General features: G+C 34.0%; 2 protein-coding genes and 2 long non-coding RNA genes across 6 annotated transcripts; 3 read left to right on the top strand and 1 right to left on the bottom strand.

The window, feature by feature from the left end:
• Positions 1-4,410: 4,410 nt before the first annotated feature.
• On the top strand, positions 4,411-4,884 carry LOC109183526. Its single transcript, XR_002054566.1, has 3 exons — positions 4,411-4,503; positions 4,604-4,764; positions 4,853-4,884. It is a non-coding gene; the product is annotated as an uncharacterized LOC109183526 (long non-coding RNA).
• Positions 4,885-15,691: 10,807 nt separating this feature from the next.
• LOC109183523 (altered inheritance rate of mitochondria protein 25) lies at positions 15,692-29,414 on the top strand. Of its 2 annotated transcripts, XM_019333619.1 has the most exons (14): positions 15,695-15,977; positions 17,986-18,081; positions 18,510-18,575; positions 19,402-20,007; positions 20,758-20,844; positions 21,791-21,832; positions 21,937-21,981; positions 24,736-24,801; positions 24,953-25,009; positions 25,128-25,189; positions 26,461-26,581; positions 27,023-27,094; positions 27,181-27,287; positions 29,069-29,414. In XM_019333619.1, exons 4-14 carry the CDS (start codon positions 19,411-19,413, stop codon positions 29,097-29,099), a joined length of 1,287 nt encoding a protein of 428 aa, XP_019189164.1. In that variant the 5' UTR covers positions 15,695-15,977; positions 17,986-18,081; positions 18,510-18,575; positions 19,402-19,410; the 3' UTR covers positions 29,100-29,414. The 2 variants fall into 2 exon arrangements, with proteins under 2 accessions (XP_019189165.1, XP_019189164.1); XM_019333620.1 differs by lacking the exons at positions 17,986-18,081; positions 18,510-18,575 and having other exon boundaries at positions 15,692-15,977.
• An 11,794-nt stretch (positions 29,415-41,208) lies between these two features.
• Positions 41,209-48,137, top strand: LOC109183519. The gene is made up of 3 exons (XR_002054563.1): positions 41,209-41,219; positions 41,561-41,566; positions 48,059-48,137. It is a non-coding gene; the product is annotated as an uncharacterized LOC109183519 (long non-coding RNA).
• Positions 48,138-49,725: 1,588 nt separating this feature from the next.
• On the bottom strand, positions 49,726-59,248 carry LOC109183506 (wall-associated receptor kinase 2-like). Of its 2 annotated transcripts, XM_019333611.1 has the most exons (4): positions 59,238-59,248; positions 58,306-59,123; positions 52,551-52,739; positions 49,726-50,916 (listed from the first exon to the last, which is right to left on the bottom strand). In XM_019333611.1, exons 2-4 carry the CDS (start codon positions 58,580-58,582, stop codon positions 49,754-49,756), a joined length of 1,629 nt encoding a protein of 542 aa, XP_019189156.1. In that variant the 5' UTR covers positions 58,583-59,123; positions 59,238-59,248; the 3' UTR covers positions 49,726-49,753. The 2 variants fall into 2 exon arrangements, with proteins under 2 accessions (XP_019189156.1, XP_019189155.1); XM_019333610.1 differs by lacking the exon at positions 59,238-59,248 and having other exon boundaries at positions 58,306-59,160.
• Between the last annotated feature and the right edge of the window lie 3,370 nt (positions 59,249-62,618).

The raw sequence follows: 62,618 nt of genomic DNA, 5'->3' as shown, positions 1-62,618 counted from the left end.
ATAAAGTTTGCACTCTCATGGTTTAACTAAGCGCCAGAAATTTTACGGAGATTGACGTGCAACTATGAGACAGTTGATGGCCGTGGCTCTTTGTTTTGACAAACATGCTGGATGGTTTTAAACTTTTGTTGCTTATTCCCGGATGCTGTTCAATTCATTTCCTAAAAAACTTCAGTAGTGATTTTTATAAAGTTTAAATTGTGTAATATAGAAGCTTTCTATTCGACGTGAGAGTGGGGTGCAAACCAAATTTCAAAATGACACTACATCCTAAACATTGCTTTCGTAAACTGAAGTTTGGTATTATTTATCTTTCTTTTCCCCACCTGTTTTGTTTTTTTTTGAATCAACTAACATAATCATTTATCCTTTACTTGAATTATATTTCATATTTATTCTTGTATTTGCTTACTTGTTTATTTATTGTCTTTACCATTTAACTTAAATAACATTGCCATTCGATTAAGTTGAACTAATTTCTACATGATTTGCATAATTATTTTTCAAGAGTAACAAACGACGGTATTTCCATAATCATAGTTTTAAAGCCAACCAAACTTCTATGTTTCTTTCTGATATGCTAAGAATGTTGTATAGTTTTTATGCTTATATAGTTATATCACTTCCTATGGTATCTCCCTCCCCTCTGATGCACATGCTTTCGTGAATATCTTGTATTGCTACTACATTTTCATAACATATATCTAAAAACATAATAAGTGTGAATGAAAGTTATACCCCTGATTTATGTCCGTTTTTTCCGTTAAGTTTTGTTGTACATTATGCTATAAAGGTTGTACATTAAAATATTTTGGACAAACATACCCTACCGTTATAACTTCCGTTATCTTTTACACTATTGTTACCATGCACATGCATCCACCATATAATTTCTTATCTTCTTCATTAATAATAATATATACACATTAAATATTTGGGTTATATGTTAATTATTACATAAATATAAATATCAAATTTATAAAAATGATTTTCATTATTATTATTATTATTTAGAATAATTTAAATATCTAAAATCTAAATAAATTTAAAATTTTAATATAATGTATTAATATTGGGCACCTATTTTTTGCGCATCGCGCATAAAAATACTAGTATATATATATATATATATATATATATATATATATATATATATATATATATATATATATATATATATATATATATATATATATATATATATATATATATATATATATATATAATATTTTTTTCAGAAATGGAATCTCACATTTTAATCCCTCAAATCACAACTGAGATAAAACAATGGAGTTGTAAAGTTTGTGTTATTGAAAAGTTGAACACAAGAGAGTCAAAGACCAAACCTATAAACTTGTACAAACCTATAACATTTCAAGATGAAGCGGTTACTCCTTTTATCATTCTGAATTTTAAATATAACTCTATTATGCATATGTTATGATTATAAATATTTGTTATATTTTGTAATAATTATTGACTTCTATTTTGAAATATAATTATAGGGCAACAAAGTTCAATGATATTGAACTACTTGATGAAAGGCTCAAGCTAAACTTCACATATATTATCTCTAATGCATTAGTCTCTTGTGCCCAATGAATTTTTCAATGTCCCAAATGAGAGATATAGGTTTGTTTGGTCAATTAATAGGAAAACTCTTATACAAGATGTCGATGATGATCAACAATTGGATTTGCAACCCTGTTCTGACATTGATACAAAATCATTTGGACAATTGCATGCCTACAAATCTAAAAGATAAGCAATCAGAGAGTTTTGATTCTTTCCATGTATTTATATTTGGAACATATTGTGTCAATCTAATTATAATATTATTTGTAGATATCATTGGAGTTGTGATTTCTAAACTACCAAGAGAATTTATTGTCACCAACAGGACATAACAACAAAAAGTTAATGATTTTGTGATTGTTGATGAAGAGTATGTTTATTGAATTTGTTTAAATTTGATTTGAAAGTTTTTAATTGTCTATTATAGCTTGGAAGGAAGCATGATTAATTTTATACTTCATTTTATGTTTTCTTGCATTATGTACCAACAACGAATAAAATATTATTGTCAACTAAGCTTGTCATGATCTATTTATAAATTCTTTATTAATTTCTTTATAAATTCCTTATTAATTTCCTAGGCTTAAACCTATCATTTTCACAATGTGGGGAAATTTTACGGTTTATCAAGGGGTTGAAATTGACAAAGAACTCCAATCAGGAGATTATCCAGTTGTACTTAGAAAAAGGATTACTGTCACCCCATATCAAGGTTTGTATGCAATCTTAATATTCATTTCGATAAATTAATTATGAAAGAGTGAGTATGAATACCATGATCAAGTATTAAATGTGGTTGTTAGAAATGGTGAATTTTTGCAGCATGAATAATTTTCTTATAAATTAATTGCAATTCATATTTTTATGCTGCAAAAATATATGCGCAATATTGGTTTAAAGGTTTTGTAATTTCAATATTAATTTTAGCTTGTTTATAGTTATCTACTATACTAATAAGAGCCCAAGAGAGTTAGGCCTATAATGGGTAGAAAAAATGGTGGTCAATTTTTTTTAATCAAATGAATGGCTCAGATTGATTATATTTTAATTTTTCTTTAAGATTTCCTAATTTATCCTTAATGAATATGATTATCCGTTAACTTTTCCGTTAAATATTATCTTCTCCGTTAATTTCTGTTAGTTCACCGTTAACTTACTCATTGATTTCAATAAGAAAGGTCTTAGGTTCAAATCCCATCACAATCAAAGTTGGTATAAGTAGTACTCTATTTTACTCTTATTAAATTAAAAATAATAATTTAGTAGCTACAACAAAAAATAATACATATGCATTTCTTTAATTTAGAATTATGTGTCTACAATGTCTTTATTCAAAAAAAGTTATTCATTATCAATAAAATTAAATAAGAGAAATAATTTCATTAGTTATATTGTATTTATTTTTTTCCAATATAAAAATTCTTTACATTCAAATTCATCAATTGATTATATTCGCTACATTGTCCCTACAATGTCGTTATTAAAAAAAATTATTCATTATCAATAAATTAATTAAGAAAAATAATTTTATTAGTTATATTGTCTTTATATTTCTCCAATGTAAAAATTCTTTTCATTCAAATTCATCAATTGATTATATTCACTACATTGTCTATTATCTTTTTTATGCACTATTTTTAATTAAATATCAAAGTTATAATACAAAATAATGCTATATATTTATTTACCAAGTATTTTATTAATACCATGAGAAAATAAAAAAAAAATATAATTAATAAAGCCAATCATATTAACTACTTGAGGGATTTGTTGACAAAGAGAGTATTCAAATCACACAACAAATTGAAGTGAGAACTACCTCGCAATATCCTTGTTTGACAATCAGCAGTTAGCGGATTATATTAGCGAATTTGACCAGCGAATTATATCAACGGTTGGTAAAAAGATATTTGAAAAAAGCTGTTTAGATTAACATGTAAAATGACTCGTATTTGCAATTGGTTTCAATCATACCTATACAATTATTTTATTGACAATTATAATAAATATTGACTACATTATCTTGCATTTGTAAACTTAAAATTGCCTATTTAATTATGTAAATTTAACATTCAATAATCTATGCATGAACAATTCCAATATAATATTGCATTGATATATACTTTAAAATACTTATTTAAAAAAAACATTGGGCATTATCCCAATCGCGCAATGCGCGCAAAAAACTAGTTATTATAATAAGAGTCCAACTTGTATTCCATATTTCTATGTTTGTGCCGCACCCTTGCCTAGACTTATTTATACTGTAATATGTTGGAGAGAACTATGAACATTGAAATAAGATGTACTGAGTACTGAGTACTATGTAGTTAAGTATTGTATCCATGTGAGGACTTTAAAGTCAGTTATGGATACCGCATTCTAGATGTTCTATTGTGTTATACGGAGTTAAATTTTTTATGTAGTAGTCAAGCCTTTTATGCTCATTTCTTTAACTAAAAATAAATCGCCTTATTAAACCATGCAAGCCATAAATTTCATCATTCTAACTCAAATGCAAAATAAATCGCCTTATTAAACCATGCAAGCCATAAATTTCATCATTCTAACTCAAATGCTGCCGATAGGATGAAAGGAGGTACTTGTCATTTTCCTTATCAAGTGTGTTTAATATGTTCAATAGGAATTTCCTTATCTACAAGATCTGATTCTGGTGTAGAAGTGGATCCGTTGGCAAACGTGCCAAGACTCTTAAAGAATGGTAACCTAATTTCATCTTTTGTCATTCAAACGTTCTTTGTTCCACATGCTAAATGGTTCTATGTTGTTGATAGGGCGAAGGCTAATTCTTTGGTTATTCAAAGATTAATTGTTGAAAAAGCACATAACAATGCTATTAGTGAATTGACAAGCCCTCTAGATCAACAAATATCACCAATTTCAAATTTAAAAAAGTCGTTTGAGCATGTTTCTCACTAATGTTAGACCCTTTTATTGTTTACATTTTCTTTTTAACTTCTTTTTCTCACTTTTATTTTGTTTTTTTATGCATATGTTCAAAATTAAGTCAAAAGGAGTCTGGGTTAAATCAAAGATCACACTCATAGACAACGAAAATCCTACCTACTGCATTGGTTGCAACTATTATGATAAGAAAATTAATTGTAATGAGGGTATTAAATTTCGATGCATGTTTTGTGGTCATGCAAATGCAATTTCTATCAAGAGGTAAATCATAACTCTTCAACGTACATGTACACATCCTTATAGTATTATATATATATCATAGTAATCATTAGGATTTTTTTTTTTACAGATATAGATTAATTGTTAAGCTATTTGATGTGACATATAGAATTGAAGCAACAATGTTTAATCGTCATGTGTATAAGTTATTTTCTTTAACAGAAAGAGAGAATGGAAATGATGACTTTGATTTTCAAAAGCTCCAAAAAAAACTTGATACACCCACTTTTGCAGTTGAGCTTAGGTGTTAACAACAAGACTCGGGAGGAATGACAACGACTTACGCAGTTGCATCTATTTGTGAACATATATCAACTTCATCAATTACCGGTACTAAAAAAAACTTGCCTTTGGAGAATCTAGCACTCTGGTGGACGATTCAACAAATTTACTCCCCTCAAATGTTGACAATCACAATGTGAGAGAAAAACGTCCCAGACTTGAGTGATATTGTGATTTTTAATTATGAAGTCTTTATGATACTTTTCTGCTATTACAATAATCCATGACTCATGTGTCTATATAGACATGAATAAAAGTTATTGATTTTGAGTTGTATGTTATATCAAGTAATAATTTTTATAATAGTTAGTTATGTTGTTGGTTGTAATCAATAATAATTTCACTACAAAATGACTGAAGAAATTACCAATTCAAAATGATTTACTAATTGAGTTAAAATATTAGGCACAAGTTTTCGCGCAAAACGCGTAGAAAAAACTAGTGTGTATATATATATATATATATATATATATATATATATATATATATATATATATATAGCAAATAATTAGAGTTAATTACCTTTTTTGTCCTAGACTTATAGTAGCATGGACAATTTTAGTCATCCATAAAAAATATTGCCGCATTTTTTGACAGACTTATTGCGACGAGGACAATTTTGGTCCTCCGTCTAAATTTTCGTTTGTGGATCGTCTAAATGAGGGGCATTTCTGTCATTCAATATGGTGACAGATGAAAAGAGCTCGTAGACGTGCTGGCGATCCCAAAAGAGACTATTGGGTTCATAGAGGCGCCGATGAAAGTGCTGCCGGCGAGAATGTTGGCTCTCACGATGAAACCAATGGCGATTGGTGCAATTGTGCCCAGATCTCCCTTCTTTGGGTCCACGACAGTGGCGTAGACAGTGTACACTAGGTCGAAGGTCATCACAGTTGCTGATGGGCGCTGCTGCTCGTGGACGAGGGAGAGAAAGAAAGAGCGAAGACTAGAGGCGCTGTAACTCTTTCTAATATGTTTATGGAGAAACATTCGCAATCTGCCCATGTTGTGATCTGCTTAGGAAAGAGATTTATCCCAGAGGCTGTGCTCCGTTAATTTCCCAGTCGCAATCCACTTTCCCCTAAGCACCCGTCACACGACAAGAAAGCGCCTTTGAATAAATTCCAGAGGTCATTCCTACTGACATGTGTTTACTCTTTTTGTTTTCGCAATATCTAGCCCTATTGGGGTAGGAATCGGAATCGCCATTAATGCCACCACCGAGGATCTCACTTTCACCATCAGAAACTCCATCATCATCTTCACTACGACGTCACCATCGTTGCTGCTCGTCGGAAAAACATCATCATCAACCTCGTTGGTCAAGCTTATCCAACGATCTTCTAAAATATGTTGTCTTCACTCCCGGGCCACGGGTTGACTCAGCCACTATTGGTCTCCTTGTTGTTGCCATTGTTCATTGCACGCCAACCACCTGCTGCTCATCACCGTTGCTACTGGATCTCCTTGATGCTGTCGTTGTTCACAGCCGCAACCGCCACAGTTGCCACCGACTACTAACGCCGGAGACCTCCACTCCCGCTACTACCACCGCCTCCACATCCGCAACCGCCACAACTGTTAACAACCCGAAAATTTTTCCTTCAAATTAAACCTATTTTACAAAATCTAGTCAAAATCTTTTTCAATATTTTGTTCCTAAGATGACTAGTGACTAGTATAAATAAAATATTTATTTAAAAACCCTTATGTTGAATGACTTAATACAAAAGTTTATTTATATATTTAAGTTTTCAAAACTCAATTTGGAAGAAATATTCTTTTATTTTTTTTTTTTTTTTGGTGGATAGAAATATTCTTTTATAAAAAGTCAACCCAAAAGGCAATCTGAGAGGAACCTGTGAACCTGATAGTTATGTTTTCTCCTAAAACTTGATTTCAAAATGAACCAAGCACACTTCTATATTTATTATATTGTATTATAGCCCGAATTTAACCCAACTTTTGACCTAAAATTATAACCCAAAGTTCAAAACCCAAACTCCCTAAAATGCCCCTCATTTGTCATTACTTTCTCTGATGCAAGACCTGGGGCTTTGTGCCCTAGGTATAAATACTCACTAATCCCTCCTCACTTTACATTCCCATTCTCCTGAGAAGCTAAGAAAACAAGAAGCAATATTGTATGTATTTCTTTGGTTGCTTGGTTATGGGGGTCTAGGAGGTGGAGAAGGCTGTCATCCTTGAAGCTTAGGGAGGGATTCTTGCTTTTGGAGCATCAAGCTTGAGGTATAACCCATGTATACCCAAAAATATATTATTTTACCCTATGTGTCTATTAAATGTGTATTTGAGGTTGTTGATGATGTGTGAGCCTTAGAAATGGTTATAATCTTGAGTTTGATGTGTGAAATGTGTTGGGGAATATTGTGTTGTTGATATTTTGCTGTGGTGGTGTGATTTGGGAGCTGTGACAGGTCTGGAAGCAGGTTGAAATGCTTGGAGGTGAAATAGAGGAGAAAGGCGAGGCTACTATCTCGCTTAACCCCAAAGGCGTGCGGGACTAGCCGCGGGCCTGGGAAAGCCCGTCGGCCAGCCCCGCGTGCCCAGTAGCAGGGCGCGGTGGCAGGCCCTCACGGCCTCCCACCCATACTTGGGCTGCTGCAGTTGGCGCGCCCTACTGTCCAGCCCGCACGGCTAAAAGGGCCTTACAGCAGAACCTCGTGTTTTGCTACGAGTCCAACTACTTGTTGTTTTGCGGGTCTATGTGGCTCGTGGGAGTCGGGGACTTGTTCTAAATGTCATTATGTGTTACATGCTACGTGTACAAAATTATTTTCCATCAAAAGCATGATTTATCCACTTACTTAATGTTTGAACCAACCTTGAAATTATTATAAGTGTTGAGTATGATCCTTGGTTTGCATTATGACTTGGTATGCTTTAAGTGAGTTCGTAAGTGTAGCCCGAGCATGTATGACTTGTCGAAGTACGTGGATAATAGTATGAAGTGATTCACATCTACATAAGTTTGTATTGTTTTAAATAAACTTTATGTTCCAAATACATATCCTTTTTCCCTTATTTTCTCAAAGCTATACTTACTATCTATTCTTAGTATATATGTCCTTAATTTTCGAGCATATTCTAGTTTTATGTGTCTTTGGGACTTTAGAACCTATTTTTGAACAAGCTATTTGGGACCTATCTTGGGTCATATTAAAGTATGGATCCCACCATTTTGATTGATATTTAAATAATAATTGTAGCACTTTTATTTGATTATAACATGTTTATTAAGTTTTAATTATTACTAACCACCATATTTTGGTATTCATCGTTGGTAATAATATTAAGTTTTGGGTCTACTTCAGTATTAGACCATTTTTTATTCATGTTATAATTCACTTGGGTCATTGAAGGTTATGTGCCTAATTTGAGTGATTAAGTGCTATAATTATTGTTTTGGCATGTTTAGAGACATTAAGGATTTAATTGTTATTTTGACCATTAAGAACTATAACTATTGTTTAAGTTGATTAAATTTTTAATCTATCAGTAGTTTTTCAGGGCCTTAATAAAAATATTAAGTCTTTAATTTTATGGCAACAACAATATAGTTGGTATATTGTTTGTATAATGGTAAATTGATTATTACCTTAACTTCAGTCTCCATTAGTATCATAATAGTCATGGTAAATTATTATGTGGTAAATTGAGATTAGTATTTGGCATCCCTTAATTACAGTTTTGCCTTTATTGTAGTTATTATTAATTAGCATTATTAATTATTGTTATTAAGTTTAGGGGCTAATCTCATTTTATTACTTTTTCATAATAATTATCATTTCATAGTAATCTGCTATATTTGGTACATTGGCATGATTACCACTTCATTTTACATGACTATTAATGTTGGTAATTAAGTCCTACCAATAAATTTTTTAAATGTACCATTGGACACTGCATCGAGGCTACTGACACAGACAGTGAGGATGGGAGAATTCTGGAGTTTTTTCTTCTCTTGTGGATCATCATCGTTGTTAGCGCAATGGGGAGATGCGGTTTGCATCATTAAGGTTAGCCATTAATTATCTTTTATGCTTATTGTTGATAATTTGTGCTACAGTTACAGTTAACCGCTAATTTGGACTAGTCACATATTTTATCTTTAGAAAATGGAAACATTAAAAGTGCATTACCATACTTTAGTTTGTCATTACTAATGTTAATAGTGATTTTAATGTTACTTATTGCTATTAATAATTAATTAATGATAACAGTAATATTGTTATGGTATTCAGATATGCATCTTAAACTGTTTCCAAATAAATTTATGTGACAATACTTCAGTTCAGAAAATAATTTTCTGGACATTAATATTTTTCGGACTTCAAATTTTATTAAGTTTTCAAAATTTTATCCGAAAACGTTTATAAATGTTAGCGGTTTTAACCACTGTTTTTCCATATTTAGTCTCCTACTTAATGTGATAATATTATTATGGCTATTTATTGCTATTTTGGTTATTTGCAATTTTGTCATTAATAATAATAATAATAATAATATTATTATTAACTGAGTTATGGAGAGTGATTTTGAATCAATTTAGTAATTTTGGAAAAACATGTTTGCTAGGCAATTGACTTTTGCCATTAATTCCATAATGCATTTAGTTCTTGGAATTATGATTTTAGTTCTGATTGCCCATGTTTGGTTAAGTATGAATATTTGGTATAAATTCATATTCTTTAGTTGGTTCATACTTTCTAGATTGTTTTATGCATTCAATCACATTAAGTGCATAATATTAAGTTTAATTATGCAATTAGGGTTTGTGAGATTTTGATTTACAAATGCTAGCATATCCTTTTGGTTTGATATTGTTTGAATTTGTAAATTCAGTTATTTCTCATAAATTTGATCATTATGCATTAAAACTTTTTGCCATGAGCTTACAGTTTAAAAAAATTTTAAAATATATATTCAATACATTATTATTCAAAATGTTGGGTCTCTTTTGGTTTGGACTCATGAATAGTAAATTTATACTTTAAAATCTCATATTGTAAATTGCTTTAAGTTATGCAATTTATTTAGAATATATGAGTTTAATGTTTAACTTATGCATATTTGTCCTAAGCATAATATTATGTTTTAAATTATGCAATTTTATTATGCCTTTAGCAATGCATACTTTGAGATGGAATTATATTAGTTCCTATTTAAGTTGGACTTATGCATAAACTTTAGTCGCGGTAGTGCCTGAATTTAAGCACGTTTAGTCCGCTATTTTTAGTTCACCATTTAAGCTTTAATCATATGTGAACCCTACAGTTTTCTGGTGTATACCCTACAGTTTTAGGTTCATACCCCCAAACAGTTATACATTAAGTATATATGAATCGGGGAGACATATTAGTTTTAATGGCCATGAGTTAAGAACATCTTGAGCCACTAGTCTCCTTAAATTGATACTCTATTTAAGGAATTGGTTTTCAGTGAGACTTAGTCTCTAACCACCTTTCCTTGGAGTATATTTAGATTTTCCCATCACAATCTGGTATAATCTGTTTGTCAAAATTTTAAGTATTCCTTGCCAACGTGATTTGATTTCGGTTCATTAAAGAATAGCCAAAGCATCTTTAATTTACTGAAGTCTCTTAAGTTTTCAATCTTGGTTAATTAAGGAATAGCTACAGCATATTCAGCTACCTAAGATTATTAAGTTTTAATCACATAAAGTTTAGGCAAGGATTTGATAATCATTTATATTAAGCGGTTTATTTTGATCACATAAAGTTTTGGACATATCATTTGTGATTAATTGTATGTAATATGATGAAATTTAGCCCACAGGAAATTTCGTTATATTTGTATGATTAATCAGGATGAAATACTAGACTACGGTCATAATTTAGCCCACAGGCAATTATGTATCGGAATGTAGTTTAGTAGTTTTATCAGTGATGATAGAATTAAATCAATTTATTTACTTTATGGTTATTTGTAAATAATTTTTAATTCTATCATGAAGTTTAGTTTTATGATGTAAACTTTAGATCATATTTCTTAATTTGCCCACAGGGATTAAGAAAAGGAACATGATCTCTTAAGTTTTTTATCATAATTATAGCAATGAATCTTATTGACTAAAACTTTAGCCTACAGGCAAGTTTTATGTCATTTGATTCTTCAACTCATTTGATAATGGTTTCATCATAAATAAATTTTTCAGTTGAATCTAATTGAGTAAAACTTTAGCCCACAGGCAAGTTTTATGTCACTAGATTCTTCTGGCTCTTTAGTAATTGTGAAAAATATTATCATAAGGGTTTCTTAATTGGATTTAATAGAATTAAAACTTTAGCCCACGGGCAAGTCTTATGTCAATAAATCCTTCAACCCATTAGATAATAATTTTATCACAATTTCTTAGAATTTATAAATTTAGCTCAATTATAATTCTAAGGTTCATGGTTTGCATTGGCAAAACATGTTTTCAGTCACTTCCCAAAATTTAGTCACTTCTATTAATTAATCCACGACTCTTGCTCGGTTCTTCGGACTAACTGTAGTAAGTTACGTGATTTGACATACCTCTTGGATTCCAATAATGTTAAAATGTATTTTTTGAGCCAAATTCTAACTTGGTTTTGAAAGATGTATTTTGTTTTTTTTTTTAGTATGTCCCACTATGGTGGGGAAATATATCTTCATTATTTAATTGAACTTTAATTGGAACAAAAAATTGATTATTTAGTATGTCCAACTAATGGTGGGGAATTATGTCTTCATTTGTTAGTTGGTCAATAAATCAATTATGAGTATGTATATTATTAAGTATATTATTAAGTTCATTTTATTAATTTCGCTGAAGAATGTTTTAATCAGTGGGAGTGATCATTTAGAAAAAAATCATTAAGATACTCCACTAAAGCTTATGGATTTAATTGGCTACATACGTTTCAAATTGGATTGTATGTTACACAATAAGTCCATAAGATTCCACAAGTATTAATCTTGTATTTGTTCATATAAATTCATAAGTTCAAATTATTGAACATTCGGTTGTGCAACATATTTATGAAAATGTTGCAACAATATTATGAAATTTATTAGAACAAAAGCATTTAACTTGTGGGGCACTGTCATTTAATAAATTCTTCAGTGATTAATAGAGTCTTTAGTTTCTTCAAAATGATACGCTTCCGCTATCATACGAGGTTAGGTTTCTCGTATACTATTGTTCAGTATTAGTTAGACTATTGTATATCTAACATTCTTAGTATATATGTCCTTTTAAATGAAACCCATTTTGGAAATAAAATGTCACTGGTGTACTATATTCGTATTGTGCTATTATGTGAGGAAAATGTATATATTTTGGAGGTGGTGCTTGGACTTCGGTTCCTTGAAAAGAATGATGAATTGTTGTGGTGAAATGAGTTATGGTAGAAAAATCCTGGATGTATGTAAAGTAGCCTGGTAGAAAAATTCTAGGTTTACTTTGGGGCTTGAGCTATTACTCGCTGGGCTGGGAATCCCAGTTAGGGGTGTGCACACTTAAGATAGCGGTCCAGCTTCTAGTTACTTATGAGATTTGTAGGCAAGACGTTGATTAGGCCAGTAACGAGTTACTGAGCCTAGATAGGTTCATTCACACATGGTGAAGTTCCTACATCCCCACCATTATGATGTTACAGTTGAGATTGATGAGACAAATATAATTCATGGAAAGTGAAATGTCCCCTCCAATACTATTATCCCTATAATTATAAAAATACTATTTTTCATGAGAGAGAGTATATATTATTAATTTCATGCTTAGTACTAGTTTCACCATGTTATTCCGTTGTTTCATGACTATGATTGAGTTGTTTATGTCACTTAACTTCCACGGTTATGCATATTATAGTCTTACAAAGTTAGCATGTTTTCCTTCCCCTTTTCCTTACCTGTGTTACTCTCTAGATTGCATGTCACCTCACTCTTTCCCTCGTTTATTAACTTGAGCTTTATCCGTGTTTGATAGTGAGTAGTAAGCATGTAAGCTTGAGCATGATTTGCATAAGTGTTCGCATATGAATTACATTTACATGTGAGTTTAATATCAATAAATATATATATATATATATATATATATATATGTATGTATGTATGTATGTATGTATGTATGTATGTATGTATGTGAACCTACTTGTCTTCTATCTATGATCTTGATTGACTTAACGTGTTGTGATGATAAAACTATCTATTTTTCAAATCTATATCTATATGTATTTTTACAGGGTAGAGCAGTTTATACTTAGCATTCGTGCTAACGAGTTATTTTTGTGTATTTTTACTTAACCCCTTTCAGGACTGGTTGATGATTGCTGAGCGCGCATAGTTGGAGCTAGAAGTAGAGTAGTATTTTTGTTCTAGTTCCTAGTATTCCCTTATCATTCTTCCATCTCGTCCCTTGATGTGTAGACATTTGTAGCTTAAACTACTTTCTTGAGCTCTTGATAGTGCTTTGACACTTAGGCCTGTGAGCCTTGTTTACTAGTTGATGAGCTTAGACTCCAGATATTTGGGTTTGTGAACCCCTTCTTTGTGAATTATGAATGTTATCCTATTGTGGGATGTCCGGGTAGTCGCTCTATTAAGAGTGGCTACGGAGTACCATCCCCTTTTCCTTTCTTGTTGGGTGTTTAGCATTTGCTTTAACTTCACTCTTATTTCCATATCTACCTTTTAAGTATGATAATTACTAGGCTCGAATGTATGAAAATTGGGAGTGTTACAACTGCCATCTTTGAACGCCTTGGAACTCTGTTCTTCTTGTCGACAACCACTGGAATGGAGGAATAAAAGGACTAGAAGAAGACATATAAAAGATAGAAATGCCCTTCATTTTTACGGTCAACAGACGACACAAGTGATGGAGGACTAAAAGTGTCCAACGACCAATAAGCGTGGCTACAAATTGACAACTTTTTTTTTTTATTTTTTATGGAGGACCAAAATTGTCCAACGCCTAATAAGTCTAGGACTAAAAAAGGAATTAGCTCAAATAATTATTATGAAAAATTCTCTTTTATGACATAGCCATAAATCATAAGATAGCAAATTGTGACACACAAACAATCGTCACATAATAGTCATAGCATTCACCATACAATGTGTGGAATGATGATTTCTAAAAAGCTTATCACAATATTTTATGTTTCAATCATGCACAAATTGGATGTAAAGACATATAACATATTCTAGCTCAATTATGCAAAAATGACAGCTTATATGAAAGTATGACTAATACCAAAATTAATATATGACTAGTGCACAAAATAATCATTTGTACATAATAGTCTAATATAACATGAATATATATATATATATATATATATATAGGGAAGGGATCATGTGCATTTTCTTCTTCCCGTGCGGATGTGCGTTGGATTAATGTGCGTGAGCTTTATACTTAATGTGCTTGAGATTTGTACTCAATGTGCCTGAGATTTGTACTTAATGTGCGTCATGTTAATATGTGTGAGTTTTGTACTTAATGTGCCTGAGTATTGTGTTTAATGTGCGTGAGATTTGTGCTTAATGTGCGTGCGTATTTCAGAATTACGAGCTCAGAAGGAAGCAGAACAGAAACTCACGCACATTAACGCCCAAGCTTCTTGTTACTTCTTCCTTCAATTTGGCCATAGATTCTGGATTATCAGCTACCTTCAGTGCAGTTGAATGTTTATATAAATGACGTACGCACAATAAAATTTGCACAACAGCTAAGTGTGGATTTCTGTTGTATTATTCTCATAATTTTTAACCACCATAGCTCGCCTCCGCATCATTATCATCAGGGAGGGTCAAATGGCTACTGGGGATGGGGAAGAAGCTGACATGAATATTTTCTGTTGCATTTTACACATTCACGCACATTATGTACAAATCTCAGGCACATTAAGCACAACACTCACGCACATTGAGTACAAATCTCACGCATATTAATCCACCGCACAACCGTACGGGAAGCATTCACCGCACGGGAACCTTTCACTATATATATATATATATATATATATATATATATATATATATATATATATATTAATCAAAATAATTTAAAAAAAAAAACATTCTATCATATTAAAATAAGAGAGGGCAATCCTCATATGGAGTACAGTCGAAACTTCGATATGATTTTTCAATAATTCATTCTAACTATTGTCACGATCACGACCCTTTGGATTTTTATTATGATATGACATACCATTTATTAGAACCGTCAAAACGGTCTTAGGCTGCCGGACTAACCTGCCCGCACTGCCAAAAAGGGACTTTTGAGCCCGCCCCGTCTAACCCCCGGCTAGATGGGGCAGGCTGACTCGCTTATTAAAAAAACGCTAGTACGCTGTAGCCTGTAGGCCTGTAGTCTGTACGCGACCGAGACCTAAAATCCTAAATCACCTATTCACCTAATCAGTAATCGAAACTCAAAACCTGATCAAAATATTTTTCCCTTTCGCTCTCACTCCTCAAGTTCTCAGCCGACGGCCCAGTCTTCCGTATCTTACTAACTTATTATTGTGTATTTGTGTTACTGTCAGTGTGTTTTTTTCCAGTGTATTTTTTCCCAGAGTATGTATATATGATCAGAGGTGGACCTGCCATGGCTGCCCCCGCTGTCCAAAATTATTCAGCCCCAAAGCTGTTATATATATAATTTTTTTTTTAATTTCATTTGTTTCATTGCCTGCTGCGATGCGAGGAGAGCTGAAGCCTGAAGCCTGAAGCCTGACGCCACCGCAAGTCTCCTAGTTCCGTCTGACCGTCTCTCCTCTTCTCTCCCATGACCGTGAGTTCCATCTGCTCTCAGCCTCCGTGAGCTCCCTGATTTCCGACGCCACTACCAGCGCCAACACCCACGATTGACGACTCCGCTGCCTCGCAACTGCCAGGTTCAACTCCGATCCCTTCTCATTCAATATCCTTTGTTCAAATGTTCAATACTTCAATTTGTTTGCTTAATTCTACTCTGCTCATTGCCCATGTTCACTTAATTTTGCATTTTGCCCTAAATCCTAATTTGCCTTAATTATTGAATTGGTTTTTGAATTGCTAAATCCTAATTGGCATCCTAATTTGTTAAATTTGTTAAATTCTAAATTCCTAATCTGCCCATGTTTAATTTGTTAAATTATAATTTGCCCTAAATCCTAATTTGGTTATTTTATGTTTGCCCTAAATTAATCTGTTAATGATTAAGCAATAATGTTATAATGATTCTGTAATTCTGTAAATATATGCTTGTTGCTTAATCATTAAGACTTTGAACCAATCCATTTGATGGGGCTTCTCATCTAAATAATTTTGGGCACTTTTGTTTTTGTTTTTGGCACTTCGAACTATTCCCAAGTGATTTAGTGATACTGTGTTGCCAATTTGGGTTTTGCCATTCAGAGGTTAGGGATTGAAAAACAAAACCAACCAAGCAGTATGGTTAGTTAAGATGGATGAGTGATTTAAGCATTTATTAATCTGTTAATGATTAAGCAATATGCTTAATGATTCTGTTATTTCTGTTAATGATTTACGCAATTGGATGAGCGATGATTTATTAAATGATTTCTTAGTGCCGTATGTTGAAAAAAGATATTTTTGATCAAGTTTCAAATGAAGCAGTTCTGCAACGATTTCAAAATATGAAAGAGCGTAGAGGAAAATGTTATCCCGTAGTTCATCATAAACCTTGTATTGTAATCTAGAATGTATTTTGTATTTTAACTATCTTATTTGTATTTGAATCTTGTATTTGAACATTTTTGAATTTATTTTCCATTTGCTTCTTTGCCCCCACTGAAGAAAAATCCTGGGTCCGCCACTGTATATGATTATTTGTATATTAATATTACTGATTTACTGTCAATGTATTGTGTATTACAGACTTATTGTGTATAGACTGAATTAGTATTACTGACATAGTTAAACAAAAAAAAAAGTTGGCGAGCCCCGCAGGCCTAGGGCGGGGGGGGGGGGGGGGGAGGGGGATCTGACCATCCTTAGGCCCGCATTTTGGCAGGCTTTTTAGCCCGCCTCGCCACAAAGGCGGGCCCCACCCCGCTAGCCCGCATTGAAAGCTCTACCATTCACTTCAAGGAATGGGATTGAACCAATGGGACGTGCCTAGTGGTTTTTCATCAACAACTCATTATTTTGTTCAGCCACAAGAAGGCATGAAATCAATTGAAAATATTTTGTAAAACCTTTCTCTCTATATTGTTGTTTAAGCACCTATTGGATGCATGAAAGTATAGAAGGTTTTCTCGAACATATCCTCATCAATAAAATTTTTTTCATATAATAATAACTGAGAGCTAATTTTGAACATAGTAGAATTATATTTGCTCAGGTTTTGAAATCTTACAATCGCAAGTAAAGCCAGTCGTAATGGGCTTTCGGGAGAATTAATGTCCTCTGATCATCCTATCTTTCTTTTAAATTTTACCAGAGTTCAGAGGGTTCTTTCACGGTGAGATATTCATCTTTTAACTCTTGGTCAAGATGATTGTGAATGAAAACCATTGCCTTAGCCTGATCTTGCATCAGGGCATTATTATCATCTTTGATAGTATCACCGAGACCCTTTGCATTCAAATGCATTTCAGCATCCAATAATCACGAAAGGTAATTTTTTTTTCAAATATGTCAAGTCCCACAAACTCAAGATTTGTAAGGTTAGACGTATTTGTAATATTGGATAAAATATTATAAAATATATAAAAAAGCTTACCTATATAATAGTTGAATCTGAGACTTTGTGCTGATAACGTGTTGTGAATAAGAATAATAAGAATAAGAAGAATAATATATAATAACAATAACAATAATAACTGAAATTCGGAGTATTATAGCTGAAGGAAGAAGAATTGATTATCTTAATTTTTGGTGATTTCTTGTGACAAAAAGGTGGAATTGCCCACCCAGGCGCTCCCATACCTCGGCCCGACAGTTTGTGGAAGGGTACTTTTGCTCACTGCGCACAAGGAGCCTCTTAATTTTCAGGTACTGATGAGACTTGATTATTAGTCTTTTGTGACAAATTTCACCCCTGCGATCAATTGAGCTACCCATGCAAACCATTTTTGGGATCATTTCTACAATGAGGGATGAGGGGTATCTATAGGATCAAAATAAAAATAAATAAATACGGAGTACTATTTATACAACAAATGACATTTTAAGTGTCTGGTCTAGCCAAACTGGTTTATCTTACGCCCTATAGTCTAGAGGGCGCGTGTTCGATTCCCTACTCCCTAAGTCTGGATCGTGGAGAAAAAACTCACATTTTATTCTACGAAAGATGCCATCGCTTTTGCAAATTTCATTCCATTTTTTTTCCATCATCTTGATCGATGGTCGATACGTAAATTTTCTTTCAATTTATACGGACTGAAATCTCGCATTTCTTCGCCTTCTTCTCCGGTGGGCAGGAACACAACACTCTCAAATCTCAGACTCCGACACTAAGAAAACCTCACTCGGCGTTCCCCTTATCGGTGAGTGATTACACGATAAACCTTGTCTTTGGATACCTTTGTTTTGTTCTTTGACATACCAGTTTGGCACCGTTTTTTCCAATTTTTTGTTTCACCTTCATGCATACTTCGGTAAAATTAGTGATATTCAGGGAAGTGTGGCATACTTTAATTTGATGCAGTGATTTTATGAACTAAGTTTAAAATTAGAACTTCAGATGACTAACTTTTTGTTTTTATGGAAAACATATGAGAAAAATCTATCTTTTGATGCTGATTTCTTGACTTCTTGTTAATAGTTTTATAATTTTTCACCATTTATTTTCGGAGAATGTGGTTCACTACTCCATGAAATTATGATATATGAGTGTTTGTGATTTTCCATGAGTATATTGTAACTATCTTCTTGATTATACATTATTTCAAAATCATTGCATTCTTTTGATATGATAACATAATTTGAGAAGTCTTTGAACCTGGTTGATAATAGTGGTCCTGTGATTATGTTCAAAACAAATACAGAATATTTATTGCTTGTTAATTTCTCCATACAAGCTTGTGTAATTTGTTGTATTTTTAGATTTTTAGATGTATATTTATGTGCTTGTGTGTGTGTATGTTAAGTATTCTGCACCTGTATATGCTTGCAAACTGATGCAATTTTATTGTATTCAGGTCATAGAATCCATGATAATTTGAACATTATCTGCTTCCATCTTGCTGTGCAGAAAGTGTTTAATGACATTATCTTCAATGGCTTATATGAACATTTTGGGTTCTGAGTTTGTTTTGAACGTTGCTATATTCTACCTCAATTAATTATGGCATTGTATGTGTCTTATAACAGTTTTCTCAAATGAGCTGGAGGCAGCATGTGCGTTGTTTAGCCAGAAAATACAAGTCATCACAATGTTTGATGGCTAACAAGCAAATGAATGGGATTCTGGTTGTTGAAGAGAATCCTTTCTTTTGTTTGAAACTGCATAGAGGATATGCATCATCAATGTTGCCTTCTCAAACTGATCCAAGAAACATATATCTTTCCAAATCATTGAACTCTGGAAGAAACATGCTACCAATGGTTAAGCTGTCCGGTCCTGTTGTGAGAAATATCCAAGGCCTGCAGCATCCTCTAATGATCGTATCTCGTCAATTTGGCCAGAGTGCACAAAATGATCCTGATTTGAGCAGAGATTTTTTTGTACAGCTTTGGGTTGCAGATAGAAAGATGAAGCAGTCTGGTGTAAAACGAAGACCAAGAAGTCATAGATCTTTGAACGATGGTGAGTCGGGGTCTGATAGCCAATTCCTTTCCAAATTTCCATCCGGAAGACATTTCTCTGGTGCTTCTGCTGCAGAGGAAAAATCCTTTCAAGAAGCAAAGCCAAATCTTAGACAACCACCGCCTAGCCAATCTGTGACGGGTATTCTGCAACCTTCATCACCTGAGGAGGTAAGGTTACCTTGTCTCCTCTCTCCCTGGATTTAAAAAGAACAAAGCTGTCATCCTGTGATCAGATTTTATATGTTTGGTACACTTTATATTGTTGTAATTAGATGAGTAGAAACATAACAAACCTTGGACTTCTCTCTTCATTTTCAATGTATTTCTTAAGTGCTTTGTATTAGGTCATGTTTTGTCTCTTATTTACTATATATATACTTTCTGAACAGTGTAAGTAGGGCTGTTTGGTCTGTAATATTCACTTTGAAAATTATGGATCGTTCTATGATTTCTTCTGTAATGTAAAGTCTAAACATGCTTCTGATAGAATTATTTCCTTTCACTTATAATCTTTGATTCTTGGTCTTTTTATTGATGAAACTTATTTTCTGTCCTCAATCTTTTCAAACTTCACCTTTTTTATGCACTCTTGAATTATAGGGGTGGCAGAGAAACTTGATATTACTTTCGCTTATGGATGTTTAATCATAAAAATATATGAAGCAGTTGTTGATAGTGGGAAGCCCATGGGAGGAATAGGTTGGTGATGATAGTTTTGAAGTCTTAGATATGAATGTGGGAATCTGGTAATTGATAGTTAAAGATTTTAAGTCAAATGTTTAAGCACTCCATCCATGATGGGAGTTCAATTATAAACAACATGGTATCGATGTACTAACTAAATAATTTTAACCATCCTGCATTTTATTATTTGAAATTCTTTGGAAATGACCTGCCTTTCCCTTTTTCTTCTTTCAGGCTATGGTTGCTCCTCTTCTTGCTAGATCCAACTTGCTGATTACTAGAGATATAGAATGGGCAAATCTTGTTCTTGGCTTTGAGCAAGTAAGTTCTAAAATTAATTGATTGAATTGCCTTGAGTATCTTAGATTATTTGGTTTATAGGAAAGATTTCTCTAATTTTGGACTTGAAAACTCTTAGCATGCTTTGGTTAATGTTATTATCTTATTCGATAAAGAATTTCAAATCAAAGACACATCGACAAAAGGGAGGGAACATGTGTTACTTTGCTGAGTTTCTGGCTATGTTGTGCTTTTAAAAATAATTATTGTTGAAATCCTATTTTCATACCAAAGCTTCATATTATTAGAGCTTCTATATGCTCCCTGCTCATCATTTTGATGATGACTATGTTGCAATATGGAAAGGAGAGGAGAATATAATGGGATAACTCTAACCCTCTAAGCCCTTCAAATCTTTCAAAGATACTTTCTCAAGGTACATTGATGGTTCTACCAATCAAGTTATGTATAAATTGTATATAACTTTGATCAAAGAAGTGCAGAACCGATATAGTATATGCATTTCCTATCAATGTCTATCTGTAGATTTCAAATATTAAGTTCCAATGCATCTGATCAAAGTCTCCCCTCCCTTTAAATCAACCTTAAATGAACCATTTTATCTGCAATCAAATTTACATTCAGGTTTGGCTAGCTTCCATGAAGGTATTTGTAAGTTCGCCAATTCCTCCTGAAAAGTATAAATGATTGAGGCACTTTATTCAATAGTCATTTTGTGGGCAAATTATGGGGCTGGTTATTGATACTATGACCTCCTACCTAAAGTCATAGGCTAATGCTACTTGACTATAAGGTCTTTGGCAAATTATTTCGCTTTATAGTCATACCACTTCTTTACTTTCTCAAAGTCCTATGCTTTCCAGCTTTTACAAGGCTGACTTTGTCCTTCTCCAACTTGTATTCTCCTGCATCATATTGATATTTGTTCTGAAGAGGATGTAATCATTGTATGGCCTCTTAATTGCAGGAAAACCGATATGCTATTGTAGATGTATGCTACCCACAATCGGTATGTACATTATTATCATTTTATTGCTTCGATGCATTAGTTTTTGTTTAGACAAAATGCCTTTCATAACAATTTACTTTCCCACTCTGGAATTGTCGTTTCAGCCTGCAGGTTATATCCGTGAAAAGAGTAATTTGCTTGCAAGACAGGTATACTTTTTTTTTTTTGGTTTTCTCTCTATAAAGTCCATACATGTAGCTTTTGTTGAAATTGTAGGTTTTATTGTTTATTTGTTCAAGTTGGAGGTTTTATTCTTTCCTTACAACCAGAAATTTTATAGCTACTTACTACTTGCCAGTTGCCACGAGCTTTATTTTGTCCAACTATCCAAGCTTATGGATAAGAAATAATGAGTTCAAAGATCTTGCGGGTGGCTGAGATCCACTGTCCCCCATTATGTCAGAAGTATTTCTGTTAATCTAGTAGTAGCCTAACATGAGAGATACATAGGAGAGTGGCTCCTTTTTTGTACAAAATGTGAATTTTGAGATTGACTCAAGTTACCCTACGACTCACTAGTTCACAGCATTTATCTTTTTTTTAGGAAATCTTCTTTTATTAAGTTCTCACAGTTCTTGCCTTTTTATAAACTCCACATTTTATTGTTATTTGAGAAATGAACTTAAATACATCAAAATGCTTGTTGAATTTTATCTTATGGAGAAAAAGGACTACATAGGGGCAACACAGCAACAAATAGACATTTTTTATATGCCAACTTTTATGATTTCTATGCTCTACTGCACTAGAGTTGTATCAAAGCATTTTAAAACCATCTTATTATTTCTTAAAATAAATACTTGATTGGAAGGAATTTGTTATGGTCTATGTCATGGGCAGAAGAAGGTATAGGAAATTAGGAAGAAGTGAAAGCCTCACTTCAAGGTTGGGTTTGCGTGAGACCCAAAACTTCCTTAGTCTCCTACTCTCATTTTGGGATTTAAAACTCCTGCTTGTCATTAATCCAATGAATTCTCCCCTTTTATAAAAGGGTAAATACAAGACTCCAATAACTAATAATGACTTTAAGACTAGATAACTAATTAAGACAAAAACTTCTAATTGAATCAAATAACTAGAACACCTAAACAACTAAGACAACCAACTATTAAGCAATTCTAATCTAACTAAAATATCTAATAAATAGTTGATAAAAATATTGTTGCCTTCTTGCATCATATCCATGTACCCAACCCGCGTCATTACACCCCTCCAAGGCATCAGGCTTGTCCTCAAGCTTGAAGACTAGTAACCTCTTGTATTATGTAGCTAAGACTTCCCATAATCAAATGGGGTCACTGAAAGAATTGCAGATGGTAAAGCCACAATTAGCTTGTGAAGGATCATTTGATGAGCCAACAACGGTGATGAGATGGACCCAAATCCTAGGTGTTCTTTGAGTGAGTTATTTGTAGCCCAATCCTGACCAGTAGCATATAGCACAACCATGGAATGAGATGCGGTGGTGGAGTGGTGAAATAACCGCTCTGTGCGCTAGACAATTTTTGGAAAGGACACATCGTTAGTTTTTGGAAAATCAGCAACCCTCCATGTTGAATTATCACCCACATGAGGTTGATCGGCCAAAACACTGGCTTGCATTGGCGCTATCTCAAGATATGGGTGATCAATAATTGTGGAGGATGAATCATCCATGCTGAGTGAAATAACATCACCCTTTGCTTGCTGAATTTTTGAGGAAGTTGGTGTATTGATTTTTGGTGTTTTGTCTTGGCCCTTGAGGAATTTACTTATCGACTGCTTTAGTTTGCTATCATCTTCACCTAATTCTCCGAGACGTATGCAGTACTCTTTCATTACTCATTCACTGATTCTTTAAGAGCTTTGAGTTCCGGATGTCCAAAAGTGTGTTGCCCATGACACCGGCAACGGAACCAAATGTTATGTGGTCTACATCACGGGCAGGAGAAGGAATAGGAAGATGTGTTTTGCCACACTTCAAGGCTGGGTTTGCTTGAGATTCAAAACTCCCTTAGTCCCCTTTTGGGATTTAAAATTCTGCTTGCCATTAATCCAATGAGTTCTCCCCTTTTTTATAATAGAGAAAATACAAGACTCCAATAATTAATAATCACTTTAAGACTAGATAACTGTTAAGACAAAGACTACTAATTGAATCAAAATAATAGGAACACCTAAAAGACTATGACAACTAACTTTTAAGCAATTTTAATTTTACTAGAACATCTAATAAATAATTGATGAAAATATTGTTGCCTTCTTGCATTATATCCATGCCCCTAGCCCCCATCAACTCATTCGAATATTGGTTCTTTGAGAGCTTTGAATTCCGAATTGTCCGAAAGTGAGCTGCCCATGATGCAGGCAACGGAACCAAATGTCACGGTCTATGTCACGTGCAGAAGAATGAATATGAAGAAGTGTTTTGCTACACTTAAAGGTTGGGTTTGGTTGAGACTCTAAACTCCCTCAGTCCCTTTTTTGGGATTCTGCTTCCCATTAATCCAATGAATTCTCCCTTTTTATAATAGGGAATATACAAGACTCGAATAACTAATAATCACTTCAAGAGTAGATAACTAATTAAGACAAAGACTTCTAATTGTATCAAATTAGTAGAACACCTAAAAGACTAAGACAACTAACTATTAAGTAATTTTTTTTTTGAGAGGAACTATTAAGTAATTTTAATCTTACTAAAACATCTAATGAATAATTGATGAAAATATTGTTGCCTTCCTGCATCATATCCATGTCCCCAGCCCGCATCAGAACTTCATCATATCCTTGACTACTCCTAGTACTTTTCTCTCGTGATGCCAAACTGGGCAACTAAGAATGCTGCATTTTTGTTATCAGCACAGTGCTTTACTGTTTTGAATCTTCTCTTTAAAAGAATTGATTATTTTGCTACTATGCAGTTGCTTCGCCTAAGACGGCCTTTTGTGGCTTATATAACTGATGGTCTGGGTAATGAGCTTTTCAGGGTATGAATTTCAAGTACCTTTTTCTACATATTTGAACTATCAGGAACTGTAATGTGCTTCTATTTTAGGGTGTTTCATGCACACATTACAAGTATCTATATATCTAAATGCTTGACTTTTGTGATTTACCTTGCATTCTGGTTACAATCAGGTACGAAGGCCCTTTTGGTGGATCACCAGCTCAATTTATGCTGAGATAAATGGAAAAGTATGTTATTTGCGCTCCTTAGTAAAAAATGGCTTTGTTCTATCTCCTACACTCATCAACATTTTCTTGATAGTGTTGTATATAAGTAGTTTTTATGTCACTAGATATCTGCTTTCAGGAAATAGGAGTAGTCCACAGAAGATGGCATCTCTGGAGAAGAATTTATGATCTGTATTTGGGGTAATATCTTTTTCCTCTGAATGTGATTATCTGAAACCAACATTTCCTGGAATTGAACTTTAGCTGTCACGTTCAGAAATTGATTGATAGATTTATTGATATCTTTCACCAGTGATAGCCCCCTATGAGTTACCAGTCGTAGACTTTGCAATTAAGCAGGCATTTAATCTGCAGAAGGCGTTTATGAATGATTTCCTCTTTGCCATAGAATAGGCTGATGTTGCTTAAGATATCACGTGTCTGTTTGATGAAGCTTATTTATTCAGATATTGGGATTATGGATTAAATAATTGACTTTTAGCACTTGTCAACAAATATGAACTATAGATTGCATAACATATTTTATGAGTCATATAAGTCATAAACTATCATTGCAGTCCATAATCATAAGTTTTATGAAACTACAAAAGTACAAATGGTGAAATGCATCAGTTTTTGCTGCTTAAATTAGTGTTTTAAAGTTTAATTAAGTTTACTGAATTTAAGGGAAAATTATTTGGATATACCTTGATCAAAGGACAAGGCATGCACATGAATTTCTGCGTTACACTGTTGATTGATGTTTAATATAGAACATGTGATTCATTAAGCAATAATAATTATACATAGTAACTGGTAAGAGTTTAAATCACATATTTTATGTTATTTTTTAAGGAATATATTTAACATAGTTCTTTATAGGATATCAAGCTATATGCTATGAGAGGGAAGATCAGTTTTTTACTGTCTTATTTGATTTTTTTCCTGTTAGTGCTGGAAGATCACTCTAAAGCATAGAAAAATGCAATTTGTCTCTTAAGTGGAGTCAAAATGGTCTGAAACAAATATGGACTGCAGATCTGTAACTTTTTCTGAGATATTTCAACTTTTAATACAAGCACACCATTAGATAACTCTCGATTCATAGATTTTTGCCCAATTATTGATTTTTTTCGGGCCTCACTATATGCATAATATTAATGGTTCTGGTGCTTAATAGTGTTGAAGTAAGAAATTCAGTGTAGCAAATTTCTAATGCTGATCTCTTTCAACTTATTTAGACAATGTTAATCCAAATGCCAAATCTGGTGATCTATTTCAAATTTGTGACAGGACCATATTTCAGGATTTAAGCATCATGGGCATGAAAAAGAAAAGTCTACACTTTTAGTTGCATTGTGCTTGTTTTTCACTTCCTGGATGTCCGATGTTGACTCCAGCTAATTTTAATTAATTGTTATCATTTCATCAAACTTATCCAAATAATGAAAAGATTTTCTATTGTGTTGCAGTAACGACCAATTTGCTGTGGTTGAGAATCCTGGCTTTTGGAACTGGACTTTTACATTAAAGGACATTGATGGGAAAGTGCTGGCTCAGATAGATCGTGACTGGAGGGGATTTGGTTTTGAGGTTAGTCTTTAGTTTTAGTGGTATACTTCATTTAGCAAATTTGAATATTGACTTCTCCTGTTATGTATTTATTTATGTTTTATCCCTAAATGGCTTTGGTTGAAACCTTTCAAATATGTATCATCATCATTTTATTTTATTTCTCTGTTTTTATAACAGTTACATAAATAGCTTTCTCTTTATCATTCTTGAGCCTTGACTTGGTGGTTGATGGTTTTTCCTCCACAGCCACCAAGGTATGAGAACTGGTACTAACATGTAAAAGCTTCACATTTGCTTCGTTTAACTATGAAGAAACATCTCTTATGATCGTCTATTTAATAATTAAAATACATTTCTTAGTTGCATGCTTTACAGTACTTTAACTTGACTTCTTACTCAACCCTCTCTAAAGAAATAAAGAAGTATGAATGCCTGTTACTTATAATCTGTATATTGCAGATTTTTACTGATGCTGGCCAGTATGTGATCCAATTTGGTAAAGCTGATTCCAGTATTGCTCCAGTTGGAGGGGTAAACCATCTTATGAAGATTCATAGGTTAGTAAGATTATTGTTTTTATTCTTCTTCTAAACTATGTTTTTTACTCTCCCATGTAGATCCAAGAGTTAGATGTAGTTCGTCCACTAACCCTCTCTGAGCGAGCAGTAGCTGTTGCACTTGCTATATCACTTGATAATGATTACTTCTCAAGACATGGAGGCTGGTAAGAAATTTGTTGCTCTTTTCTTTCTGTTAATACTTGAATTGCTTGCCTTAGCACATTGTAGGCCTAGCATTGCTTTGGAAGAAATGTACTGTTGCACGAAATATATGCTGATAACTGAGAACAACGGCTAAAATGAATCAATCCCAAAACAGAACTTTAAAACTTGATTTTATTGAAGTTTGATTCTTGCGCTCAAATTTCAGGATTAGACTATTACAAGTTAAGGATTTTACTTGAATTCTTCAAAATGGCTCATGTTTTGTAATATATGTGTGTGTGTACATATAAAATGAGAGAGAGGGAGAGATATTCACCTGTTGGCTATTGGGAGGCAACCCTGACTTAAGCTTAAGGGATCAATCCCCAGTTCATACATTTTTGAGTTTGAGGTGTACTAGTCCCTTTATTGAGGGTTTTTTAGGCTTCTTGATTAAGGGGTTTATGTATTAGTTTCCTTTTTGAGTTGATGTAGAAAAATTGTGATTATATTATATTATTCATTGACTCAGTGTTGAGTTGAGGTGTATTAGTCCCTTTAAAATTGTAAATTGTAATAACTGTATCATCGTACTCATCATTTCGAGCAATACATGTGTGCGTATTACCTATAAATTGATACAAATTGAATTTGGGTTAGAAATGTGATACTACCTTGAATTGCTCAGTCTAAGCTTACCTTTGGACATCTGCTTTCTTTATTTCGTATGAGTTATTAGACCATTTTTAAGGACAGCAGGTCAAATGGAATTAATTATATCAGATTGCAAATCCTAGAATAACACTTTGATTCCATCCTTGTCATCAAGGAGTGGTGACTGGTGAGAACTTTAATCAATAAAATGTCATAATATTGAGGGGCCTTGATAACCGTGTATTGAAGGAGCCTTTAATTTGAGTCTGGATATATACAGTTTTTCCTTGGGCCTAACTTGAAGCAAATTGAGATTGGGGTCGAACCTGAAATGTCCGAGTCAAATCTACATAACAATCTCTACAAGCATTCCAAAACATTGATAGTGTTTGAGTTGATTTAATTTCATTGAAGCCCTATAGAGAGAGAACATAGCTCATATATGGTGATTGCATGTTGTCTACATCTAAACACTTAGCCATTTATCTTACTGACCTAACTCTGCCTTATTCCTTTGATTTACGACACTTAGTCATATTTCTTCAATATACTTGTTAAAAGAAGTGCTTCTTCATCCTACCCAAATTGTGCCATATCTTTTATTACTCAAATGTTATTTCAAATTTGGATCTTGAGTGAGGTAACTAATTTCTTCATTTACAAGGTTATGAATTTCTTATCTATCAATTTTTCTTAGTAAGTTGCATTTGGAACTTTAGTATAGGAAGTACATCTATATTCCTTCTGTACTCGATTTTTCTCTATTTACCTTTCCCTCCCAAAAAGCTTGGTTACATGTGCCTCTGTTTCTTTTGGAATCTGGAACTACCTTGCTTGCTTGGCCTTCAATACATGAGCGACAACACAGCACATGGAGTCAAGATTTTGAATGGTGACTAGAATGATTAGGAAATAATGAGATATCTGGTTGCTGGTAGTTTGATTGCTTATCTAACATTCCTTGTCCTTTCAACTCTAGAAAGTGGTTTCTGGGTGCATTCTTCTTCACTTGTAATGCTTTCTTGTTAATTTAAATTGAAGGGACAAAAGAAAAAAAGTGCAGTGTTCAGAAATTAATAAATTGTGCCTGTTTAAATATATTTTTGTGTGAGAAAATGCTTTACTAACTGTCTCGAATTGATGGCAGGGGAATTCCATTTGTTGAAGTTGGTGAATGAACCATATTCTGCTATTGCTTGCAAGTCATCTGCTTAAGGTGAGGATTAAAGTATGCAAAAACGGGTGTATGTTCAACAAATTCTGTACAGTAATATAAAGACGCTTCTATCTCCTAACCATGGTGTACTGAATAGCAAATCTATACTACGTTTGAGTCGCAAGTCCTGCCAAATTAAAGTGAAGTTTGAAGTCAGGTAAATACACTTGGATAACACTCTTAACTGCTGCAAATGATAAGGTCTTATTGATTGAATTGATTATGGACTGTTGTCATATCACAATGGAAGTTATTGATCTAATTATCTTCAAGCCTCTATATTTTTGTCCAAACGAAAAATTCTCGAAAAAATAGTTAGGATTGGCTCGTCTTATAACACCAGGTCAAACATACGAAGTTGTGTTGGTATGGAAAGTCTATTGACCTTAACAAGCCAAGAACTTGCCAATAATTAGTTAATTTGCCGAGGCATATTCTTGGTTGGGTAGCTATTTCAACTTGTACAAATATGAAACCTTAATCTGATGGAATTGAATATTGGCTCATGTTTGTTTTTAATCACTTGTTCTTAAGAGAGGTCAGGAGTTCGAACCTCCTCTTGTATGAAAAAATCAATCTAACCAGCACTTTGCGCTTTAATTGGGCCGGTCCGGTGCTGAGTATGGTACGGGCTTAAAGGTGTCTCCTATAGTTAGGGCATGCTCAGGACATTTCGTGGTCTGATAAAAAAAAAAAAAAAATCTAGTATGGCTATGAATGGACATGGAACAATAGTGGTTGCTACTTGCTAGGAAGACATTCTTAGCAAGGAAAATGGTGTACTCACACCCTTGTGAGTGTACTATTCTTAAAAATGTTGTATTCTTGACCTATTTTGGGAATCAAACATGCTATAAGTATACTATCTTGTGAGTTTGGGAATGATATTCATTGGAGTCCATGTGATGATGAGGTCTTCTTGTTGAGGGCATCAAATTATGGGTTGGGTGAACTTTTCATGTGATAGAAGTGTACTAATTCTCACATCAGATGTGTGTTAGAAAGGTTAGTGTTCTAGATATGGGATGACTAGGGATAGGGTAACTGTCTTTTTAACCATTTCCGAACTTATATTTGAACTCGGTTTGTCGTTGGTCACAAAAAATGAATGGATGGAGACTTGGTGATGGCATTTCTATAAATAAGTAAAAGTTTGAAGGAATAAAACGTCAGTGGCTTCTTGATCTATTCACGTGTATTTAAGCTAAAACAAATATGGATTTTTTTTTTTTTTTAAAAATGATGCGATTTTATAAAAATTTATGCATTAACATCTTCTATATATTTATAAAAATTTCACTGCATCTTTAATCCCTATATTTCTGCATATTTTAACAAGTTTTCTCCGAAGTGATAGTTTTTACCTCAAAGTGATGATATTTTCCCCCCTCAAAACAATTGGTCCTGTTTGGTAAATGGTTGTTAGCTAATAGCAGTTAGCTGTTAGTTGATTGGGTTAATTAGAGATTGTAGATTTTATTATAATAGTTGTTAGCTGATTGGGCTCTTATTAGTATAGTAGATTTTATTTACAATTATAATCAATCTTGATTATATTATCTTGCATGAACAATTTCAATATAATATTGTCTTGATATACTTTAAAGTACGTATTTAAAAAAAAAAAAACATTGGGCATTATCTAATTGCGCAATGCGTGTAAAAAAACTAGTAGTAGTAGTATTAATAAGCATCAACACGACAAAAAAAAAACTATTTCATAAGAAATTCATAACAATATTGAAGACTCGAATTTATAGTAACAGAATTGTTCAAAGAAAATAATTAAAAATATATTTACTAGTTGCATAAAATTTAAAAAAAGAAAAAAGAAAAAGAAATATAATGTTATAGTATGTATATATATACACTTGATATGCTGCTAGGCATTAAGCACAGAGCTATTATTTGCAATAGTAATTTGGACTATTCGGTTGGGGTCAGTGGGATGTCAACATTGTCAATTCTTTGAAAAATGATCGTACCGTTTTAGAGTCCAGGTGTAATTGTATTTATGATCAACAACTTTGTAGTTAGGTCGTGCAGGTCTGACAATGATGTAAGAAAAATTTTGTTCGATAGAAAAAATAATAGTATAATATTTGTAAGGTAATGTACAATTGTACCATTATAAAAATACATATAAAAATATTAATACCATAATGATCTAAATCATTTCAATAATGCAAAAACATAATTGAAATATTAAGTTTTGTTCTAAATAATCAAAAGAAGATTAATTAAACGAAACAAAATTAACCTAAATTTGTTTTATTTTTTAAATGCTAGAAAATCAAATGATTTTTTAAGTTCCTAATTTATAATCTTTGATGCTTAACTTTGAATACTATGTATTTAGTCGGGTTAATTATTTGACCAAAGTTTATGTTAAATTATATATATATATATATATATATATATATATATATATATATATATATATATATATATATATATATATATATATATATATATATATGTTTTAACATATTCGTAGTATATGTTTAACAATTATGCCAATTTTAATTGGGATGCGGTTCGAACCTAAGACTTTTTATAGATATTAATGAGTAAGTTAATAATAATAAATAGTTAACGGAATATTTTGTTACTAAAGTTTATACTAACGGAATGTAGGGTTATTTGGGAAGAAAATAATATAATAGAGGGTAAATAAGAAAAATTATTAAATAATACTAAAATCAAAATAATATAAACCATTCATTTTAAAAACAATTACAGCGACATTTTTTTGTTCTAGTTAAGGGCCTAACATTATTGGCTCTTATTAGATTTGTATATATATATATATATATATATATATATATATATATATATATATATATATATATATATATATATATATATATATATATAAAATTAAAACTTAAGTTTTTAATTTTTAAAATTAAAAATTACACTAAATTAAGATTTTAACTAAAAGTTTATCACCGTCCCCGCTAAATTTTCCGCGGGAACGGGAATGGAGACTATTTTTTATTTCCCGCCGGCGATGGGGACGGGGATGGGGTCGGGGTTTTGGGGCCGGGAACAGGGAGTATACTCCCCGCCCCTGTCCCGCCTCGTTGCCATCCCTAAAGTTTAAAAGTTAGGGAGAAAGTTGAGAAAATGTAGAAGTTAGGGATAAAAAGTTCGTAGAAAAAATTTAAAAAATCAAAATATACAAGCAATAATGAAGTAAAAAAAAAAATTATTTTGAATTTGTCAAGGAAGATTGTAAAGTTTAGGAGAGAGAAAAAAATTAGTATAGTTAGGTATGAAGAAAAAATAATTTATTGAAGTTAGGTATAAGGTTTATAAAGTTTAAATATGGCTAAAAAAAATAGAGATTAAATAGAGAGAGAAAACATACATAATTGGTAGAAAGAAAATTTGAAACCTTGGGGTTGATGGTTAGATTTCAACTATTTATATTTGAGAAGGAAAAGAGTATATACTATTATTAAAAATTTAATAAATGAAGTAAAACTATTCAGTAAAAAGTGAATGAATTGGGGAAAATGGGGCAGTGCCACCCAGTGGTGGATCCAGAAATTTTTTTTCAGTGGGGCGAAACAGTAAAACAAAAATGTTAATTTGAAAAAAAAAATGAAACACTTAAAGAATTATAGCCATAAATATTTGTTAGATATAAGCAAACTATAAAACACATCAAAATATTATAAAAATATTCATAACAAAATATAAAACATATTTCGTAATGAATTTGGTTTTTTTTTTAAAAATATAATTAATTTGATAAAATAATTCAAAAGTAAAAAAAAGAGGGCACTAATATTAATGATAATAATAATAGAGAAATAGTGATAAAATAATTCAAAAGTGAGACAAAGAGGGCACTATTAATAATAGTGAAAAAACTGTGTTGTAACGTGAAAGCATAAAAAAGATTCGAACACCGGCCTTCTCCAAGACCAATCACACACTAAGCCAACTAATCAAGCTCAACTTTGCTAATAGTTTCTGTTTTGTTTTATGTATAGTAAAGTTGTACTATATATACATATAGACATACAAGGTTACATGGGGGGGGGGGCGGAGGGGGGGGGAGAGGTGGGAGGCAGCTGCCTCCACTGTAACTCCGCCCTGAGGCTACTAGTTCTGCATGTGTGACATATTGTACAAGAATTTATAGGCACAACTCTTTAATCCTTCCCATTTAATTTCAAATCAAAATGTAGACTAGCTTTTACTTTCACTTTCACGTAGAGATTGGTGTCCATTTGTCAAAAATTTCAGGCTTACAACTCATACTTGACATTCCAAGATGTGAGTGTCCCTATTTAGTAATTAATTTGATAAAATAATTCAAAAGTAAGAAAACGAGGGCACTAATAATAGAGAAATAGTGATAAAATAATTAAAAGGGCGAATCAACGATTTGGTCCCTCACTTATTCGCGACTTGTCAATGTTGCCCCTGAATCACGTATTCATCGATTTAGTCCCCGAAAATAATTGTTTTTTGTCAAATCAGTCCCTATGGCCGTATTCCGTCAAGTCTCAGACGAGAGCTCCGATTTGCCCTGGGCATTTTGGTCTTTTCACGCCTTCTTCTTCATTAACTCTGACCAAACTTCGCCGGAGAAGCTCAAGCTCGCCGGAGGGAGCTCCATCTCTTCTCTGCTCGTCGAAATTAGCTCACCGCCGTAGTGATTCATCTTTCTTCGACGACATTCCATCGTCACCGACGTCAGCTTCACCTCCGATTTCAAAGAAAATACGCCGCTCTTCCTTCACTTCTCTGGTTCGGTTCTCGGTTGCGCCGTCGCCGACGAGCCTATTTGATCAGCTCCGAAACCAGTTTCCTGATATGGATTGTCAGGTAAGACTTCTACAATTGTATGCATTTAAGAAATTAAATCTTGATTCGGGAATTTAACTTATATTTTTATGCTTGTAAAGAATTACTCCGTATTCAGCTTCTCTGCTATGTTGAGATTGACTCTGTGGACACCTCAATCTAGACATGTATAACAGATGTGTGGTATTACATTTCAATAGGATTTATGAGTAGTTTTCAACATCGACGTGAGAGTGTATGGCCTTTAGAGGAAGGTAATCCTTCTACAATGGAGACAAAATTACACTTTTTTGCAGAAACTTCCAAGATTCCATCCATCAATCTGTGTCTATCTAGCTGGCACTGAGTGTATATATAGATTTTGTATGAAATGTATTGCTTAGATTAATATAATAAATATGCAAACAATATTGGAAGCAAAATTTTCTTATTTCATGCCAGTTGTAATCAGAGACGTGATGAACCGTAAAATTAATGTTACAGACATTTTGAGGAGGATTAATGTGGCAAAATTTACATTCTGACAACAAGTTTCCAGTCATCATCTCATCAACAAAGATGGAGCCTTTTCCTGATGTTTCTATATCACTCTGAGAGATCTCCTTATGTAGACAGTTCTTAATGGCAACGTTTCAACGGAACGGTTCTGCTAATACGTACACCTTTTCTACTATTCTCTCCCATATTCTTCTCTATGAACTAATAATTGTGGTTGGGTGATCGGAAACAAGCCTCCACCACTTTGTCTTCTCAACCAATGGGCTTGTCGTGTGCACAAAATTGATTGATTCTGATAAGCGATTCAGCAGGTTCATTAGAGCGGTGAGCTAATTTCGACGAGCAGAGAAGAGATGGAGTTGCCTCCGGCGAAGCTTGGTCAGAGTTAATGAAGAAGAAGGCGTGAAAAGACCAAAATGCCCATGGCAAATCGGAGCTCTCGCCTGAGACTTGACGGAATACGGCCATAGGGACTGATTTGACGAAAAACAATTATTTTCGGGGACTAAATCGATGAATACGTGATTCAGGGACAACATTGACAAGTCGCGAATAAGTGAGGGACCAAATCGTTGATTCACCCTAATTAAAAAGTAAGACTTAACAAAATTGTGTTGTAACTTGAAAGCATTAAGATTTAAACCTAAGCCTTTTCCAAGCTCAAACACCTACTAAGCCAACTAATCTAACTCAACTCTTAGTAATATTATCTGTTTTTTTATACTTATACTAAAACTTGTACTATATATATACATATATACATACAAGGTTATATAGGGATAGGGGTGGGGGTGAGGTGAGGGGAGCTGCTACCCCCACTGTAGATCCGCCCTTGGGGCCGGCCACCAGTTCTGCATGTGTGACATATTGTACAAGAATTATTTGACATGGTACATATTGTCAAGCCACCATCCTTGACCATATTATTCAGTTATTTTTTTTTCTTCTACTTTTAACAATATTGTCCAGCTTTAATTTGTATTATTAATCAACACCAGATCAGACACTGCAATGGAGATGCATGCATGGTAAGTTGGTCATTAAGCTTTCAGAATCTGAATTATTTGACATGAACCAAGAAACTAAATTTGAAGAGAAGTTTGTTGGCTTGGATTGAAATAATAAAGTGAAATAAACATATATGGTACCTCATCTTCAGCAAAACAACCCAAAATGCTGCTAGGCATTAAGCACAGAGCTATTATTTGCAATAGCAATTTGGACTATTCGATTGGGGCCAGTGGGATGTCAACATTGTCAATTCTTTGAAAAATGATTGTACCGTTTTAGAGTCTAAGTGTAATTGTATTTATGATCAATAACTTTGTAGTTAGGTCGTGCAGGTCTGATAATGATGTAAGAAAAATTTTGTCTGATAGAAAAAATAATAGTATAATATTTGTAAGGTAATGTACAATTGTACCATTATAAAAATACATATAAAAAATATTAATACCATAATGACCTAAATCATTCCAATAATACAAAAGCATAATTGAAATATTAAGTTTTGTTCTAAATAATCAAAAGAAGATTAATTAAACGAAACAAAATTAACCTAAATTTGTTTTATTTTTTAAATGCTAGAAAATCAAATGATTTTTTAAGTTCCTAATTTATAATCTTTGATGCTCAACTTTGAATGATATGTATTTAGTCGGGTTAATTATTTGACCAAAGTTTATGTTAAATTTTATATATATATATATATATATATATATATATATATATATATATATATATATATATATATATATATATATATATATGTTTTAACATATTCGTAGTATATGTTTAACAATTATGCCAATATTAATTGGGACTTTTTTATAAATATTAATGAGTAAGTTAAAAATAATAAATAGTTAACGAAATATTTCGTTACTAAAGTTTATACTAACGGAATGTACGGTTATTTGGGAAGAAAATAATATAATAGAAGGTAAATAAGGAAAATCATTAAATAATACTAAAATCAAAATAATATGAACCATTCATTTTAAAAACAATTATAGCGACATTTTTTTGTTCCAGTTAAGGGCCTAATATTATTGGCTCTTATTAGATTTGTATTGTATATATATATATATATATATATATATATATATATATATATATATATATATATATATATATATATATATATATATATATATATAAAATTAAAACTTAAGTTTTTAATTTTTAAAATTAAAAATTACACTAAATTAAGATTTTAACTAAAAGTTTATCACCGTCCCCGCTAAATTTTCCGCGGGAACGAAAATGGAAACTATTTTTTATTTCCCGCCGGCGATGGGGACGGGGATGGGGTCGGGGTTTTGGGGCCGGGGACGGGGAGTATACTCCCCGCCCCTGTCCCGCCTCGTTGCCATCCCTAAAGTTTAAAAGTTAGAGAGAAAGTTGAGAAAATGTAGAAGTTAGGGATAAAAAGTTCGTAGAAAAAATTTAAAAAATCAAAATATACAAGCAATAATGAAGTAAAAAAAAAAATTATTTTGAATTTGTCAAGGAAGATTGTAAAGTTTAGGAGAGAGAAAAAAATTAGTATAGTTAGGTATGAAGAAAATATATGATAATGAAGAAAAAAATAATTTATTGAAGTTAGGTATAAGGTTTATAAAGTTTAAATATGGCTTAAAAAAATAGAGTTTAAATAGAGAGAGAAAACATACAGAATTGGTAGAAAGAAAATTTGAAACCTTGGGGTTGATGGTTAGATTTCAACTATTTATATTTGAGAAGGAAAAGAGTATATACTATTATTAAAAATTTAATAAATGAAGTAAAACTATTCAGTAAAAAGTTAATGAATTGGGGAAAATGGGGCAGTGCCACCCAGTGGTGAATCTAGAAATTTTTTTCAGTGGGGCGAAACAGTAAAACAAAAATGTTAATTTGAAAAAAAAAATGAAACACTTAAAGAATTATAGCCATAAATATTTGTTGGATATAAGCAAAATATAAAACACATCAAAATATTATAAAATATTCATAACAAAATATAAAATATATTCCGTAATGAATTTAGTTTTTTTTTTTTTTTTAAATATAATTATTTTGATAAAATAATTCAAAAGTAAGAAAAAGAGGGCACTAATATTAATGATAATAATAGAGAAAGAGTGATAAAATAATTCAAAAGTGAGACAAAGAGGGCACTATTAATAATAGTGAAAAAACTGTGTTGTAACGTGAAAGCATAAAAAAGATTCGAACACCGGCCTTCTCCAAGACCAATCACACACTAAGCCAACTAATCAAGCTCAACTTTGCTAATAGTTTCTGTTTTGTTTTATGTATAGTAAAGTTGTACTATATATACATATAGACATACAAGGTTATATGAGGGGGGGGGGGGGGGGGCGGGGGGGGGGGGGAGGGGGGCAGCTGCCTCCACCTCCGCCCTGAGGCTACTAGTTCTGCATGTGTGACATATTGTACAAGAATTTATAGGCACAACTCTTTAATCCTTCCCATTTAATTTCAAATCAAAATGTAGACAAGCTTTTACTTTCACTTTCACGTAGAGATTGGTGTCCATTTGTCAAAAATTTCAGGCTTACAACTCATACTTGACATTCCAAGATGTGAGTGTCCCTATTCAGTAATTAATTTGATAAAATAATTCAAAATTAAGAAAACGAGGGCACTAATAATAGAGAAATAGTGATAAAATAATTAAAAAGTAAGACTAAACAAAATTGTGTTGCAACTTGAAAGCATTAGGATTTGAACCTAAGCCTTTTCAAAGCTCAAACACCTACTAAGCCAACTAATCTAACTCAACTCTTAGTAATATTATCTGTTTTTTCATGCTTATACTAAAACTTGTACTATATATACATATATATACCATGGTTGCAGTAGGCGCTGGGCGCTAGTCGGGCGCCCGGGCAGCGCCTAGCGCCTAAACGGCCTAGTCGGCGCCTAAGCGGAATCTAGGCGGCGCTAGGCGGTCGCGAAAAAAATAGTAGCAGACTTGCAATTTGACAATTTTAATGAGGCTGTTTTCAACATTCAATCAAATAACACATCCAAATAAATGACATAATGACAATTCATAAGTCATAAAATCAAAAGAATATTAAAAAAATAAAAACTCAAATGAAATACCCAAATACTTCAATCATCCAAAGATTGAAAGTATCAAACTAGTCTACGAGTGTATATATATCATATTATATGTATTTGTCATATAAATAGAAAAAATTAGCAAGGTCGAGTTGGTCGGGTTAACTCGACTAACTCGACAGAAATTGACGAGTTAACTCGGCGTAACCGGACGAGTTAGGCGCTAGGCGGCTGAATTAGGCGCTAGGTGGGCGCCTAGGCGGCCGGTCTCCTAGGCGAGAGCCTAGGGCGGAAATCGCCACGGCCTATGGGCGCCCAGCGCCTAGGCGCCGATTACTCGGTGTCTAGGCGGGATTTTTACAACCCTGATATATACATACAAGGTTATATAGGGATAGGGGTGGGGGTGAGGTGAGGGGAGCTGCTACCCCCACTGTAGATCCGCCCTTGGAGCCACCAGTTCTGCATGTGTGACATATTGTACAAGAATTATTTGACATGGTACATATTGTCAAGCCACCATCCTTGACCATATTATTCAGTTATTTTTTTTTTCTTCTACTTTTAACAATATTGTCCAGCTTTAATTTGTATTATTAATCAACACCAGATCAGACACTGCAATGGAGATGCATGCATGGTAAGTTGGTCATTAAGCTTTCAGAATCTGAATTATTTGACATGAATCAAGAAACTAAATTTGAAGAGAAGTTTGTTGGCTTGGATTGAAATAATAAAGTGAAATAAGCATATATGGTACCTCATCTTCAGCAAAACAACCCAAAATGCTAACTTAAATCACAACTTTGTTAACAAAAACACACTGCACACTAAAACCAAAACCCGTTTAAGTGTTTCAAAAAGACGATGTTAACACAGTGGCAGCAAAACAAGCCAAAATGCAAACTAAAATGACACACGTACACCGTAAACTGCAGCCCAAACTCAGCTCAATCCTATATCATCCGCAATTTATATCGTGCAGCAGGGCGCACATTGCATTGTGCACCTTGATGTAAAACGACGTCGTTTTGTACTCTTTTTTTTTTTTGAATTTTTTTTTTTTTTTTTTTTTTTTGTGTTTGTTGTTAACTTGTTAAAAAAAAATATTCATGTTTTGAAAATGTACATAATTGTATACTAAAATGTACATAATTGTATATGTGAATGTACATAAACTTTTAACTGTTAAAAAATCGCGTGTTCAAAAATGTACATAATTGTATACCAAAATGTACATAATTATATAACATAATACACATACACTCTGTTGCGTCGACTCCCCACACAACTTATCAAAACGACATCGTTTTGAGAGGCGCGGGGCGCACAGTGCTATATGCACCGTGGTGCAGGGTATAACGATTGTATATCATCCTATATGGCTTGAATCCATCCTCTCCCAAGGGAACTGCAAATTCACCATCATAGTCTAAGGAATGAAAAATTCTTCCCCTAGACACAAAATCCTCAATCAACCTGAATCCGAGAGGTTAGTGGATCATCCTCGGGTGATGTCACTTGACTCGCTTTTTATCTTTCTTTCTTTCTTTCTTGCTTTCTTTCTGAACTCGTGGGGGTAGGGGGGGGGGTAGGAACTTCACTAATCGTGAATAGACCTATCTGGGCTCGGCAATCTGGCCGGCCTAATACTCATCTCGCCCACAGAACCGGTACTCGTGGTTCTTAATCTCGGTGGAATCAGGTATCATACTTTCAGTGTGCAGACCCCCTAACTTAGATTTCAAGCCCAGCGAGTAGTATCCAACCTAGCAACTCAGGATTGTTCTACCAAGTTACTTCTAAAAGCATGCTTCTCTGACTGAATCTTTTCTCAGTTTTGTCGGTGACTTTACCGATCTTTTCTCTGTTTTGTCAGTGACTTTACCGATCTTTTCTCTGTTCATCTGAAAGGACATAGTCCAAACGCGGGCCTCCAAAGTCATGGGTTTTCCTCACTTTATATAAATAGCATATATATCTCATGCAACTTCTCTTTCTCATATTGGAAATCTAATTATCATGCAAGTTTCTCAATACTCAGGGACCAATTTTCATACTTTGTGTGATAACATGCTTCTATTCAAAAATCATACGAATACAACTCACACTAGCGTGTCGTTATGAGCCCGAGTGTCTGAGCCTTAGTGACCCACAAATCCTGATCCGAAACAACACATAGCTGAGCCTCAAAGGGCCCAGCTTCTCCTCAAAATGGCCTGGCGGACCTAGGTGGCGGGTCTTGAGGAGCCCTGCAACTTGGCTCCGCCAAGACACGGATTGGAGTGACGGATCACCCCATGATCCCTCACTCTGGTCCGTTAATCAACGGACCATGCCAACGGATCCCCTTTGGGTCCGTTGGCTAGGCCCTCACGGCCAAACCGAAAGCTGAGACAGTGAGCTTCTCTGTAACGCACCAGATGACACAAACTCCATTTTTACATCACAAACCTCAACAAAACACCTCCAAACAACCATGAATAAATCATCTAACATCATCAACACACAATAAACATATTACCATGCATTATTAATCATTTCTAAGCATCAAATCTCAAGAAATCTATTAACAAAGGGCTAAAATAATAGATTTGAGAATCCATGGTTTATACCTTTGAACTTTGCTATTCCTAGTGTGAATACCTCCTCTTCTTTTAACAATGGCTTCCACCCTCACCTCCTAGTTTCCTCAAACAATAACATAAACACATACAACACCCATCACATACTCATACATACACTATAAGATAGAAGAGATGAAATAGAAGGGTGAAAGATGAGTATCAGGAGATGAATGGAAGGTAGAAGATGAAGATGAATGGTGGAAAATGGCTTACAGTGCTTTCTCTTCTCTTTCTTAGATTTCCTCTGCTTACAGTGAAGGAGGCAAAATGGAGGGATTGAAGATGATCAGGTGAATAGTGTGGTTTAAATAGAGTACGAAACCCTAGGTAAGATGTTGGCTGAGAAGGGCATTTTGGTCCTTTGACTTATAAAATATCAGGCTCATCCCTTTAGACTAAGCTAGGGGTACTAAAATAGGTTTATACATCTTAGGGGATAAAATAGATTTCTTATAAGGATGTTTTTAAGTAAAAACATTTGACTCAGATTTCACACGTTCTTCTCAGGTTTCACTCATATTGACTTTTTGGGTCAAAACTTGATACATAGATATACCCAAAATTTATGATTTTCGAAATAGTTTAATATTTGGTGTTGAATTAATAAAAATCACGATTTAAAATATTTAATTCATACACCTATTTAAAAAAAAAAAATTGAATGAGTAAAACTAATTATTTTGGGATTTAGAAAATAGAATTTAGGAAAATAAATTTTGAGTTGTCACAATATGCGCCAGCCACTTGGATATATTGATTCTCAGTTCCCTAATCATGTTTGTTTGCTAAAACAATCTCTGTATGGCTTAAAAAAAGCTCCTAGAGCTTGGTTTAATCGCCTACGAACGTTTTTAGTATCAGTTGGGTTTAAAGCATCAAAGACAGATGTGTCATTATTTCACTATTCACAGGATTCTGCTTCTGTGTATCTGTTGGTTTATGTGGATGATATACTTGTGATGAGAAGTGATCAGAATTTAGTGAATAATTTACTGTCTAAACTGTCTACTGCTTTTAAGATTAGGGATCTTGGTGAACCTAGTTTTTTCATTGGGATTGAAACTGTTAAATGTGATGATGGAATATTACTTTCTCAGTAGAGGTACATGACAAATATTTTAAAACGTGCTAGTATGGCAGAATGCAAGACTCTAGCTACTCCTATTCCTATCTTGAAATCTGTTCCTTTCAATGCAGATTTGTATGATGATCCTACGCAATACATGAGTCTGGCTAGGGCGTTGCAATATCTCACAACCACACGACCTGACCTGTCTTTTGCAGTTAATCATCTTTGTTTGCATATGCATGTTCCTACAATATCACATTGGGAGCAACTAAAACGTGTATTGAGGTACGTTAAAGGAACAATTACTTTTGGTTTGCGTATAAGAAAGTCAGTGTCAAGAGAACTTCATGCTGTTTCTGATTTTGATTGGGCTGGTTGTTCTGAAGATCGTAAGTCTACTAGTGGTTATGTTGTGTTTCTTGGGTCCAATCTTGTGTATTGGGTCTGTAGTAAACAAAAAACTTTTTCTAGATCTTCTACTGAGGCAGAGTATAAATCTGTAGCAAATGTTTGTGCTGAGGTGATATGGATTTTATCTTTGCTACGTGAGATCAATATTCCTATTCCTAAATTATGGTGTGGCAATATTGGTGCTACTTAATCCGATCTTCCATGCTCGCACCAAACATGTTGAAATTGATTACCATTTTGTCAGAGACAGAGTTGCATCTGCAGATATTCAAGTTAAGTTTATTTCAACGAAAGATCAACTTGCTGATATATTTACAAAAGCTTTACCTGGTCATAGATTTTCTTCTGTTAGGGACAAGCTACATGTTACTAGTTTACCCTGTGCTTGAGGGGAGTATTAGAACTGTATGTATTTGAGTTAGATTATGATTCCTTATCTTAGTCTCCATGTGATTCTTTCACTATATATATTCATGTATCATATATCTTTGTAATCAAGTTTATTCAATACAATTCATTCAATTCTCATCCTAGCCTCACTCAATCAAAGTCTGGCCACCAGCTAAAGGTTCAAGGCTTGACAGCGTGACTAGCTTTATAAATGCTGGGGCTTTCTTGTTCTCAGCTATAAACATATTGTTCAAGTCAGAACACATAGAGTTATGAATGTAATTTTTAAATTGTAAATTGTACTATTTATAGCCATGTATTTAGAAAATAACAACAACAAGAATATATGTATATATTAAGCCCGGTTATGTCATCAATTCCTGTCACCACCGACACCCCAAGCCTGGGATTACAATATATAAATAGCTCTGTATTTAATTAACTATAAGGTATGATCGCTAGATCACAGTAAAATTCGATCTCTTGATCGTTGTAAAATTTGATCTCTTGATCAGTAAAATTTGATCTTTTGATCACGATAAACTTTGATCTCTCAATCGTGGTAAAATCCGACCCCCAAAAAGCCCTATGAAGTAGGCAAAATAGCCTGAGACACAAATTTGGCATAAGCCCTATGAGCTAAGCAATCAAGCCAGTCGGGTCGCCCTCCCAATCACTCACACCATGAGCTTAAGTTCATATCTCAGCGAAAATCAAGCAAGATTAGGTAAGTGAACCCAATCAAGTCACTTTCTCACCGCAATCAAAAGTGAAGTAGCTCGGAAAACTATCATGCTATTTTGTCTACTCTCTTTTGTTGATGATCCTCGCACCACAAGGGATTGGGAGGCTTGTGATAGGGTTATAGGGCAACCCTACTTGTCCTACGGATCACACTAGTGTAGTTTTTTACCTTACTAGTGCACTTCACAACTTCATGAGAGTCTATATGTGCACTTTCCAATCTCATGGGACCTCTCACTAGAGTATTTCTTGACCCGAGTAGTATGTATTACTTACCGGTCTCATTATTAGTAAACCTCCTCGTCTCATTATCAAATAGACTTACCAATCGCCTTGTATGTAGACTTCCTGACCGGATTACGAATATACTTCCCAACCGCGTCTGATTAGGCCGTCGATCTAGATATAATCATCAAGACGAAGCCAACCAAATCTGAGCACAACCGGTCTCGTAAATAACCAAACAACGACACCAAGTGTCCCATCATATAGTCAAACCTCTAAAGACAATGACAAGAATAATTTTGCCATTGAATTTCCATAGGACGCATGCAGAGCATGTTAGACGCCCATGTGTACCTCTCCCCTCTATATATAAAGGACATTTAGTGCACTTATTGCACATATGCTACACTTGTCCAAGAGTATCCATGATATTTGTACAAGTGTAGCGGATGCGAATGTTGCAGAAAGCTTAACTTTCCGTGACATTTGTAAAATTGTCGCGAAAGCTAAGAAGCGGTAACGCTTTTTCAAAAAAAGTGTTACGGATTCATATTTACAAAAATAAACGGATATCCGTGACTTTTTCTAGTAGAAATTACCACGGATACCCTTTATTTTTTTTATTTTTAAAAATAATTATTTAAATGACCCAAACTTAATTAATACAGTATTTTGCTGGGACTCGAGGCAACAAAGCATATCCAAGAAAACAAAGTAACATATATAGGCCCTGTTTGGTAAAAAATTGGTCTATAGGCTAATTTTAACTTATTTGACCATTATTAATTGTTTGATTTAGTTAAAATATCACTCTAAATGTTTGGTTAGGCCAATTTTAGCTTATTTGACCACTATTAATTGTTGGATTTAGTTAAAATATCACTATAAATGTTTGGTTAATTAGATTTTTGTAACTCCAAAAGGCTAAAATTCAAAAAGCTACTCCAAACAACTTTTTCAATTAGCTTTTTGAGAAAAGAAATTATATCAAATAACTATCAGCTAACAGTTATTTACCAAACACTTTTTTACAATGAGCTAAAGTTATCAACTACTCATACTCTCAAATTAACACAATCAGCTAACAACTATCAACTAACAACCATTTTACCAAACAAGGCCATACTGTAACTTCAACAAACCAAACCTAATATATACATTAACTTCAACAAATCAAAGTAAAATATACAGAGAAATCGTGAAGCAGGAATAGATATAAGGGTGGCATGGAGGTACAAGTTGGAACTGATATAAGGATGGAGAGGAGTAAAGGTTGGAACTTGGTATAAGTTTGGAACATGAACATGTGTGTTGTTACTGTCTGTTATTGTTGTCACTACTACAGAAATCGGATTTAATGTCGACATTATAACGTCGGTTTTTAGAAAATCCGACATTAAATATTTAAAATTATTTTTTATTTTTTAAAAAATACATATGACGTCGGATTTTTGGTATAGCCGACGCCGTATCTACAATAAAAATAAATAAATAAATAAAATCTACGGCGTCGGCTCTTTATAAAGAGCCGACGCCGTATCTCCCATAAAAAAATAAATAAATATAGTATACGGCGTCAACGAGTATACAACCGACGCCGTATACTCGAATTAAAAAAAATAAAAAAAATAAATATAGTATACGGCGTCGGCAACATATACAGCCGACGCTGTATACTCGAATTAAAAACAAATAAAAAAAATAAATATAGTATACGGCGTCGGCTACGTATATAGCCGACGCCGTATACTCATTTCATTCTAATAACCTAGTCGAAGACAGATCAGATCCACCGCCACCGCTACAAAATAATCGCCATCAAAACTTCAAAACTTTCCATCCCCGCCACTCTATCCTCATCTCCACCACTGCCACCGTATACTCATCTCTACTCACCGTATCTCCACAGATCAGATCCCTCGTCGCTACCTCGCCGCTCGCCGCCTCGCCGTTCGCTGCCTCGCCGCCTCGCTGTTCGCTGCGTTGCCGCTCGCCGCTCGCCGCCTTGCCGTTCGCTGCCTCGCCGCTTGCCGCTCGCCACTCGTTGCCTCGCCGCCGGACGCCGGACGGCGTCGACCTGTCGCCGGCAGGTACGTGTATATATATATATATATATATATATATATATATATATATATATATATATATATATATATATATATATATATATATATATATATATATTAAAAATGGTTTTTTATATATATATATATTTAATTAATCTTTTATATTTTTTGAATTTTGAATTTTATAAATTATTATTGTGTATATTTCGAAATTTTAGGAATAATTGTGTATATATTTTTAATTTTATAAGTTATTGGGTAAATTATGAATTGTTGTGTGTATATGTAGAATTTTATGAAATATTGTTTATATATTATTGTGTATATTTTGAAATTTTAGGAATAATCGTGTATATATTTTTAATTGTATAAGTTATTGGGTAAATTATGAATTTTTGTGTGTATATGTTGAATTTTATGAAATATTGTTTATATATTATTGTGTATATTTTGAAATTTTAGGAATAATTGTGTATATTTTTTAACTTGTATAAGTTATTGGGTAAATTATGAATTGTTGTGTGTATATGTGGAATTTTATGAAATATTGTTTATATATTTTTAATTTTTAGAAATTGTTATCTATAAATGAGATGGATGGAGTAGTAGTTAAGAATTAGTGTAGTTGTTGTAGTAGTTATAATTTCTAGATGTGGATGTTTTGTTCATGAACTTCCACACCTATTTATCATATATTCAATTTCAATTATCTTATATACTATAAAACCAAAAGAAGAAGTTGCATTTACTAAAACCTATTCCAATTAATAAGGAATTAAGTATGTGATTCTTATTACAATTCTAATCTTGATGCTAGGTTGAATCAATACTTGGTTGCAATGATAAAAATGATTCTTGACTCATGAGCTAGGTAGAGAGAGAAATTAATCGAGTTAAATATATTATTATGTTTTTATGATAATATATTAATGAGTAAATGTTCTATTTCGTTTGATTTCACTTCTTTAGGTGAAAATATTTGATTGGTTTATTTTTTGTTAGGCGTCAATCGGGTTTGACTAAGTTCAATCCTTGCTGCGCTCCTCCTCCATTGTTCTCCGCCGGTCTCGGGTACGCAATTTGTCTATTGTGTTTAACAAGATTCCATTCACATTGTGTTTGGCATGTTCTTAGGTTAGTTAGGATGTATAAGAAAGCATCTAGAATTGACAAATGGTTATTATAATTTTACCTAGATTGGCTTGTACGTGATGGATAAATGCTACTTGTTTGCGTCCATGAAATGCTACTTGTTTGCACTATGTAAATGCTAAAATTATTGTAGTTGTTGTAGTAGTTATTATTATAGAAATTTGTTAAAATAGTGTTAACAAATGTTTAATTAGAGTTATTATTATCTAGATTGGCTTGTACGTGATGGATAAAAGTTGGATGATAGCTAATCGACTTAGTACGGAATACGAAGATGGAGTTAGAAAATTTTTAGACTTTGCAAAGAGTAACCTTCCGAATAGTAATAATAGGTGGTTGTGTCCTTGTAAGAAATGTTGTAATCAGAAAAAGTTAGGTGAAGAGGACATATATGATGATCTAATCGTTAATGGGATTAATTCATATTATACACAATGGATTTGGCACGGTGAACGCGATGTGTCTACGACATCTAATGTGTATGTTGACAATGAAGATAATGAGTCTGAAGATCGTTGGATGAAATGTTTCGCGATGTTGGAGAAGAGTTTACCAATCGGTCAAATGAGTTAGATGAATTATTGAATGATTCAAAACAACCGTTATGGCCAGGGTGTAGTAAATATTCCCGATTACCTGCTATATTAAAATTATTCAACTTGAAAGCAGGGAATGGGTGGAGCGACAAGAGCGTTACTGCGTTACTTGAAATAGTAAAGGACATGCTTCCAGATGGTAATGAACTTCCCAATAGTACGTATGATGCCAAAAAAATTTTGTGTCCAATGGATATGGGATATACAAAGATACATGTTTGCCCTAACGATTGCATATTGTTTAGGAATGATTACAAAGACTTGCATGCATGTCCAATATGTGGGGCATCTCGTTATAAAACAAGCGAGAATGTTGCTCGTAAAGTACGTTTGAAAAAGCCACCAGCTAAATTTTTGTGGTATCTCCCAATTCTTCCAAGATTTAAGCGCCTGTTTGCAAATCCAAGTGATGCGAAGAACTTAACATGGCATGCAGATCAAAGGATTTCTGATGGTAATCTATGTATAATTGGTTGTGTTTGTGAATAGGGGTATTTACATCAATTTTGAGTTGGCATCAAAAGACACGTATGGCTTCCTAGATCCATATTGGATTCAACCAAAAATGAATAATACAGAATAAAGAAAATCATATATAAATGCCACCATGCAGTATGTGAAGAAAAATGTATATTTAGCCCCATACGTTCTCATGTAAGTTTTAATTACGTTTTAAATTAAAGTGCTTATATATAATATATTTTTATTACATATTATATTTACTTATTTACTTATAACTAATAAATTACTTATTTGTAGTGAGCATTGGATGCTGATGGCGATTTGTCCTAGATTAAATGAAATTTTTTGGTTTGATTCACTCGGTCATGGGCCGCGTGAAGACATTAAACATATAATGGAAACGTATGTAAATTTATATAATGAATTAATAGTTATTATTAATTAAACTAGTGATGCCAAATATTTACATATATTTTATGTCTTATATGAATTGGTGTATGGCTGCAACAAGCATGATGAGTGGAAAGAACAATCTCGTCCACCGAAATGGACTACATGTTTGGTAAGTACTTCTTTCACTTTGTAAAACATGCAAACTTATTGTTTTTTATTACTTTTTTATAATTTTATTGTAATTCAAATGTAGTGTGCTATACAAAAAGGAAGCACCGAATGTGGTTATTATGTGATGAAATTCATGTGGGAAATTGTTTCCAACAACCTAAGCAAAGGAATGGATAAAGCAAGTAATTTAATAATACATATTTCTTCTTCAAATGTTGTTTAAAATATTTGCTTATTTATTATTTTTATTTTTTTTGAACTTTGTAGATTTTGGAAAGACAAGGAAGATTGCCCTACAACAAACAAGAGATTGATGACGTTAGAAACAAGTGGTCTAAGTTTCTTATTGATGAATGGGTTAATAAAACGTTGCTCAATTGATACTACTTTATGTTTAAAACTACTTTGTGTTTATTGGTTTGATGTTAATTAGTAGTTTTGTTGCTTGAATTATTTGGTGTTGATTGTGTTTATAGTAGTTTATGTAGATTGTGTTATTTATATTAATTTTATTTTTAGTAGCTTAATTAGTTTCATGTTTAGTACGTAACTTGAATTAGTTGATGTTGATGTTGAATGTAACTAGCTGCACAAGTTCTGATTGATATAGCAGGTTGGGCTAGAAAGCATAAAACATTTTTAATATAAAAAAAAAAAAAGAAATATACATACGACGTCGGCTAATAGCCTATTAGCCGACGTCGTATAATTTTTTTTTTAAAAAAATACACATACGACGTGGGCTAATAGCGTATTAGCCGACGTCGTATAATTATATATTATTTAAAATAATGATACGATGTCGGCTAATTAAGGAAATAGAGGGAAAATCTATTTAGAATAGAGATAATACAACTGCAAATTCCTGCTTCACGATTTCTTGTCCACCAGCATTGTTGTTAAATGATTTTTCTCTACATCGTCTCATCTGTAAATAAATCCAAGCTGTAGTCAAACGACATGGCGCCTGACGAGAAGTAGCTAAGCTCACAACCCTTTGGTCTGCGTTGTAAATCTTCTCCATTAGTCCTTGCCAATCGTTGAAGTTCAGTTGCTACTTCCATCATGCACGGCCGTTTTTTAGCATTTAGCTTTATGCATCTCTTGGCAAGCTTAGCAACAGCAAATATTTCTTCTTCTCCACCTTCATTTGCAACTACACGGTCTAACATTTCAAATAGCCCATCTTTTTGCTTCAAAGTCGTCTTAAACCGAAATGCCAATCCTTGATCAGACGTATTGGAAGATATGACCTTTTGTCCTGTCAATAATTCCGCGAGGACGACCCCAAATGCATAGACATCGCTTTTATCGTTTAGCTGGCCCGAGCGAAAGTATTCGGGGTCTAAGTACCCAAAGGTGCCCCCAACTACCGTGGTTAAATGGGTTCTATCGATAGGTACTGACCTTGAAAGTCCAAAATCTGAAATCACCGCCCTATAGTTTTCATCCAGAAGTATGTTGCTCGACTTGATGTCTCGGTGAAAGATGGCTGTAGAAGCGCCCGAATGCAAATAGGCTAAGGCTCCGGCTATTTCTGCACCAATCCTTAAACGTTGTGCCCAGGACAGTGGTGAAGTGCTACTATTAGTATTATTGTTATTAAGATGTTGTGAAAGGGTTCCATTGGATATGTATTCATATACAACCAATGGAACTTCTGTTTCCAAACAACAACCTAAGACTTTCACAATATGTCTGTGATTTATCTGGGAGAGTATGACGATCTCATTGATGAACTGGCCAACTTGACCTTCATTTACCTTGTTAGATTTCTTCACAGCCACTATGCACCCATCTGATAACATACCTTTGTATACTGTACCAAGTCCACCTTTCCCAAGAATACGACTTTGATTGAAATTGTCTGTTGCTTTCTCCAGTTCTTCGGTCTTGAAAATTTTTATTTCTAATACACTTCCTCTGTTACTAGTAGACACTTGCTTTTGCAATAAGAAGCCTCCATTCCTCTTGAAGAATCTTTCTTTCGTTTTCTCAAGTTTCCTCTTTTTGAACTTGCGAATAAGCCAGAATCCAGTGACTACAAGTATTAAAATACTTATGCCCACTCCAACACCTGTTGTGGAAATTAAATTAAACTTTACATTCATTAATTTATGGACTCAAAGACAATATTGTGTTGTGGCAAATTCTCATGACTGTTACACAGGAGACACAAGTTGGTTTTCATAAGTATTAAATTCTTCTCATAAGTAACAAACAAGCATAAGTATTACAACAGACTCACCCTTTTGTTGTGGGTTGTAAAGATTAATTAATTTTAAGGAAAATTGCTATTATTTTCAAGGAAAGTTTCCCTTAATAGTTTATTTTCATGATATAATTTGGGTCCGTTTGGAAAGCTGAAAAATGACTTCCGGAAGTCATTTTTTAGATTTTTCAGGTGGGTATTCAAAGAAAATGAAGTCCAAGGAAAATATCAATTATGGTCAACGTAAAAAATGCTTAATTTGTCCAAAAATGTCTTCTTAGTTTTTTAGTCGGAAGACATTTTCCATATTGTTTATTTTTCATTTCTCTCTTTGCTCTCTTCTTTTATTTTTTTAAAGTTAATTTCTGGATTATTATTATTACCACCACCACCTACACCACCACAACTACCACACCACCACCACCACCATTGTCACCACCGGTGCCACACCATCACTACCACAAACACTAAAACAAACACCACCAACACCAACATCAACACCACCACCACAACCACCCCACCGCACCCACCACCACTACCATAGTACCATCGCTACTGCCACCGCCACCACCACCAACACAGCACTACCACACTAGCATTGCTATCAACACCACCATTACCACCACTACTACAACCACCAACACCAATACCACATGCACCACCACCACCATCACCACCCACCACTACTACCACCACTACCACCGCCGCCGCCACTACCACCACCATGACTACCACGAACATCAACACCACCACCACCATCACCACCCACACACAACCACCACCACTGCCACCGTACCACTACCACTGCCACCGCCACCGCCATCACCATTATCACACCACCACTACCAACACAACCACTACTACATGCACCACCACTGCCACCAACACCACCACCACTACCACCAACGCCATCACAACAACCACCACCACCACACCATGCACCATCGCTAACAACACCACAATCACCACTACCACTACCACCAACACCAACACCATCACAACCACCACCACAACACCACCACTTGAACCGTACCACCACCAACACAACACACTACCACCATCACCACATATTATTATTATTATTATTATTATTATTATTATTATTATTTATCATCATCATCATCACCGTCATCATTATAACAAAATATGTTCTTCTTCTTTTTTTTTTTTTTTGGAAAATGAACCAAATAGAAAAAATGTAATTTTTCTTTTTAGCTTTGAGCCAAACAGAAAAATAGTTTTCTGACATTTAACCAAACACCAGAAAATTACAATATTTTTTGAAAAACATGTCATTTTCTAGAAATAATTTTCTTGAAACATTTTTCCAGGTTTTCAAACGAACCCTTATATTCATTGGGTATAACAAATTGACTGACACATATACTTTCAATCAAATATTAAATAATTTAATTAGATATATAGCATCATATCAGCATAAAAAAATTATGAGATAAATTTTAGAAGGGAATAGGTAGGCATTACTCTTATTTCCATACCTACAAAAATTAGCGTGACCAACATATGCCTTTCGTAGTCAAGTATGCAAGTGTATCCGTATGGACTGGATTTACTTAAATCACTGCGGTAGCCTTGTCGACAAGTGCAATAATAGCTGCCTGGAATATTAACACAATCTGCGTTCTTTGGGCACATATTCTCCTTTTGGCTTTCACACTCATCAATATCTTCAGAGTCAATAAAAAGAGAATCGTTACTTAACAAGTAAATTTGTATATTCTCTCTTAAAAGTCACTACAACTACCGTAAATTAAATTGTTATACTATAGATTATGGTCTACACAGCTGTGTGAACTATAGTGATACGCCATAAATATGTATATTGAACATGTAGTAATAGAATTTAAATAACACTTTAGTGTTGACATGATACGTAAGGGTTGCTATAATGAACCTACTGTGTGTGTGTATATATATATATATATATATATATATATATATATATATATAATGAAACTGAATAGCATAGCTCATACCAATATATCAAATGAATGTGTTTTGGACTTAAAATGATACTTTAGTATTGCTATAATGAACTTATTGTATGTTGTGGAATAAGTTAATTGATTTATAAATATGTATTGTAGCGTCAATCTCCGAAGATAAAACAAATTACGAATTTAGTGTTTGAGCACTCAAACATAAAGTTTGATGAACAAGGACAATAGGCGAACACTTCATTATTTCGTTTTGCAAAAACGTTGGCAGGTTTTCTTTTAAGAAAACAGGAGACAGGAGAAGTGATGAGAGCAAAAGACAAGATTTTGAGCAGGTAAAACCAGCGTACAAATTTGCCAACAACAAGGCTATTTGTAGGAGATGAGGAAAATAATAGTATTCAATAACGACATTTACATATGAAATAATTTCATATATGTAACCCCATAACCTACCACTTTAATCTACCGTTTAATTCTCAAAATTAAATTGGAATTAATTTGTAATCAATTCATATGGATTAGAATTAATACTACTAGAATAGTGTACTATAAATAGTACTTCGAGCAGTATCTACGAACAGTAGTTCGAGCAGTACCCACAAAGAGTTGTTTGAAGGTTATGTGGATTCGAGTACTAAGAACACTTTTGACAAGATACCCCCACATTTCAGGTATTGGCAGGAAAACTTCCTAACTTTCCACAACTCGTAAGGAATCTTATCGAGTTTCTTGTAGGGAACCTTATTTAAAAGGTAATTTCTTTTCGAAACTCAGTTTACACACATACTTTGAGGTAAAACCAAACTGATCAACGTTTCGATTTTTATGTTCAGCAACATCGTTCGATTGAAGTGAATATCATGTCGTACGCTCGAGTACGGACGCTTATGCAGAAATTACCGATAGGTGTTTCAAATTCAGGACATCTATCGCTTCTACCCGCCTTAATTCCACGATTAAGTTGGTTATGTCAGAAAAGTTGAAGCCACTTCTTGGTATCACCCGAAAAGTGAATCGACTTTCCGTCGACACCGAGAAGTAAACTTACTTCTAGGCTGGGCCGAGAAGTACGTAAACTCTAGCCTATGACCAGAAGGTACGTTTACTTCTTGGACACATGGCTGAGAGGTGCTTCTAGCACTTCTTAGACTTGAGATGTGCGCTTCACTTTTCGATGGTTTAGCCACATCACAAATATCATATTTCTGTTTATCATTACTTTGGAATGTGGTCATGCTAATTAATCTTCATAGAGATTAAAAATTACCATGACCTAGTCTGCCAAGCCACAAATACGAAGACTCAACCAGGCAAGTTGAAATAATAATATTTATTAATTGCAGTTATTACCAAGCTTATAACTCATTTAGTAATTAACCCTTTCCTTCATTCCAAATTTAGACAAAACCTTTTTTTTTTTTCTTGTTTTTTTTGTTTTTTTTTTTGTTTTTAAATAAAAGGCCAATTCATTAATCATAAACAGGAATGTTTACAATACAGATCGTTAGAATGACAGTGCATTCTTTACGGTCAGACATAGAAACAAATTTCCTAGTAATGTTATATAAAACTTGGATCGCGGACTGTTTTATAAATTTGAAGCCGAAGTTGTTGGATGAACTCGGTGCTTCTTCACAGATCTGGTCAAACATAGTTAAGCCTGACTTTGATGTGACCATTTTATCTTTCCACGCTTATGAGGAGAACTCGCTAAAGAAACGAGAGGAAAACTCGCAAAAGAAATGAGAGGGATACACTCGCCAGAGAGACGAGAGAAAACAAACTAGTCAAAGGAACAAAGGGATAACGTAGAATCAAAAGAAAACAAAATAAATGAAAAAGATGATAGAAAACCTGTCAGATCTGGAGAGTCTCTACGCCTTCTCTGAAAAGAACGATCAGTGAAAATCTAAGATCTAACGCTTATTCCTAAAACAACCAGATGATGGAGTCTACTAATGGCACCGCCGGCTCAACCCTCCATTAGAGCGTCAGTCGGCAGCTGGAGGATGGAGTCACAGGGTCTTTACAGATGAAAAAGGGAGAGAAAGCAGTTGTGTAATTTGGAGAGAAAGCAGTTCGACAAAACCTTGTTTTAATCCACAAGAGTGATAACTTTATACATCATTTACACCACTACTCGAAAAGTCAAGTGATTTTAGATTTATTTTTGTTGTCTCAACATTTTCATCATTTTGTTTCAATTTCAAGTTTCAAACTAATACATGCAATTTGGTATCTCTAATCAAGTTAATTTGCCTTAGCGTATTCACTTTTATACTTCAGGTCCAAAGACTCCCACAACCCGTTAAATGTTTTCAGTTGACAGTATACATTGTATATCAAGTCACACAAACTCTTAAAACATAGTTTAGGCATACGAAAACAAAATATTTCCAAACCCTCACTTCGCTAACGGTTTGAGCGTTTGACCCATGTTTCTTTCCACTATGAACCATCTCAGTCAACAACCTTGACATGTCGAGAATCTCTACGCTGAACATTTTATGTTGCCATCCTTTGAAATTCAACTCATTGAATTTCCAAGGTCTTTTGACCAGATCAATTGGTACCGTTACAGACACCTTTATTATAGAGATATACCCTTAGATGTCACCACTAGTCTGTGAACAAAAGTTCATTAGGGTTTTGGAATGTGTAACAACATTGCCGCTTAGACCATTTGAATGTGCACCACGAATAACATTCATGCTTCCATTTTCAACAATAGTGGATGTCATTGACTTATTCAACAACAAATTTTAATTTAAGATTGTAGGTTGTGAAATGAGTTGATTTACACACACACACATGAGGTCGAGAAGGTTAATAGAGGTTGTCGGTCTTACTGGGAAAGTAAGTAAGGACCAACCACGTTAGATCGGGAAGCTCTGAGTAGAGTAACGTAGGTTGGGAGCCAAAAAAGTCCCCCCTCTAGGTGCAATAAATTTCCTATATATAGAGGGGAAGAAAGGACACATGCCGAGCATATCTTCCACGTGTCCTTAGAGTTTTGACACGTGGTAAGACGCTTGGAGACCGGGAGGTCTACTAATCAATGAGACCAGGAGGTCTACAAAAAATGAAATCAGGAGGTCTATTAATAAATAAGAACAGGAGGTCTATTATTAGTACATGAGACCGGGAAGTAGGTTGTACTTGGTAAGTGCATTATGGTTGAGAAGTGCACTATTGTCGGGAAATGCACTATGAGCTCCGTAACCCAGGTGGGTTAGTTGGCCTATAACCCTATCAATATATATATATATATATATATATATATATATATATATATATATATATATATATATATATATATATATGAAAAAGGGTTTTATAATTTTTAATATAAACCCAACGAACAAGAAAGGAGAAGGTGAAATCGGAGTCCTGTATACTCACACTTTCCTTAAAACCGACTCGCTACTTCTTGATGGTGCTAGGAGCATTGTGGCGCCAATCTCCCAAGATAAAATGGACTACCACTTTAGTGTTTAAGCACTCAAACATAAAGTCCATTGGACTAGGACAAGAAAGAAGAAGAAAGAGAAATCCTAGTCGTGTATACTTACAGTTTCTTTAAAACCGATTCGCTACCTCCTGATGATGCTATGAGCATTGTAACGTCAATCTTGCAGGATAAAACTGATTACCACTTTAGTGTTTGAGACTCAAACATAAAGTCCTTGCGGGTCAGCCAATTTTCGGATGACATTTGACTTGCACCCCTGCGCGCGAGAGAGAGATTCTATGCTATACAATTCAATCTCATTCTAAAAGGCTCTTGTATATATAGTGGTGCAAACCCAAATCCCAAATCAATGTGCGACAATTGTTTTTCCAAAGTCTTTCCACCTTCATTTTTGAACTCAAATGGTCTAATTTGAGAATTAATTTTTCATTCACCCATTATCCGATTTGAGCATTCAATGTATCAATTTCTTCGTCTCACTACGTAGAGTGCGAATCAACTTTGACCAGACTCAAATTGGAAGTCCACCCCACATATATTTGTACTAAAAAATAGCCACTTAAATGTCATTTTAAGCTAAAATTCTCAACACCTATTGTGTATAAAATTAAACTAGATAGCAAAGACATAAAGTATTATTTCAATGATACCTTAATGTTATTATAATGAAACTAATGTGCAAGAAAAATAAATTAAAATAGAGCTCATGGTCGATAGTAAAATTTGCCCTGCATAAATTAATTAGCATTGTATTGCAGAGTTTAGTATGGAATCTGTTTTGTAATGCTCCATCTTGTTGATCTACCTCATTATTGGTCACTAACTAGTATTTCATGCCATTAAATTTCTCATTATTTGAAGTGGAAAGAAGGATTGAAAGCTATAGCTAGTAGTGTAGGTACAATTTTTTATTTTTTATTTTATAAGAGTATCACCATTAGTGAACTTTTTGAGATTTTTACAGGTAAGAAAAATTAATGACTGTTTTTTTGGCTATTAGGGAGAATAGTTTTTTGGCAAATCTTTCTCTTGCAAAGTTAGGTTGTATTATGTCAGGAAAAAGCAAAAAAAAAAAAATTAAAATAAAAAAATAGACGAGCGCTTATAGTGCACGTCTCGTCACAACGGGTGCGTGTTGGGGCGCTTCAGAGTGGTTGTCGCATGCCAACTTGCGGCCACTCTGAAATGAAACTTGATCTATTTCGTTTTTCGGTTGGTTGTTGCAACGGCCAGCTGCATCTTTGCAGTCACTCAGCCAGCTTCTTTTTTATTTTTTTATTTTTTTATTTTATTCTTTTTAGTTTTTCTTGTTTAAATTTTTTGTTAAATTTTTAAATATTTAAAAGAAAATTATGCAATATAAATGTAGAATACAATTTTGATACCATATGACTAGAATTGAAACTTTGTAATTATATATTTATTTTAATTTTGGCATGTTTAATTTAAATATAATAAAAAAATAATATTGTAATTATAATTTTTATAATGATAATAAATAAAGAATAATTAAAATATAATTGAGTAAAATGGTGGGTCCATAAAAAACTAAAAAAAAAAAAAAAACTTAAAATTAATGGGGAAGAGTTTTTTGTGATTGAGTGAGATAGTGAATGATGATGTGGATGCGGTCATGCGGATGTCCATAAAAAACTGAAAAAACTCAAATGAGGATGTTCTAAACCTCATCACATTTTGAGACATGGGTGTTGGACTTGCCTTTACAAGCTTCCGCCCAACAATTTTCCAACTATCCGGTGCTAGACTTAACTTTACCTGTCTCTGCCCAACAATTAAAACAACTCAATAAGAATTACGCACCTTGGCATCCACTAGGCAAGTATGGGTTCCCCTGGTAGCCATGAGAGCAGCGACACAGATATCCTTCACCACGAGTTGAGTTGGCACAGTAAGAATTGTGGCCACATATTGTCTTCTTTACTTTGGCGCAACTCAGATTTCCAATTGACCAGTCAATTGCAGACGGAATAGTAAAGTCTGGACTGCATTTAATTTCATCGAACTTGTCGAAACTCTTCTCAACAATCATAACATAGTTACACTGATTTCTAGACCAAGTAGAGTTATCTGTGTTCATGGTGTGCGCTCCAGACACAAAGTAATCGCCAAGCTTTGTTTCAATGGGTGTTTGACAGCAACCATAGCCAGAACATGATGAGAAATTGGGTTGGCTTTCTATCCTGCCTTTATTTACACAAAATGATGCACACCCAGTTATGATCCTTCCGGTTCTGAAATCCTTCAAGAATGAAAATATATCACACCCGTCACCCTATTGCCACGAACTTATTCTTGGTGTGAGAGATACTGAAATGAGGCTGTAACAATTCGTAGCCAATGGTATCAACATCACCTTTTTCCAGGTTTTTTCCAGAGGACATGTTGTAGACCACCGGCGACCCATAGGCCATGACAGTTATACTGTCGGATGAGATGTTATAAATGGTCACATTTATAAAATATGGCAGGGTTGCAATTTGGGTAGAACTGTTGCAGTTCACTCGAAATGGTTCATCTAGATAGCACCCAGGCTTTCCGATGCCAAATGGGTAAGAAATTGTCAAGTTACCGCATTTTTCTTGGCAACCCGGCATTGCCAACCCTTTGGCTCTTGCTTGCTGAAATATGCACCAGCTGCTAATCACTTGTAGCATAAACAACAACAATGATACCTCAGTAAATGCTGCCATATTAATTGCGTGTCACTAATCTCCTGGTTGAATTGTATGCACCTCAAGTGTGGGATAGCTGACCTGAAGATTTACACAAGGTGAATGATTAATCCCTTAACTTTTAGGTAAAGATAGATGAGTAACTTTTACTCAATCATACACCCCAGATATCTCTTTTGTTTTGATAAACTGAGAATATACAATGAAATGGAGCATGCGGTACTCTCACCTTCGTTCTTGTTAAAGTACATACACTTTCTCCTGATCTCCACCAAGGGATTAAAATGTAAAAGGTGGGAACAATGAGCGATAGTCAATAATGGGAATGGGATAGTTGGTTGGGGGAAGTTTCTTATCGTTCAGACATGCTTGTAGAGTTGTAACATTACATTTATCGTTAATTTTTACTCTTTTTTTTTTCTTCTTCTTTGTTTTTTCTTTTAACCTGGTATGGCCAGATTGATTAAGAAATACAGTTGTGGATCACATGTTATTACTTAACTATTTTATCTGACCATTTTATATATTAGACACTCTGTCAAACGGAAAAAGTTTCATCTGACCTGCGCCGTCCAATTATACTATTTTATTAGATAATATAAAATATTTGACACATGGTCAATATTTAAGTGTTATATATTAGGGGCCGGGTGAAATATAATATGACACACCATTAAAAAAAGAAGAAAAATTGTCAAATAAACCACTAGGTGTCAATACGACAGTGGGCAAATTATATTGTACTATGGACCATGATCTAAATTGCAATGTAACAATTGATAAATGTTCATTTTTAGTATACTGAATATTCATTTTTAATATAGTGAATGTTCATTTTTTAAGTAATACACTAAAAAAAATGAATTTTCAATATACTAATTATTCTACTAGAGGCCCATTGTCTTTGGTGGCAATTTCAAATTTAGTCTAGACCGGGACGCTCTCAACGGTACCGCTAGTCAACAACGAACCGTTTCCGTGAAGTCGGCAGGAGACCTAAGGGATCGTCTCACCAACAACCACAACGACGGGTCGACTCCTACCGCTCCCCCTCCGGCCCCGTGCTTCCAGGAGGGGGTGGCCACCATCTAGCAAGTCGCCGCTACATTGACTGACCTTGTGGAGGGGCTCCAAGGAAGTGACCGAGCACCCCCGCTCACCCCCGAGATCTCTCTAGGGGCGCCGGCTTCCACTCCGCCTGCCTTGAGGCAGCGCGATGGGCCGAACACTCGACCACCCCGAGCCCTAGAGACTCAAACTGAGGGAGAAGTCAAATCGCCCCGACCATCAGATAGGCGGGGAGGGGGTGGAACTAGCCGAGATAGACAAAGGCATCGAGAAGCAAATATGTGATACCCCGTAAATATTTATATTCAATATAAATATTTCCCAAATAGAGCTATGTATTTATAATTAATTATGTTTATATATATATATATATATATATATATATATATATATATATATATATATAGGGATGCACTCATGTGCGAATAAGTGCTCAGGAAGGAATATGCGAACGAATCAGCGCGTGACACGTATCCAGATCTAATAACTTAAAAAAATGCGGTGACATTTTCATAAATAAGTGAACATCGAAGTGCAAGTAAAATTACTTACAAGTGCACCTATTTTTACCTATAATTGCATGTAATTTTGCCTTGTTAGCATTCACTTTCCGCAACCATTCATGCACCTGGGTGTGCTTATAACTATCTGTGCAACTATTTATAACTATAGGTGCAACTACTTATAACTATAGGTGCAACTACTTATAACTATAGGTGCACCTACTTTCACCTATAAGTGCATGTAATTTTGCCTTATTAACATTCATTGATCTGAGTTCAGCGGGTAGTAATACCCCTGAAAACCACTCGCAAACATCCATGCACCTAGGTACAACTACTTATAACTATGTGTGCAACTACTAAGAATTATAGGTGCAACTACTTATAACTATAGGTGCACTTAGTATTGATGCTCAGTGTAAATTTTTACTTGCACCTATAATACATTTTACATGCACATGTAATACATTTTACTTGCACATCGATGTTCTATTATTTACGAAAATGCCACTGTGCTTTTTTAAAAAAATCAGTGTTTCTCATCCATTAGATTTGACACGTGGATGAACAAAATTCATTCCTATTTCGCGCCTGGGCGAAGCATTCGCACCTGAGTGCGATTATATATATATATATATATATATATATATATATATATATATATATATATATATATATATATATATATATATATATATATATATATATATATATATATATATAGACTTGCACTCGGGTGCGAACGGCTCGCCCAGGTGAGAAATAGGAATGGATTCTGTTCGTCCAGGTGTCCAGATCTAATGGATGAAAAACACTGATTTTTTTAAAAAACGCGGTGGCATTTTCGTAAATAATTGAACATCGAAGTGCAAGTAAAATGTATTACAAGTGCATGTAAAATGTATTATAGGTGCAATTAAAAATTTACACTGAGCATCAATACTTAGTTGCACTTATAGTTCTAAGTAGTTGCACCTATAGTTCTAAGTAGTTGCACACATAGGTATAAGTAGTTGCATCTAGGTGTATGAATGTTTGCGAGTGGTTTTCAGGAGTATTACTACCCGCTGAACTCAGATCAATGAATGTTAACAAGGCAAAATTACATGCACTTATAGGTGAAAGTAGGTGCACCTATAGTTATAAGTAGTTGCACCAATAGTTATAAATAGTTGCACAGATAGTTATAAGCACACCCAGGTGCATGAATGGTTGCGGAAAGTGAATGCTAACAAGGCAAAATTACATGCACTTATAGGTGAAAATAGGTGCACTTATAAGATATGACTTCGATGTTTAATTATTTACGAAAATGCCACCGTATTTTTTTTTAAGTTATTAGATCTGGACACGTGTCGCGCGCTGATTCGTTCGCATTTCCTTCCTGGGCACTTATTCGCACCTGAGTGCGTCCATATATATATATATATATATATATATATATATATATATATATATATATATATATATAGATTTTGAATCAGGTGCACACCCCCCATTTAGCCGGGCACATGAGAACCCTTTATAATCGTTGATTTGGTATCTTGGACGGTCCAGATGGTATGCAATTTTAATCCACGTGCGCTGGTTGTGTTTATTGGACAGGGGCGTTTGTGTAATTTGGTATTATTATTGATTATGACAGGCATTTATATCCGCCCGCTTTGGTGCATGTGTGTGATGATAAAATTGGGGTTTATTCTCTCTCTCTCTCCGCAGTCAATTTTCAATCCTCTTCGCTTCTCGTAGACGCTTCGTCTCTCCGCCGGGCTTCGTCGTTTCTTCTCTCCGCGCTTTTCCTTCGACTGGTAGCCATGGCTGGGTCTCGCAGGAGACAATCCAAGCGGCTTAGCGGTATGTCCTCCGCATC

The sequence above is a fragment of the Ipomoea nil genome, unplaced genomic scaffold (assembly GCF_001879475.1).
Source record: "Ipomoea nil cultivar Tokyo-kokei standard unplaced genomic scaffold, Asagao_1.1 scaffold1129, whole genome shotgun sequence".
Classification (NCBI taxonomy): domain Eukaryota; kingdom Viridiplantae; phylum Streptophyta; class Magnoliopsida; order Solanales; family Convolvulaceae; genus Ipomoea; species Ipomoea nil.
Note: the sequence above shows the minus strand (reverse complement) of the source record. Positions and strands in the feature narration are given on the sequence as shown.

What these genes read in the sequence shown, in the direction of transcription:
- LOC109183506 (XM_019333611.1), bottom strand. Translation starts at nt 58,582, where the DNA reads ATGAACACAGATAACTCTACTTGGTCTAGAAATCAGTGTAACTATGTT. An exon ending in CTTGCCTAGTGGATGCCAAG is followed by an intron (nt 52,740 to 58,305) that starts GTGCGTAATTCT and finishes TTGACTCTGAAG; the next exon opens with ATATTGATGAGTGTGAAAGC. An exon ending in GGTCACGCTAATTTTTGTAG is followed by an intron (nt 50,917 to 52,550) that starts GTATGGAAATAA and finishes TTTCCACAACAG; the next exon opens with GTGTTGGAGTGGGCATAAGT.
- LOC109183523 (XM_019333620.1), top strand. Translation starts at nt 19,411, where the DNA reads ATGAGCTGGAGGCAGCATGTGCGTTGTTTAGCCAGAAAATACAAGTCA. An exon ending in ATGCTGAGATAAATGGAAAA is followed by an intron (nt 25,010 to 25,127) that starts GTATGTTATTTG and finishes ATCTGCTTTCAG; the next exon opens with GAAATAGGAGTAGTCCACAG. An exon ending in GGAGGGGATTTGGTTTTGAG is followed by an intron (nt 26,582 to 27,022) that starts GTTAGTCTTTAG and finishes TGTATATTGCAG; the next exon opens with ATTTTTACTGATGCTGGCCA.